The sequence below is a fragment of the Rhinatrema bivittatum genome, chromosome 7 (assembly GCF_901001135.1).
Source record: "Rhinatrema bivittatum chromosome 7, aRhiBiv1.1, whole genome shotgun sequence".
In the NCBI taxonomy this organism is placed as follows: Eukaryota; Metazoa; Chordata; class Amphibia; order Gymnophiona; family Rhinatrematidae; genus Rhinatrema; species Rhinatrema bivittatum.
In genome coordinates this window covers 16,502,226-16,574,314 of record NC_042621.1, presented here as the reverse complement: position 1 = coordinate 16,574,314, position 72,089 = coordinate 16,502,226, and positions in this window count along the sequence as shown.

Sequence of the window (72,089 nt, the reverse complement as noted above, 5' to 3'; positions counted from 1 at the left end):
GTGAGTACCCCACTCCGCAGACTACTTCCTGTTCTACCGAGGATTCCTCTGGTGTACCCCGCTTTGCGGACCACTACCATCTTCACTGAGGACCTCACCGGTGCTCCCTGCTCTGCAGATCATTATCATCTCTACTGAGGATCCTCACCGTGAATACTCCGCTCCGAGGGCCATTACCATCTCTATTAAGGACCTCATCAGCGTGGCCTGCTCTGTGGACCGCTATGATCACTACTGAGGACCCTCTCCGGTGTATCCCGCTTCATGGACCATTACCATCTCTACTAAGGACCTCATCTGTGTACCCCACTCTGTGGATCACTACTGACTCAGCTGAGGACCTTCTTCGGTGTACCCCACTATGTGGACCACTACCATCTCTACTGAAGACACTATCAGTGTATCTCATTCTGTAGATCATCATCTACTCTATGGAGGTATCCACTTGGGGGTATTCTCCTATCCATGGACCCTGTGTCTCTGGGTCTGTAAGACCTGCTCTCTGGCACCCCCCACTCCACGGGTTGTGTCATTCTTTCTCTTTAATAAAGACTCTAGACTGATTCTGTGTCTGACGTCACTGAGACCTTGACTCCAACGGTGAGGCTCACGGGGCTTCTCCTGGTGGGCAGTACCATTTCTCACTTCGGCCCAGGGACCACACACACTAACTAATCCTAACAGATTGCCCTGGCACAGGTCTCAGCAATCCAGGCCATTCCTGACCTGGCCCAGCGAATCACAGAACAGCAGAAGATCCTAGAGACTTTGGCTACCGCCATCAATCAACTGAATACACGGCTGGATTCTGATCCGACGCCTGCCAAGCCTAACTCAGCTATGCAAGTGCCACCTTTCTGGCCTCCAGTGCCTTTGTCGGCACCTCCTCGTTTTACAGGTGACCCCTTGTTATGTAGGGGTTTCTTGAATCAGTGCAGCATGCACTTCTCCTTACAACCTGCATATTTTCCTGATATAGTTTCCAAAACTATATATATCCTATCCCTTTTGGACGGGAAAGCATTGGCCTGGGTGTCGCCTCTTTGGGAATGTATGGATCCAAATCTTAATGACCTACCAGGCTTCCTCGCCCTCTTTCGCACAGTGTTCAATGATCCAGGTCGAAAGGCCATTTCGGGATCTACACTCCTACATCTGCAACAGGGTTCCGGGTCATTGACTGATTACATCATCGAGTTTAGGACTCATCCGAACTGCACTGGGAACTGGGCTGCCTGCGTGCCATATTCCACGAGGGCCTGAGTCCACATATTAAGGACGAGTTGGCAGCACGAGAACTCCCTGAGACCTTGGACTCCCTTATAGACCTCTCTGGTCGCATAGACCATCATCTGTGTGAGCATTCCCAAGAGGTCAGAGGAGCCAAGACAGTGGCTTCTAGTGTTCCATGCACTCGCCCGACGTCATCTATTCCGGCCGTCACTACACCAAGCACCGAGGATAAGGAACTGATGCAAATGGGACATAGTCACCTATCCTCTAAGGAGAAACATCGTCGCCAGAAGAAAGGCCTATGCGTATATTGTGGCCAATCGGGTCATGCGGTCCCCTCCTGCCCACTCCGTCCGGAAAACTCCCAGGCCTAGGATCTGCCAGAGGACTCCTCCTAGGCCTGACTGCACCCTCTCCTCCGTTAACTCTGCCTGTCACCATTAAAGTGGAAGCCCATGAATTTCATACCTTGGCACTAGTGGACTCCAGAGCTGGTAGAAACTTTATTCTCCGGCAACTTGTAGAACACCTATGGATTCCCATTGTCCGTATGCCGATGCCATTGTTGCTCTCTTCTATCTATGGCGAACCATTATCTGGTGAAGTCACCTTCTCCACGATCCCCATTCGACTTTGCACAGGATTGCTGCACTTGGGGGTATTCTCCTATCCACGGACCCTGTGTCACTGGGTCTGTAAGACCTCCTCTCTGGTACCCCTCGCTCCGCGGATTGTGTCATTCTTTCTCTTTAATAAAGACTCTAGACTGATACTGTGTCTGAAGTCACTGTGACCTTGCCTTCCGACGGTGAGGCTCACGGGGGTCCTTCATGTGGGTGGTACCATCTCTCACCTCAGCCCAGGGGCCACACACTAACTAATCCTGCCACTCTGTACAGGTTACCCCCATGTCTACTGTTTAGGGTTGTAATTTCCACTCTGTGCAGGTTATTCCTATGCATAGATGTTGCATCAAGTTACCAGGGGCTACCCAATTTTTTTGTTTGCATCCTGTATGCACTATTATGTTTGGCAGTTTTCAGGCTGCCCCTGTGAACCACTGCACTCACTTCCACAGCTGGGCCATTCCGACAGGCCCAGCTGCATCCTTCTGCTGCTTCTTCTGCTGTGAGATGCCGCGCTCCAACGCAAGAAGATGCCACCAGCTCTGCATGCAGCAGGATGCTTCTCTGCCCATACAGATATGCTGCTCCTTGGGCATTCATGCGTCCAACGTCACTCTTCAAAGAAGCCACATGGTGCCCACTGATGATGTCATATGCCAAGCCCTATAAAGGGCCCCTTCTGTCCTTCCCTCACTGCCTCAGCAAGAGGTCCAGGATACTTTGTGTGCTGCTTCTCCTCCTGATCCCTGTCTTTGTTTCAGTCTTGCTCCTGTCTTCCGTCTTCATCCAGCTTGTTTTCAGCATTCATCCAGCTTGTCCTCCATCTTCATCCCACTTGATCTTGTCCTTGCCTTTCTGCCTACCCATCCTTTCCTCTGCTCCTCCTTCAGGTGCATTCCTGGTTTTAACCATTGCTTAAACCTCGGATACTCCTGACCGCCACCTGTCTTTGACCATTGCCTGGATCTCAGATATGGCTGATTGCCGGCTACTATGGACCTTTTCTTCTGCCATCAGCAGAGATCCCACCTGCCAGCCCTGGCACCCAAAGGCTCAACCCAAGGGGAATGAGGGCTGGTACAGGCAAAGGTCAGACAGGTTTCTGCTTCACCTGGGTCCACCTACCAATGGTGGGAACCTGCAGGTCTCCCCCCTGCAGTTAGAGTCAATCGTACCTCGTCCCAGGGGTCCACAGACATATTAGGCACTAGGAATCCTCTTGTCTTTATCACATTTTCTTTTGAACGCATTACCTTTGTCTTTATTACCTCCTCCAGGAGGATATTATATGTATCTACTACCCTTTCCTGATGTTGCTCCTGAGTTTATCCCTTGGAGTTTCATATCATGACTCAACCATCTCTCACTCCCCCACCTCCTCCATCATCTCCATCTCCTCCTCCATCTCCTCAACCATCACTGACTCTCACTCCCCCACCTCCTCCATCATCTCCATCATCCATCACCTCCATCATCTCCATCCTCCATCACCTCCACCATCTCCTCAACCATCACTGACTCTCACTCCCCCACCCCTCCACAATCCCTTCCCCCCACCCAACCTCACCCTTTCCTTCTCCCTCTGGACATACCAGGCTAATAACTGCCTAGGATAAACCTATGTTTTTGTATCTTACAGTTTTTGTTGATTTATATATTTATCTCTCTCTAATTGTTTCTTAGTTTAAACTCTGTACTGTCTTCCATTGCCCAGGTTTTTATGCTCCCTGTTTAATGTAACTTTACTTTCTACCTTGATGTTAATTGGTTTCCCCTCAGTTACATTGTAAACCGGTACGATAAGACCTAGTCTTGAGCATCGGTATAGGAAAAGAAATTAAATAAATAAATAAATGACTTCTTTTTCATCAGAAGAGGTTTGATTTCTGTACAATATTCATTCCTTTCAGCTATTTCAAAGTCTATATCATATCTCCCTTATCTCTCCTCTCTTCCAGGATATACATACTGGGGTAGATTTTAAAAGGAGCATGCGCAGCACGCGCACATGTACACTGCGCACGCATGTTATAAAATCGGGGGTCGACGCACGCAAGGGGATGCACAATTGTGCACCTTGCATGTGCCGAGCCTGCTCCGAGCCATGCTGCCTTCCCCCCTTCCCTCCCAGGCTGCTCCGAAATCGGAGCAGCCTCAGAAGGAACTTTTGTACCCCCCCCCCCACCCCACCCCACCTTCCCTTACCTCCCCCGCCCTTTTCCCACTACCTTTTCCTTGTCTTTACTTTTGTTTCAAAACTTACTTCAGCCCTGTGCCAGGAGCCTGACCCCACCCCGCCCCCGGACTGCCCCCGTCCCACACACGCCCCGCCCCGTCCTCCACCCCTTTTTGCAAGCCCCGGGACTTACATACATCCCGGGGCTTTACGAGTGTCGCCGGGCCTTTTTAAAATAGGTCCGGCGCGCGTAACCCTTTTAAAATCCAGCTGACTGTATGTAGTTCCTCTAGTCTCATATCATAAGGCTTTTGGTGAAGACCCCACACCATTTTGCTTGCCTTTCTTTGGATTGCTTTTATACTGTCTCTATCCTTTTTGAGATATAGTCCCCAGTACAGAACTGAACTGTTCTGTTAAAGAAGGGAAGCCATTATATCTAGCAGGGTTGCTCAGTTGGAACCAACCATGGAGGAAGTGAAGATCAAGTCAGGAGGCAGTATTCCAACTTCTAAGGAAATTCAGAGGGTACATCTCTGTAAGAGAATGTTTTTGGTAACAACCCCTACTTTGTGAAATAATCTGCCTAAAAGAGGAGAGGTTAAAGATTGATTATCTGAAGTCTAAAGCAATACTATTTCTGACAAATTAGAACATTGTTGGAAGAAGAATTCAGTAAGGGCTCAGACAAGTACAAATTTATGAAGGCAGTTATATTAATTTTATTATATTTTTAGTAAATGTTTGCCATTTTATTTAAGAAAGCTTTATTTGTACTGTAATTTTAGCTTGTATTTGTGACATTTTATTACTTTCTGTAAATTGTTTCTGTCAATGTAACTCGTTTGGGATTGACTATGGATGTACACCACCTAGAATGGATTACTTTATTCTAATGGACAAAATTATGTATAACAGTACCATATTTTCCATAGAATAATTCCAAATACATATTCAAGAAACAACTTCAAACCAATTATGCTTACAAATGAAAAAATGGTATGTTCATATATAGGCCAACTACTCACAAGGGAAAAGTTGGGCTATGTTGTTTAATTATAACATACCTCTGAAAAACACTAGCATGCTACTCATGTTCAAATTAATTATTCATCATAGATGTTCTTTTTCATGTAAGTCTTAGATGTTTAAAAATATCTACAAATTTATTTTATGAATCTTCTGTTATGTATCCATCATAGGAAACTAGTCCTCCCAGCTTGCAAAGCTCACTGCAGTTTGTGTTATTCCTTTTACATAATAATGAGCTGTTTTGCATGTATTAGTATGATACACAGGTCATTATTTTTAGCCATGAATTGGGCAGGATTTTTCTCATGAGTTATGGCTGTCACCCACATTGACGGATTAACCAGTGTTAATCTGTCAACAATGCATGCTATTTTGCCAAAAGGGATCTTAATGAATAGGCCCTGTAATGACTTTCCAATTTAAAATCAGAAGCAGAAACAAAGTGGCAGGAAGGTTTCACATTTGGCTATCAGCAGCTCAATGCCAGAAAAACAGATTTGGTGTGGAGGCAGCAGAAATGACTGATCCAGTCATTTTTCCTTGTAGAAAGATGCCCTCCTTCAAATGTAGCACCCAGGGACTCTTCTGCCAACAAGCCTGTAATTCTCACAAAGATTAGTGGGGTAATTTTTTGATTGGCAATATTAGAAACAGAGAATGACACAGCGTGAAACAGGGACTGCAATTCTCAAAGATGTAGCAGATGGATATTAGGATTTTTTTTTTAATCAGGTTCCTATAGGATCTGCTTGATGGCTGAGATAATAGAGCTCTAGAACTTATTATTCATTTCGGTAAAAAAAAAAAAAATGCTAGGCTCATTAAAGCTGTTTTTTACCTCCTCTGGGCAGAACAGCAGGAAATTTTGCTAGTTCATATGGAACCTTTGGAGTTTTCATTCGTCCTTCATTATCAGCCACGCTAATTGTTATCGCAGACCTGTATTGGTTCAACAATGTATCAAAAAAAAAAAAAAATCCACTATGCCTGGCCGTGCACCAGAGGCAATAGTCAGACTGAAGCTATTGAAGAGCCTTGATAAGATCCATTAGAGTACAGCAAATCTAAACTGCACCTGCCAGATGATCAAGAACAATGATCACACAGCAGAAATCCTTGGTGGCATGAATGTTTATTTCACACATGAGTCCATCGTGCTGGAATGCGTGAACATTTTGCTCCTTCTGATTCTGCACATGTGTTCTCATGCAGAGGAGCAAAAATGGACAAAGTTCATACATCGGGGGAGGCACAATTTTCAAACAGTTCTCATTTGGACAACGTATGCAGCTACTTTTTTACTCGTGGACTTTGCATGAATTTTGAAAATGAAAGCACACACAGGCTTTTGCTTTGAAACTTGCCATGGATACAAAGGGGTCGATTTTAAAAGGCGCGCACGTACATCCATGTGCCCGCAGCTCCCGATGAGCGCACATAGACACCCCGATTTTATAACATGCATGCATCGCTATGCGCATGTTATAAAATAAAAAGATGATATCCACTTGCACATGCGCGCCCAACCTTATAATCGGCACACACATGTGCGGGTGGGTGCCCCATTTGCAAATAGGGAATCCAGCATAACCCCCGATTTTACCGCGTACAACGCTGTTAAAATTCAGGCTAAAGCGTCTAACATAGTAATATAGTAACACAGTAAACAATGGCAGGAAAAGACCAAAATGGTCCATGCAATCTGCCCAGCAAGTTGCTTAGGGAAGACTAAGTAGATACTTCCATGCAGAAATGTTAGCTTCAGGTGTAGCAAAGGTTACCCAATTTCTTCATTTATATTCTCTAGCTACTAGGGATCCTCTGTGTTTGTACCATGACCTTTGATTTCCATTACTATTGTTATCTTCACCACCTCTTAAGAACGTGTCATATTGGGTCAGATCGAGGTTCCATCAAGCCCAGTATCCTGTTTCCAACAGCAGCCAATCCAGGATACAAGTACCTGGCAAGTATTGCACAGGCTGGGTAAACAAATAAGCATGGGAGTAGCTTGCTTATTGCAGCGGTTACTACCCCTAACCAATTAAGCTAGATACTTCACATAGATGCAGCCAGCTCTAGTACTGCTCTCTACATTAATGGCGGGGGTAGAAGGGAAATAGAACCATAAGGTTACTAAGGGCCAAGAGTAACAGATAAGTATGAGAAAAAAAAACCAAGTGTGAAAGCTTGCTGGGCAGATTAGATGGGCCGTTTGGTCTTCTTCTGCCATCATTTCTATGTTTCTATAAGTACATCCCATGCTACTATTGGCAGGAATAGCAGTGGCTATTCCCTAAATCAACTTGATTAATAGCAATTTATGCACATCTCCTGGAACTTATCCAAACCTTTTTTAAACCAAGCTACACTAACTGCACTAACCACATCCTCTGGCAACTAATTCCAGGGCTTAATTGTGCATTGAGTGAAAAAGAAGTTTCTCTGATTTGTTTTAAATGTGCTACTTGCCACCTTCATGGAGTATTTCTATTATCTGAAAGAGTAAATAACCGATTTATATTAACCTGCTCAAGTCCTTTCATGATTTTGTAGACCTCTATCATATCCCCCGTTTAGTCTCCAAGCTGAACAGCCCTAACTTCTTTAGCCTTTCCTCATAGGGGAGCCATTTCATCCCCTTTATCATTTTAGTTGCCCTTCTCTGTACCTTCTCAAGTGCAACTATATCTTTTATGAGAAGTGGTAACCAGAATTGTATACGGTTCTCAAGGTGTGCTCAACATGGAGCGATACAAAGGCATTATGACATTTTCCATTTTATTCACTATTCTCTTCATAATCATTCCTAACATTGGGGTAGATTTTAAAAGGTGTGCGCGGGCGTACATGTGTGCGCACGCTACCTGGTGCGCACACATGCACGCCCGATTTTATAACTTTGCAGGCGTGCGCAAGTTATAAAATCGGGGGTCGGCACGCGCAAGGGGGTGCACAATTGTGCACCTTGCACGCGCCGAGCCGCGCTGCCTTCCCCCGTTCCCTGACCCCCACCCCACCTTCCCTTCCCTTCCCCCTACCTCCCCCGCCCTTTCCCTCCTACCTTTTTCTTTTTTTTGTTTCTTGTTTTAAAACTTACTTCAGCCCTGGGGCCAACTGCCGGGGCGCCAGCTCCCGCACAGCGACAAATGGTCGCTGCGCCGGGAGCCTCTGACCTTGCCCCCGCCCCTTCCCACCCCTTTAGAAAAGCCCCAGGACTTACGCGTGTCGCCGGGCCTTTTGAAAATCCGGCCCATTCTGTTTCCTTGGTTTTTTTTTGACTGCCGCAGCACACTGAGCTGACAATTTCAATGTATTATCCGCTATGACGCCGAGATCTCTTTCCTCGGTGGTAACTCCTAATATGGAACCTGACATTGGGGCCGGTGTTAGTTACAGTAAAGTTTCATTTGAACACCATTTAAAGGGTCCAGCCTGCTATTTTCAAGTTCAAGGATAATGCCAGACGAGACTGGGTGGCGAGTACATCTGAAACAGCGACTGTGGCGTGCGTGAGGCAGAGTTCCCATCCACATGAGCCCAGGGTCGTCCTCCTCCCTGCCAGAAGAACCCTGGCTCCCCAGTGCCCGACTACAGAGTTTTGGACTGAGAAAGAGAAAAGAGATCCAGGAGAGACCCTGGATCTGGGGACTGTTGTGTGACACTGCATTCCCAGAGACGGCCAAAGAGGGGGGTTATACTGAGAAAGGCACCCAAAAGATTTATGAGAGGAGACTGGAGGACCTACATGTGTGCACCCTGGAGAAGAGGAGAGACAGGGGAGATACAGACCTCCAATGAAAGGAATTAATGACTTTTCACCTGCTTTTTTGATGCTGCTTTTGTTGCTGAAAAACTATATGTGAAAAGATTTTAAAATACTTTCCTTGTGCGAACTTTCCCTCCCCCGCCCTAAACACATCACTGAGAATACTTCCTCTCAATGTGGCTAAAGTATATATGCTGTCTTACCATGCACAAATTGTTAACTCAGGTCAGATGGCCGAATATCTCAGGTAAAATGCTTTGTTTACCCACATCAATCACTTTGAAAATTGCTCCTCCCAGAGAGTTGTGCGGCTTTGCTCAACTCAGACTTTTCCCATAGCACAGGCAGGAATGATTATTCCCATCATTGCTCTCCCTCCTTTAACCAAAGAATTTGCCAAATCAATAGGAATATACTTTGTTACATGCTTTGAACTCTTTCTACTGGAAAAGCAGGAAAATAATAAATGATGCTGATGATTTCTTTTGAGAAACAAAATGAAAGGAAAAGAAACAAAATGTTGTTCATTTTTTCATTTTGTTTCATTAATGTCGCTGAGCAGCCACTAACCCCAGCCTGGGCCGCTCCCCCCCCCCCCCCCCCCCCACACACACACACTGCTCCTTGCTCTCACAGTAAAAATTACAAAATTCAAGAACCCCTTGGCCTGGCTACCCTCTCCCACTCCTCAGATACCTTTTACCCCATCTTTAGACTTTAAAATCCAAATGGGGCTGGCCCCACTGGGTTAGTATTTTAAAATGGCGCCAGCCGGCCTGCTATGAAACTACCCAAGTTTGATAGACAGACATGCTGCAAAGCATCCACACAGCAAAATGTCCTCCAGTGAGGTGAGGGGGTGGTTTGGAATGGAGCACTGTTCAGCATTCTAACGTTTCCCACAGCTTCTAACAGTTTCCCATGAAAAGCAACGGGGATTTGTTTTTGGAGGCTTGGCTCTCTCAACATACTTACTTGATGTTTCTGGTCTCCAAACATCTCCAGTCGGGAGAATTGCTGGACAAGAGGCAGCATGGATTCACCAGGGGAAGATCCTGTCAGACAAACCTGATTGACTTTTTTGGCTGGATAACCAAGGAATTGGATCAAGGAAGAGCGCTCGGTGTCATCTACTTGGATTTCAGCAAGGCTTTTGATACAGTCCCGCACAGGAGACTGGTGAATAAACTGAGAAGCTTAGGAGTGAGTGCCAAGGTGGTGGCCTGGATTGCAAACTGGTTGACGGACAGAAGACAATGTGTGATGGTAAATGGAACTTACTCTGAAGAGAGAGCGGTGTTAAGCGGAGTGCCGCAGGGATCGGTGTTGGGACCGGTCCTGTTCAATATCTTTGTGAGCGACATTGCGGACGGGATAGAAGGTAAGGTTTGTCTTTTTGCGGATGACACTAAGATCTGCAAAAGAGTGGACACGCCAGAAGGAGTAGAGAGAGAATGAGACGGGATTTAAGGAAGCTGGAAGAGTGGTCGAAGATATGGCAGCTGAGATTCAATGGCTATCGATAGCCTTTGCCCTCACTATGTCACAGGGGTGACGGTCGGCCCCTGTGACATAGTGAGGGCAAAGGCATTCTGCGCCATTTTGAATACTGGCAAAGGCTATGGAGTGCAGGAGGTCGCTCCCAGACCCCCGCTGGACTTTTGGAAAGTCTTGTGGGGGTCAGGAGGGTCCCCCAAGACTTTTCAAAAGTCCCCGGTGGTCCAGCGGGGGTCCGGGAGCGATCTCCTGCACTCGGGCCTTCGGCTGCCAGTAATCAAAATGGCGCCGATAGCCTTTGCCCTTACTATGTCACAGGGGCTACCGGTGCCATTGGTCAGCCCCTGTCACATGGTAGGAGCACAAGATGGCGCTGATGGCCATGTGACAGGAGCTGACCAATGGCACCGGTAGCCCCTGTGACATAGTAGGTCAAAGGCTATTGGCACCATTTTGAAACTGGCACAGAGGGTGTGAGTGCAGAGGATGGCTCCCGGACCCCTCGCTGGACCACCAGGGAGTTTTGGTAAGTCTTGGGGGGGGGTCAGGAGGGTGGGGGGGTTGTTTAAATTGGGTCCTTTAGGAAGCCGAATTATTCGTCGAGATTCGTTGTATTCGTGGGGAATCGCGATACCTTTCGCTTCCCCACGAATACAACGAATAAGGCCCTATACTTTGCAGATTCCCAATTCGTAGGGAATGAATGCACACCCCTAATCCCCTTATACAGGTCCTTGGTGAGGCCTCACCTGGAGTACTGTGTTCAGTTCTGGAGACCGTATCTCCGAAGGGACAAAGACAGGATGGAGGCAGTCCAGAGAAGGGCGACCAAAAAGGTGGCGGGTCTTCATTGAATGACTTTTGAGGAGAGACTGAAGAATCTAAATATGTACACCCTGGAGGAGAGGAGGAGCAGGGGTGATATGATTCAAACTTTCAGATACTTGAAAGGTTTTAATGATCCAAAGACAATGACAAACCTTTTCCGTTGCAAAAAAATCAGCAGAACCATGGGTCATGATTTAAAACTCAGGGAGGAAGACTCAGAACCAATGTCAGGAAGTATTTCTTCACGGAGAGGGTGGTGGATGCCTGGAACGCCCTTCCGTAGGAAGTGGTGAAGACCAAAACTTTGAAGGATTTCAAAGGGGCATGGGATAAACACTGTGGATCCATAAAGTCTAGAGGATGTGAATGAAGAGAAGAGGCTCGGGGGTGGCTTGCTTGCAGGAATGACAGCTACTACCTGGAGATTAATATCCTTATTCAATAAACATACACACAGTTAATGCGACTCCAACATTGCTCTATGCTTCAACGGCAAGAGGAAATGTGGAAAAAAGGATTTGCATCCTCAAAAAAGCAGGGGAGTAGCTTGCCTGTTATGGCGGTTACTACCCCAAACCAAATAAGCCTGATACTTCACTTTCAATGCATATCCAGCATAGCTCTCTGCTTCAATGGCAGGGAGAATGGAGAATGAAGAAAACACAATTTATATTCAGACAACAACCAACAAGGAATGAATTACATAGCCTGGGTAAACAGATAAGCATGGGTGTAGCTTGCTTATTACGGCGGTTACTACCCCAAATCAGTTAAGCCTGATACTTCACTTGGAATACATATCCAGCACAGCTCACTGCTTCAACGGCAGGGGGCACTGAAGTAAAGAGGATTTATATTCAGACAACCAACAAGGACTGAATTGCACAGGCAGGGTAACAAGCATGGGAGTAGCTTGCTTATTACGGCGGTTACTACCCCAAACCAATTAGCTAGATACTACACTTAGATGCAGCTCCAGCACTGCTGTCTGCATCGATGGTGGGGGTGGAAGGGAATTGGAACCAAAAAGTTACCAATAAGGGCCCTGACTTCAGCGGTCAGAGTAACAGATAAATATGAAAACAATTAGGTGTGAAAGCTTGCTGGGCAGACTGGATGGGCCGTTTGGTCTTCTTCTGCCGTCACTTCTATGTTTCTATGTAATATTTACTTTTCTTCCCTGCATGCCAAAGTTTGTGAATTTCTGACCCTGTTTCGGAAAAATATGCCTCTGACAGATGGATGGACAGTTGGACATCAATTCCCTTTACATAATTCTTTCCAACATTCATATGTTGCAACTTTCCAAAAACTTTGGAATTAGTCCTGCCTTTACAGCTTTAAGACCAGTCAACATCTTACCTGGGCCTGACGTAGTGCCTCCACTTCAGCCACACCCACAGCCATGTTTCCAAGCTCGTAGTGTTCCTTTAAGAATTTGTGCAAAATCCAAGGATAAAAAAGTTCCTGTGAGCTTTGCATCTATGTGCCGACTTCTGAAAATTGCCCCCTCTAATTTAAATCCCAATATTTACCTGTCTTGTATACTTTTAAATAAATGTGTTCAGTATCAGGGCTGATCTTTCAGAGAAACAGTAGGATGGATAGGAGAAATGTTATCTCTTCTGGTTGTGGGTCTGGTACTGTATATCTATGACGGTTCATTTTTGCACTGAATATTTGTTTGCTATCCCTCACATAAGCTTTCTGGTGGATCAGCAAAGGTGAAAAAAAAATTCAACAAAATGTTTCCTAATTCACTTTCTATAGTTATTGAAATAACTGCCAAACCTCTTCAAAATTCTCATCAGGATACAAAACTACTAGAAATTGAGGGCAGCAAAGCTGCAACCACTCATGTGTATAAATTATGAACCAACCACTACATAAAAGAGTGATACATATTTAAGATCACTGACTTGCAGCTCAGCTGCTATGGTATGGCTCATTTGGTGCAAAATTTGTTTAAGTCTATGTTCAAGAGACTTCAGAAATAAACTCACTTTCTCTTTTGTAGAAGGGACTTCTGGCACTTTGACAGATAATGCAGGTTTAAAGGGAGGGGATGGAGTGAGAGCAGGCCCCGGCACTGGGTTGGCCTCAGTGCTAGGTCAGATCAGGGGACGTCCTGGTGCTGGGTTGGCCTTGATGACTGACTGCTGCTTTTTGGCCAGCGAGTGGGGATTGCAGAGGCCAGATGAAGTCCTGCCAAGGACACAAAGTGTCCTTTCTTTAAAAATTCGGTTTGAGTTTTCTTTGATTTTTTTGTTTTTGTTTTGATAACAAACCAACCTGAGAAAAACATTTAATGAACCAAACAATATTTACTAATCTTGATATGTAAAAACAAATTAAAATGAAAAAATGGAGAATGTACATTACTAACAAGTAGGTCCACATAAGTTTTGTAAAAGGTACTCACATAGTAATAAAATTATCCTTTTACGTGCCTTTGTCCTGCATGTTCAGAGACCTCATGCACATAAATTCACTTTGAAAATACTCAGGTAATTTGCCCAATATGCAGACAGATTATGTCGCACATTTACATCTGCTTTTCGGAAGACATAACATGTGGACAGTAACTTATGTGCATGTTCGGTTTTTTTTTTTTTAATCAGGAATTATGCTTGTAAGTCCCGACTCCGTCACAGCATTGCCTTCCCAGAATGTCTCTAACCTCAGTTCACATACAAGCATGCAAGAAACTTGGTTACATGAATAATTTTACATGAATTTTGTCCTGGGGATATTTCAGAACAGTTGTTTACCATGCATAACATATTTTTTTTTTGTTATGCCATGAAAATGGCTTTGAAAATTCACCCACATATTTGCAAAGCACATGGGTACTTTCACCATGCATATTATTTACAGCTAACTTTCAAAGTGAAACTGCTCAGATACTTCCATTTTGAAAATTAGCCAGCATACAGTACATGGGCTGAAAGCACCCCCAAAATTTGTACCTGCTGTTGGGGGTGGGTGGCCATGGGGAGGGGGTTTGGGGAAAGAGTATTCAGGGCCCTAGGCAAACCTTTGGTCATGCACCCCCTCCTCACTCCAGAAAAGTGCTCCCTCCTGCTGGCAGCAGTGGCTACAGCACAGCACTCCCTTCTTTGGCAGGATTGGTTCTGGCACAGTAACCCTCGGGGCCTCATTCTGGCTGGATTTTGCTGGTCAAAAAAATGGCGGTGCTCAAGGTGACTGCCTACTTTGCCTAATGGAAGCACCTGCCCTGGATAAAATATCTCCTGAACGTTTGGGAATCCCATGTACGTGTGTTGTCTTAACACATGCCCAGGAATGCCTCTTTTTAAATACGGCCAATAATATGGCTAATAAATGCACAGCTAATAAAAAGTAGAAATCCGTGCATGCTTTCATCCCAGCGGGAGGGAGAGGGCAGTACATTTCAGATAGGCCAATTTTTCCACTCCGGCTAAATGGCTACTTACCAGGTTAAATGGCTTCAAAAATTTCCCTCCAAACCAATGGCTCTGTGTTCATTTATAAAATATTTAAAAAACAAAAGAAACAATACAAGGTGGCTTATTAAAATGATAGGTTATTATTGCAGTCATTTACTTGATTAATGCTTCTTTGTTTTAATCACTCATAGAACAAAGATATTTGTTAATGTATGCCTAATAGACAGCATTTATCCTGTGTTTGATCTACTTTTTATCCAAATGCATCATTTATTAGTTGATTTAATACGTTAAGGGAATTATTGCAGGAGGTCCTTGGCTTAACCCAGCATGGCAGATCTGTTCTGTTCTGTTCTTCTGACTTTTTCCCCATTTTGTGCCTAGGGAAAAAAATCTTTATTGAATAAAGAATCTAAGAAGCATGTAGCAGTAATATGAATTTTTAGAAGTGAAACAAAACAAAACTGATTTGTTAGCGTCCCCTAATGCAATGACTGTGATTTTGACTAGTAATGACAGATAAACAAATTTATATGGCATTTTCCATTTAGAATATTTGATTACAAATTTACATAAGTAAAACAACAGCAAGTAATGAAAGCATGGCTAAGTAGCTCTTACAAACTGGAACTGAAAGCCATAAACTACAGGGCAGGTCCTCATGCTTAGTCACTGTGCATATCCTGACTGGCTAGCTCTGTCCTGAGCACTAGGCTGGGAATCCACTCCTCCAGGGGTAGGCAATGTCAGTCTTGGAGGGTCACAAAAGGACTTGCTTTTCAGGATATCCACAATGAATATGCATGAGGTGCATTTGCACGCACTGCCTCCACAATTGTTCTTTTTTTTCCTGAAACTTTCTCAATATGCTCTCATTCGCTACTTCTAATTTCACAATCCCCTATTTCTTCCCATGTTTTAGGAGTGATGTGATCCCTCGTTATCTTTCCATGTTGGCAAAATTGCAGATAGCTTTGCTTTTTTCTTCTTCTTCAAAATCCACCATTTCCTACTCTTTACAAGCATCAGCCTCTATTAAACATTATTTTATCTATGTATTTATTTATTTGTTGAGTTTTATATACCGTCATTCGGTGCAGCCATCACAACGGTTTACAAGATTCAAACAGAAAACAGATAATTAAACAATGCTGATCGTTGCAAAAATAACAGTGGGAGGGATGACGGGATGGGGGGGGGGGGGGAGAGGGAGGGAGGGAAGGGGAAAGAAAGGAGGATAGTAAAGGTATTGAGATTTATTCATCTTATAGGCAGTCTGTTTGGGCCTTATTTTCCAGACGGATCGCACGCGATAAGGGACGTTTCGCACGCAAAAAGTCCCTTATCGCGTGCGTTACCAAGATGGGGGTGGAGTCGGCCCCGGAAGAGGAGGAGTCGCGGCGTCACCGGGGCCGACTCCGCGAAGACGCCGCAGACGACGAAAAAGTAAGGCCCTTTTTGCGTCCTAGTTCGTGCCCAATAGCTACACCTTCTATGGTGGCGCTATTGGGTGCGAAACCGGCAGCGATCGCACCGCGGTGGTGCGATCGCTGCCGGCTAGTGCAAGTCCGCCCCCCGTTTCGGCCCCCCCTGTCTCTCATTACCTAAAGTATCGCAGGCCTGCGATACTTTAGAAAATGAAGCCCTTTGTGTTGTTTCTTATAAGTTCATAGTGGTATGTCACTGGTTGATGTTGGTTGCTGTTTCTTTCTTGCGTGTTTGTTTCTCATGGCAGGGCTCAGTCAAGTGCTTTGGACCTGGTAAATATGCATCCGAGGTCTGATCAGTGGACAGAATTCTCTCTCATCACCCCTTGAGTAGCATTCTCAACCCTAGCAGAAGGTGAGCTCAGGAAACTGGGAATCAAACCTATCTCTAGGGACCTTTGTTTTCGGTATTTTATTTTTCATGGCAATTTATCAGTATTTCTTATAACAAAAATTGGAGAAAATCAGTGGGGAAAAATGCAACTCATATTTTTCCACTTATTTTTCTTCATTATAATAAACACAGAAGGAAAAATAAAATAAAAACTGAAAAAGAAAGTCCCTACCTATATCTTATATGGCAAGCTGCAGTACTGCTAGGCCAGCTCACCTGCTTTCTTGAAGGAGTTCTCTCATTCAGTTTCATCTAGGCCAGGGATTTTCAACCCAGTCTGCAGGACACACCTAGCCAGTCATGTTTTCAGGATATCCGCAATGAATATCCATGAAATTGATTTGTATGCACCGCCTCCATTATATGTAAATCAATCTCATGGATATTCATTGCGGGTATCCTGAAAACCCGACTGGCTGGGCTTGTACTGAGGATGGGTTGAGAACCTCTGATCAAGGCTACTGCAGCTTTCTGCTCAATGGTCTTCCCCATTTTTGCAATTTCCTTCTGCTACCAATTGTCAGTTATAATTGCTGCTTATTTTCTCCCAGTACTTCTAAATTCACATTTCAAGTTTTTGGTTAATCATTCTTTCTCCTCTTCTTCATTCATGCATTTCAACATGTTCCCTTTGTTCAGCTTCTCAAAAGCTTCTTGTTAGGCCTCCTCTGTCTTTGGTAAAGGCCTGACTCCAGAATTTTCAGGGTCCAGTTTTCCCATCCTCTCTCTCTGCCCCCCCCCCCCCCCCCATCCTCCCACAATTTCTCATGGATTGTCATTTGTCTATTTTCTTTTAGCAAGCTCAGGGTCATGTGTGAACACCATATTGTAACACACATGCCACTGTTGTAGAGATAGAATTGAGGTGTCAAAGCACAGAGCATGTACATTTAGTAAAAACAAAAAGAGAGGCGATTTTGTCAAAAATGTTACACTAAAATAATCAGTGGCTGTCAGGGAAGGGAGAAAGATCTGAGCAGAATGCCTGGAAATTCAAGGGCAGGAGAGAGATCCGAGCCAGACATTATTTGGTTCTAAGAAGGGGAGAGATATCAGAGATGGAAGTCTTGCCATCTTGTATAGAGAGGAAGATCAGAGCCAGGTGCCCTGAGGTCCTCATAGGGTTGGTTCTGCTCATATTTTTGGAACAGCAGCTGCACTGCCTGAGTAGACAGTCCTCAATGTATCACTAGGCTGATCACCCTCTCCATAGATTTAGTGATATATACTCCTCTTCTCACCAATTAGAACAAGCCATTTCACAGGTTTCCTCTTGTAAAAATCTACAACTATTAGCATTTCTCCATCATGACAGTGATTACTCACTTGGTAGATGTCACAAAACTAAGCTTCAAAGCTCTGATGCCAGGCTGTAAATTACATTTCTGATTTATGCATCTGAATCAATTACAGTTCAATCAGAAATGCTATAAATAACGAACAAATTTACCAGATGGATGAGGTGTATTTTTGCTCCACTTCAGCATTTGGTGCACTTATAACATTTAAGGAACGATCTTGAATTAATCAATAGACTTCACAGATTCTTAGGACAAAAATGAAACAAGAGAAGAGTGCCATAATAATGGCCTTTACTTTAAGGAGCACATTGCGAGGACAAGATTAGATTAAATGAAGAATTTATGAGATTTTTCATGTTCTATCTTTGTCGTGATTAAACAATTTAAATCAAAAGTCTATTTCAGTGAAATTCTTTGGAAGACTTTTGGAAAGCAGATGATGATTTTAAGCATGTGTTTCAAGTAGGCTATAATTTACTTTTAACTTTGATATCTCTACAGTAATTTTTCTGGGTTTTTTTTTCCCTGATACCTCAATAGAAATCTTTTATGCTGTTTATGGATTGAAAAGACCTCTTCACAGTAGAGACCCACATTTTTCAAGTATGCCGTCTGGAGCATCAGGTGTTCCTTAGTATGGCAATTTCTTATGATTTGCATCGTTCCGGTTTCCTCCCAAGAAGATGCCACACACCCAGGTACCTCATTTGAGCTATATAATTTGTTCCAAGCATAACAGTTTTAGCATTTAATAAGCTGTCCATTTTCTTACTGATTCAGCTAGCTGGCAACTGATGACAGAGCCACAGATTTATGCCATGATATTATATGATAAGTCTTGGATCATCAAGAAGCTTGACAGACAGAGTGACATGGAATTATATGATTTGGAGAGATTTAGAAGGAGCTCCAGGTGTGCACTGAAACAGAGATGGATAGGATTAGGGGAATATTGAAAAAATAATATTTTATCGAGATAGATAACTATATGTAATGGTCAAAATGAACAAATGGTGGAAATATATTAAGTACATGAATTCAAATGCTAATTTGAATAGTTTCCTTTTCTGGGGAAGAATGTATTCAGGATGATGTGAGCCTGTTGCGACAGTCGGTCTACGATGGCTTCACCCCACCTACCTCACTCTTCTTGCGGCTCCTCCCACTCACCTCGGACTACTGGCTGCCGCGGCATCTGTCTGCCGACTAGGGGTGTGCATTCGTTTTGAACTTATATGTAAAACGCTACTTTTTTTTTTTTAACTTAAAAAAGTGATGAGGCGAAAACGATCGGATTTCCAACTTATTCAACATAGCTATGTTGAATACGTTGGAAATCGCGATCGTTGATCCTAAATAAAAATTTAAACCCCTCACCCTCCTTAATCCCCCCCAAAACTTACCAAAACTCCCTGGTGGTCCAGCGGGGAGTCAGAAAGCCATTATTCTATTCCTTTGCGAGGAGCAAGTGACGTCCACGTCACGTCGGAGTGACGCGGCCGTCACATGGTCCACCGCGGTTCCGTTCCCGGACCCCTCCTTGGACACAAACGGAACTTTTGGCCAGCTTGGGGAGGTCAGGAGGCCCCCCCAAGCTGGCCAAAAGTTCCCCAAGCTGGGGAGGTCAGGAGGCCAAAAGTTGGGGAGGTCAGGAGGTCAGCTTGGGGAGGTCAGGAGGCCCCCCCCAAGCTGGCCAAAAGTTCCCCAAGCTGGGGAGGTCAGGAGGCCAAGCTGGGGAGGTCAGGAGGCCAAAGGTTCCCCAAGCTGGGGAGGTCAGGAGGCCCCCCCAAGCTGGCCAAAAGTTCCGTTTGTGTCCAAGGAGGGGTCCGGGAGCAGAACCGCGGTGGACCACGTGATGGCCGCGTCACTCCGATGTGACGCGGACGTCATGTGCTCCTCGCAAAGGAATAGAGGAATGGCTTCCTGACTCCCCGCTGGACCACCAGGGAATTTTGGTAAGTCTTGGGGGGGGATTAAGGAGGGTGAGGGCTTTAAATTTTTATTTAGGGAACCGGTGCACGTATGGACATAGACTCAACTTATGGAATTCTCCATATGTCCATATTGACCGAAATTGACCCCCCTTTTCGACTTATGGACTTATGAACATAAACTTTTTGTCTGCACATCCCTACTGCCGACCTCTCCGGCGTTCCCGGACTGGCTTTGGTGTTGCTTCCTGCCATGCTCCTCCAAGGAACCATAGGGCACGCGCCGCCCTCATCTTTATTTCCTTGTTGGTGCAAACCTCAAGGGCATCCCCCTGAGATGACGCCACGCTGCCCGGATATTTAAGCCTACAACTTTTGCTAGCTAATCGAGTTAACAACCCGGAATTCTACGGATGGGATTCGCTCTCCGTACCGAAGCTACTCTGCCACTCCAACGTTTTCTGGAACTCTTATTGCTAATGGGGTACCCGCTCCTCAGGGGCCTCTTCTGCTTCTTTCAGGTGCTATCAGGAAACCGGTACACGCTCCTTGAGGGCCCATGTTCCCTGAGTCACTGCCTGCATCTACAACCCTTTCTACTTGGAAGACTTCACTAACAGTTTCCATCTGTGAGTACATCTACCATCTATTCCCTGGAACCAGGTACTCACTCCTCGAGGGCCTGCCCTCTGTTCCAGTGCCAGATCTCTTGTCTAGTGGAATCGCTGTGTAAGTACAATACCACTGAGTCTCTCTCTGCTCTACGGGATCAGGTACTCGCTCCTCAAGGGCCTGCTCTCCCAGTCTCGGAGATTCTCCTATTCTACCTGGGACTCTGTATGTTTCTCACTGTGTACTCATAGCTCTCAGTCTCTTTCCACTATAGCACAGCCAAGCAGAGGATTCACTGTTCCAGCATCCTGTGGATACTCGCCCAGCCAGGCTCAACATCTTCTACTCACTACTGCCACCTCTGGTGGTTTCCAAAATTTGTTTAAATAAAGATTCAAATCTGTGTTTGTGTGTCCAGAGTCTAACCTGACACCGTGGTCCCTCACGGGACTGCCCCCGTGGGCATGGTCAGCTACCACAGTGTCCAAGGATCCACCCAAACATCAATAACCATAACAGAGCCACTATCATAATAAAGGAGATCAAGCTCATTGGACCACTCGATTCAAAAAGGTTTCTTCCAGTGGTATTTTGACTCCACTCAGTGCCTCAACTATAATTTTTCAAATCTTGTATAACACCACACACAATCCCTAACTAATTTTGTATAACACCGTACCCAACCCATAACTGAAATAAGGTACATACAATCAAGAAACAGGAAGAAAGACCCATATAAAAAAAAGGTCCTTCAAAATTGTTACGGGAACCGGACACAGAGGCCCACAACCGGCTCCCTTCACTTACTGGCGCAGCCTCCAGCTGACCGGACCCGGAAGCCTTATGGCGGCCGGGAACCACTGCAGGCTCGCTCTGCCACACGCCCTCCTCTCCGGCTCTGTCATGCTGTCACAGCGACCCGACCAGGCCGCTGCCAGGACGCCATGCACCGACCAGGCCGTGGTCAGGCCCCATGCAGTCCTCCCAGCCTATCCCTGGGCTCCCAGGCGCATGCCATGTTACCCCTTTTCAGGGTCACCCACGGGAGGGACCTGGACGCCTCCTCCCAGGCCTCAGGCCTTGCCTTGGCTACTCCTGGCTCCTGTTTGTTCCTGGAAGCTTCGCTTTGTGTTCCTGAGATCCTGATTCGCCTGATGTCGCCTGCCAAGACCCTTGCCTGTCTGGCCACGAGACACGCCGCTTGCCAAGACCCTTGCCTGCCTGACCACGAGACACGCCACCTGCCAAGACCCTTGCCTGCCTGACCACAAGATATGCTACCTGCCAAGACCTTTGTCTGCCTGACCACGAGATATGCTGCTTACCAAGACCTTTTGCCTGCCTGACCTTGACCGGTCCTCTGAGACCCCACGTAAGTCCAGCCAGCCCTGGTACCTCAGGGCTCAACCTGAGGGGAACGAGGGCTGGTATTGGTGAAGCCCAGTGGGCTCTCAGGCTTCACCAGCCTCGCCTGCCGATGGTGGGCACCCGTGGGGCTCCTCCCCACTGGTGGGACCAACTCCCTGTCGGTCCAAGGATCCACGCTCCTAACAAAAATCAGTTATTTCATTGTGGATTGCACATACATTCAAAATGATTTTTTATTAAATCTTATTCCAAGATGTTTATTCAACCTGCAGCATATACATATTCCAATATTATTTAGCAGTGGGTGCATAGCAGTTACAACACACATATAAATTGTGAACCTGGAGATTCTGATTTGATTTCCCTGTCCCGTATTCATTGTATGCAATTGAAATTAAGTTGTAAGTGCTTTTTGGGCAGGGACATTATGAGCAAGATCCCCAGTTTCCTTCTTGGAGCATCTGGGTAGAGTCTGCAGCAATTTTATAAACTACGATTAAATTTGAATATACTGAGGTCCACATTCAAAAGCATTTAGCTAGCTAACTCAGAAGTTATCCATCTAAATGAATATTTGGGCACAATCTGGCTAGATTCTAGCCAGCTAATAAGTCAGGTGGCTAGAATTTAGCGGTATAAGTTAGGGGTGTTCCGAGGGTGTCACTGGGAGGAATTGAGCTAGCTGGCTAAGTAAGCAGCTAAATCTGATATTCAGAGTTAGCCAGATGACTTAGCCGACCAACCCTTAGATTCATCAAAATGCTATAATAATGCATGGATAACGCCCCCGGTAAGAAAAAGGGGCATATTTATGGTAATTTAGAATTACTGCACCATGCACTAACAGCGCTTCGCATAGGCAGTATATCGTGGGGTGCAGTAAAGTTTTCACACCCGGCAATACTTTTATTTCGCAGCTCGCAAAATGCCCAGACAGGTAGCAGATGCGTGAGGGCCACAAATAACAAGCACCAAGTTCACCCATCTGGAGGGATGCCCTACCTGGTTCCAGGTCGCTGGGTAGAGTGGGTGGCGGGCAATGGTGGCTCCTTTGCTACCTCCCACTGGAGCATTATTTTTGTTGCCATTTGCGTGGCAGGGTATTAGGCCCAGGTGGGTGTTCCTCCTCTTCTCATGTCCCTCCAGATGATGTGGCACGGTGGGATTGGCATGGCTCAAGGCACTCCATCATGCAGCTATGATGTTGGTGCCGTGTCATCTATTGGATACGGGAAAATGTAGTGACGCTTTGGGTGGGGTCATGACTGATGGGAGACTTAAATTAACTCACTGGCACTTCTAGTATCCCCTTTCCTCAGTGATCCCCTGGTCTGGATAGTTTTAATCCCTCCCAAGTCTCCCTATTGTCCTGGTATAGATAGGTGTATGCTAATTAGGTTATGTACAAGAAGCCTCTATCAGTTATGATGGAATTATGTTATGTTATCATCATGCCAGGGCGGCCAAGTCCATCAAGTGTGAAGGAAGAAATGGGAAGCATCATGTAGAGGGAAGCTGCTGGGAATTAGGAAGGGGCTAGGGTCACCTCCATAAAGACTGCAGTGTCAAGCCAGGGGACTGGGCCTTGACAAACACCATTAGGAAAGCGGTGGTGTGAGGGGCACTCATAGGCCTGCTGAGTGATGATCTACTGATGTGACCCCCTTGGGATAAAACCAATTCAAGGTCCATGGATAGTGCGGGACCTTGGGCGATGCGCTTGGGAGACATGATTGGGCGATGCTCTTGGGAGACGTGATTGTAATTATGCAAGCACCTTCCCTCAGGCAGTGTTAAGTACGGGAATCATACATTACATTTATGCAGACAATATTCAACTAATCTTACCAATCGAGGACACACTAGAGAAAACATTAAACCTAGCTAACATGTACCTAGACATTATAAAACAACTGCTAAACCAAATGGAACTTGTGATTAATATTGAAAAAACAGAATTTCTACACTTAGAACGGAAAAATATTGAAATCATCCAAATTCCAATAATCCTCAAAGACAACCATAAAATTGAACTAGCAGAAAATGTACGAAACCTTGGAATAATAATGGACCAAGAAATCAATCTAAAATAGCACCTATCGCTAAAGTAAAAGAAGGCTATGCAAAACTCATGGTTCTCAGAAAACTAAAACCACTACTATCACTGATTTCAGAAGAGTACTTCAAGCACTAGTGTTCTCCAGCACAGACTACTGTAATGCCCTTTTACTAGGACTCCCGAATTCAACATTAAGGCCACTTCAAATACTTCAAAACATAGCAGCTAGAATACTAACTGGAAAAAGGAGGAGGGACCATATAACCGAAACCCTGGCAGAATTATATTGGCTACCTATTGAACACAGAATTAAATACAAAGGCCTATGTACCATACCTAAACTAATACATGATGAAAAATTGGACTGGCTAAACACAGCATTGCGAGTGCACCTCCCACACAGAAACCTTTGATCGGCAAATAAAGCACTCTTAACCATTCCCTCAGTAAAAACAGCGAGACTAACTCAAGTGAGAGAAAGGGCCTTATCTTTAGCAGGCCCCACACTTTGGAACACAATGCCTCTAGAGATCAGATTGCAAAGAGATCTCAAAACCTTTAAGAAAAGTTTAAAAACATGGCTTTTAAACAAGCATTTTATAAAGAGACTGGAGAATGAAAATATACGGGAATAGGCAGAAGAACACCAGCACACAGCACTATTCTAAGAATGTGCATTTTAATAATCTATGAACTCTACCTCACAATAAACGTAATTGTAAACACTATAAATATGATTTTTACCCGTGCACCATACCTTACAGGTACACTTGGTCATGACCTACTTCACTAAATAATTGATCGTCTAATTATTTATTGTAACTGAACTTTTTGTGGTACCTGTTAGAATGTACTATAGTACGCATAGAAACATAGAAATGACGGCAGAAGAAGACCAAACGGCCCATCCAGTCTGCCCAGCAAGCTTCACACATTTTTTCTCATACTTATCTGTTTCTCTTAGCTCTTTGGTTCTATTTCCCTTCCACCCCCACCATTAATGTAGAGAGCAGTGATGGAGCTGCATCCAAGTGAAATATCTAGCTTGATTAGTTAGGGGTAGTAGGGGTAGTAACCGCCGCAATAAGCAAGCTACACCCATGCTTATTTGTTTTACCCAGAATATGTTATTCAGCCCTTATTGGTTGTTTTTCTTCTCCCCTGCCGTTGAAGCAGGGAGCTATGCTGGATATGCGTGTAGTATCAGTTTTTCTTCTCCCCTGCCGTTGAAGCAGGGAGCTATGCTGGATATGCGTGTAGTATCAGTTTTTCTTCTCCCCTGCCGTTGAAGCAGAGAGCTATGCTGGATATGCGTGAAGTATCAGTTTTTCTTCTCCCCTGCCGTTGAAGCAGAGAGATATGCTGAATATGCGTGAAGTATCAGTTTTTCTTCTCCCCTGCCGTTAAAGCAGAGAGCTATGCTGGAAATGCATTGAAAGTGAAGTATCAGGCTTATTTGGTTTGGGGTAGTAACCGCCGTAACAAGCCAGCTACTCCCCGCTTTGTGAGTGTGAATCCTTTTTTCTTCTCCTCTGCCGTTGAAGCAGAGAGCTATGCTGGATATGCGTGAAGTATCAGTTTTTCTTCTCCCCTGCCGTTGAAGCAGGGAGCTATGCTGGATATGCGTGAAGTATCAGTTTTTCTTCTCCCCTGCCGTTGAAGCAGGGAGCTATGCTGGATATGCGTGAAGTATCAGTTTTTCTTCTCCCCTGCCGTTGAAGCAGGGAGCTATGCTGGATATGCGTGAAGTATCAGTTTTTCTTCTCCCCTGCCGTTGAAGCAGAGAGCTATGCTGGATATGCGTGAAGTATCAGTTTTTCTTCTCCCCTGCCGTTGAAGCAGAGAGCTATGCTGGATATGCGTGAAGTATCAGTTTTTCTTCTCCCCTGCTGTTGAAGGCAGGGAGCTATGCTGGATATGCGTGAAGTATCAGTTTTTCTTCTCCCCTGCCGTTGAAGCAGAGAGCTATGCTGGATATGCGTGAAGTATCAGTTTTTCTTCTCCCCTGCCGTTGAAGCAGAGAGCTATGCTGGATATGCATTGAAAGTGAAGTATCAGGCTTATTTGGTTTGAGGTAGTAACCGCCGTAACAAGCCAGCTACTCCCCGCTTTGTGAGTGTGAATCCTTTTTTCCACATTTCCTCTTGCTGTTGTAGCTTAGAGCGATATTGGAGTCGCAGTAACCATGTGTATGTTTATTGAATAAGGGTATTATCTCCAGGCAGTAGCCGTCATTCTGGCGAGCCACCCACTCTTTATTGACGGCCTCCACCTTTATTGACGGAATCCACCTACATTAATTTATGTGCCTACATGTAAACCGTTGCAATGGTATATAACTTAGTGACGGTATAGAAAAATAATTTAAATAAATAAATAACCAAACAAATAAATAAATAAATAAAAGAAGTCATAGTGGACTCAACACCCAAGTACATCTCCATGTTACGGCATCTAATAAATGGCTGTGGCCATTTGTATGGTGGTAATTGTGTTGCATGTCAATGTAGGTGGAAGACAAATAAAGAGATGAGGGCTCTAGGGTGTCTTAGCTGCCTTGTTACTCCCATTTCTTTCTTTCTGTATTTTTTTTAACTTTTCATTTTTTTTTTGTTCCTGTCACCCAAAGAGGACTCGTTTCTCATCTCCCTCCCTCAGTTGCGCCTCTGCTTTGACTGCTTTGCCCCATCCCTCTCCAAATTGCTCATCATACTTCCTTCTCTCCCACAATTAAATAAGCATAAAATATCAGAGAATTACAAACATGAAAGCCAGGTTTATCTGTCAGTTGTTTTTAAACTGAATGCAGGGCTGGTGCAAGAGTATTGGGCAACCTAGGCAGTCAAGCCCTCCTCCCCCAGCCTACGTTTTGGCGGCAGCTCCGGCTCAGTGCTCCCTCCTATGGCAGTAGTGGCTCTGGCATAGCAGCTCTCTGGGCCTCGCACTGGCAGGGTTTTGCTGCCCATAAAATGTTGGCACTCTGGGCGACCGCCTGGTTTGCCTAATGGAAGCACCAGCCCTGTGTGAATGTTTCCTAAAACTAACATAGCATTGCATAAACGATTTATTCAATAATCCCTTAGCATTGTCTTTCTACAGTATTATTGCTTTGTTCTTCCACTTTTCTTCCTATTGAGGATGATGATAATAGGAATAGCTCAGAAATCTCTTTTCATTTATTGTAAAACATATTTTGTCTAACATTCTTATTATTCTCAAACTGTAAGAGTGTCAAAGACTTCAGTGAATCTTAGTGATAGAAAATGTTAATGAATTAAATTTATATAAATAATAGTTTGAAGATGTAGATTTGTGACAAAATTGTATTATTTTGCTATTCTTATTAGTGACTGAATAACAGTTTCCCCTGCCTCTTGTCGTGGTCAGCAGCCAGCCATGTGTAGTACCATTGAAAACACAAGGTCACAATCTGGAAAGTCATCTGATCACACCACTTTTTCTGCTTGCTGCAACAAGATGACTTTGATGCCTTGTGTCGTGATTGAGAAACTGTTAACTGGAACAACTGATTATTTAAAAAATAAAAACATTTGTTACTGTATAATTCTCATGGAGTTAGACCTGTTTTATCAGTCAACCTCATAGACCTGATTGTCACAGTCTGGAATGCTGCTGTAATATGAAAGATGAATTAGAATGATAATTAGCAGATTTACATATCAAATCACATTTGGGTTATGACCCATAATGTCAAAATATTAGATACACTTACAGAATATTAGGTGAGTTTGCTTGGAAATAAATCAGTTTTGCTCAGTGGATCTCTTTACCATGTTATCCCACACAAAAAAATATGGTGTAGTCATAAGAACTATTATGGGCTATCTATAGCATCTGTCCAGCCTGGGATGTTCAAATCCCATCATGGCCATTTCAGATAAAAACAATTACCAAATGCATTTGTTTTAGTTGTCCTTTGCCCTTATGATGATATCTTGTACATTTTTTTCTTTGTTTTCTTTTAATATTTCATTTTTGCATTAACAAACTGGATCTAAGCACTTGACCATTTTTCTTAATATTATTTAAAAGCTTTTACAATGTATTCACGATCTTCCTCTCAAAATGATAAAGTATGGAAAAAACATCAGTTATAAATAAAAGATTAAAAGATATTTCAAATGTTTTTCAGCTAAATCGCTATGCCACCTACATTAAGTATCCAATATAGAGAAGAATCCAAGATTGAAAAATGTCACAAATTCAAAATAACAGTTTTTGCTGGTTCAAAAATCTCTCCAAGTGTGTCCTGAATTTAAAAAAAACCACTTGCATTAGTTCCTATGGAAAAATAAAGTGCCAGCTTTCATCATAGCTAGGTAGAGATTGAAAGGTTTCTGTCTCCTACCTGCGTGCTATGAGTCATATGTGGCTAAACATGAACTTTAGAATCATTGGCATCAAAAGTGGGCAATATTGACCCTAGCCGCACCAAATTTCTGCCATATGGGAGAGCTATGGATTTCTGCATATCTTGCAAGGGATCTTGCGAGACATGCAGATCAGCATGAGAATGCAAGCACCAGTGCGAGCGCCTGTTCTCTGAGGCTGATATGTATTAGAGATGTGAATCGGAACTGGAATCGGTTCGGATTCCGGTTCCGATTCACATCGTGTTTTTTTTTTTTCGTCCAGCCCGATCGTGGTTTTTTTTATCGGCTGTGCCCGAGCCGATAAACAAAAAATCCACCCGGACCCTTTAAAGCTAACCCCTTAGCTTCCCCCACCCTCCCGACCCCCCAAAAAACATTTTACAGGTACCTGGTGGTCCAGTGGGGGACCCGGGAGCGATCTCTCGCTCTTGGGCCGTCGGCTGCCACTAATAAAAATGGCGCCGATGGCCTTTGCCCTTACCACGTGCCATTGGCCAGCCCCTGTCACATGGAGGGAGCACTGGATGGCCGGCGCCATCTTTAAAAATGGTGCGGGCCATCCAGTGCTCCTCCCATGTGACAAGGGCCGGCCTATGGCACGGATACCCTGTCACTTGGTAAGGGCAAAGGGCCATCAGCGCCATTTTGATTAGTGGCAGCTGACGGCCCGGGAACGGGAGATCGCTCCCGGGACCCCCACTGGACCACCAGGTACCTGTAAAAAGTTTTTTGGGGGGTCGGGAGGGTGGGGGAAGCTAAGGGGTTAGTTTTAAAGGGTCGGGGTGGGTTTAGGGGTTATTTTTGTGTGCCATTTTTCCCGCCCTCCACAAAACGATAAGAGAACCCCCCCACGAACAATATTGTGGGGTTTTCCTATCATTTCGGGGGAGCCCCCAATTTCTGACGATTTTGAAAATATCGTCCGATATTTTCAATCGTCCAAAGCCCGATTCACATCCCTAATATGTATGTCCCGCAAAACTAGCATGAAACATGCAGGAAATCATCAGGTGCCACTGGCGGTAGCAGTACTTCACCTAGGGAAAGCAATCCAGCTTACAGGCAGGTAAGGAACTGGTTTGCTGGGAAAGAGTGAGGAGGTGAATCCTGAGGCTGGGAGCTTGCTGGGGAAGAGGTCCTGAGGTGGGATGCTGGGCGGGGGGGGGGTGTCGGTTCCTGAGGCTGGAGGCTTGCTGGGGAAGGCGGGGTCTGAAGATGGGTGAGGAAGCGGGGGTCTGAGACTGGAGGCTGGCTGAGGAGGGGAGGAGTCTAAGGTTGGTAGGGGTGGGGTGGGATGGATGGTCTAAGGCTGGATGCTGGCTGAATAAGAGGGGGGGGGGGGTGCTGTCTGAGGCTGTGGGCTGACTGGCAGAAGCAAAGCACCACAAGTGGAAGGGGTGGGAGGATTTATGTTGGGGCCATCAAGCCTTTCTTTTTGTAGGTGGTAGAGGTGAGTGTTTTGCAGCTAACACCCCCATTCTCCACAAGAATAATGACAGGAGCTCGGCAACTCCAACTTAAAACCCCCAGCTCCCTACATGAATGACGATGGGGGCTTGGTTTAAGCATAGCAGGAAATCTATTTTTATTTCTAGTTTTCCAGTTTAGTGCTGCAAATAGGGTCTGGCTTCCTGGGGTTTCCATTTCAGTTTTTGTTTGCACACTTCTAATTTGTGGTCAGTTGTTCTGTATTTGGTGAAAAGCATTCTGTTTTCTGCAAGTGTGACTGAGCTGAGGTATTCTGCTGGCTTGTAGGGGATGTGTAGCAGCCTTGTTCATTTTGTTTTCCCAACAGGAGATGAATTGGTGTTGTAAGGCCCAGTGTAATACTTGCAATGCTGCCTTTTCATTAGGAATGTACATATTTTTACCAAATGCCCCAAAATCCTATGAATTAAGCCATTTTTGGTTCATTCCAAATGAAACAAAACAAAAGTAGCCTCCTATAAAAATATCTGACAAATTGTAGGTAGTTTCTGGGGGAAAAAAAAAAAAAAAGAGTTGCAGCAGACCTAGCAGGGCCTCCCCGGGCCAAAAATCTGACCTGGAGCCCAGATGTGCCCTGGCCTGGCCCAGCGCCAAAGCCTATCTGACATTAAGGCCTGCCCCAAGCCAGCCTAGCACTGAGGCCTACCCAGCACCAGGGCCAGTCCCGAGTCCAGAGTCTCTCTCTCCCTCCCACCCCCTGTTAATATTGCCAGGGTGCGGGAACTCCCATCCGGCCCCTTATTAACCCCTTCCTGGATCCTCCAAAATAGGAGTGATGCCAAGTCACTCCCACCTGGTCCACAATGCTTTAAAAATAGCACCATTTGCCCGGAGGATATCACTGAAGTGACGTCTTTTCAACAACTTCCTCTAGTGCATCCAGTTCCATTTCTGAAAAAAAAAGGATACCCAGCGATCCTGGCAGGGCCTCCCCAGGCCAAACCTCTGGCCTAGTACTGGGGTCTGTGGGATTGAAATATGGCCTTCTCGGCACTGAGACCAGTCCATGGTTACTCTCTCTCCTCTCCGGCCTTTAAAGTTTCTGGGGCCTGGAAGTCCCTCCCCAGCCCCCACATCCCCTTCCTGAATCCTCCAAAATGAGCAGGAGTAAAGATCAGTCACTCCTGTTCTGTCCATGATGCTTTAAAAATGGTGCTGTCTGCCAGGACACCTCTTCGGTGACGCCCTCTGGTGCAGAAGGCTCCATTTTGGCACAGGGAAACCCTGCAATGGCTGCTGGAAGCCTGGAATGTTTGAATTCATATTTTTTGAGGGAATTGGCAAACAAACCGAAACATAAAAAAACCCCCTCTAAAACTAAACAAAAGCAAAAAAGGGAGCTGTTGGAGTCCTGTGAGTTAATGTTCCTATGATATGGCAGGTCAGCTATGTATGTCCTGAGTGCTTTTCTTTTTTTGTAGCATTTTATATTATTTCACAATGTGCCTGGTAATGGGGACAATTTGTGCTACTGTTTCTTATATAACACCAGAATTTTAATTTTTTTTATATGGTGAAGTGTATGGGTAAATATCCTGCTTTGACCCCTTGTTGGAGGTGTATGAATCCAAAGACGCCCAAAGGACAGTGCTCAACGTATCTTCACAAATGCACACTCAATTCTATAACTTGTACAAAAAACTTTATTAGTTTAAGTATTTCATAAAAAAAATCTCTTATTGAATGAAAAATCTATTCAATTCTCCCAAAATGTCCCCCAACACAGAATGCACAAGGGTCCACTACCTAAATGCCTTAAATATTATTTTCCCATTATAAAGAGCCAGATGACACATTATAAAAAAGACAAAACAATGACGACACTATCACTCCCCCATGACCTATACAAAAATCACAAAGAACAGCACAAAAAAGGGTGTTCCAACTAATGATGAGTGCTGTTCTTATTTGGATTTAAATGCACCTGTAGGGGGTTTCTCTCGCAAAGACTCCTGATCCTCAAATTTGTGGTAATGAACAGTGTGTACTATGCACTAATGTGAAGCGAGACGTGCCTTTGGTCACACGAAGGTGTAACAGAAATACTGTATGGAAGGTACACAAACACTGGGGTGTTTTTCTGCCTATGAGGAAGTGTGCAACAGTTTGAGTCACCAATGATTGGAGCGAGCAACTTCACCTTCACATGAATTGTTGGAGCCGCAAGTAGGCCGTGGTTGGCACATATTTTCCTGTGGAGCCACATCAGAGTGTGCAGCTTCGCAGGAGTTATAAGCAGGCCATGGTCGGCATTGATTCACCAGGGAACCGCAAGCCGGTGAAGAGACATTTTCTGTTTTTTTTTCTTTAAAGGAACCTTGTACTTTATGAATGGACAACAAGGTGTAAAAGATCTCTTCATTTTTTGACCCTTTTGCGATTCTCCACATCTTTTTAGATCAGGAGTTCCTGTTACTTTTGATATTTTGCAGAAAGATTTTCATACCAAAAAAATGTGTTTTCATTTTTGAAAAGGAGTTTCTAGTGGTTTTTTGTTTTTTCAGTGTGTGTTTTTGTTGTTTGTCTCTTTTTTGTGCTGCCCTTTGTGTTTTTTGTATAGGTCATGGGGGAGTGATAGAGTTGTCATTGTTTTGTCTTTTTTATAATGTGTCATCTGACTCTTTATAATGGGAAAATAATATTTAAGGGGTTTAGGTAGCGGACGCTTGTGCATTCTGAGTTGAGGGTCATTTTGGGAGAATGTTATAGATTTTTCATTCAATAAGAGATTTTTTAATGAGATACCTAATAAAGGCCTGGATTTATCATTCATGGCTGAATGATGAATCCAGCGAAAACGGAGGGTGGAGGGGTGAATGGGGGGGTGGGCTTGCGAAAGCCAGCAGCCTTCACACCATGGCGGTGTCTTCGCTGCCGGCTTTCGCACCGAATAGTGCCACCGTGAAAGGTGGTGCTATTTGGCACGTTACTGCCAATGATAATGTTGGTTACGTTTTCGCTGGCAGCGAAGACACCACCGACTCCTCCCTCCCCCGCCCCGACTCCTCCCTTCCCCCTAATTAGTATTATATCGCATGCGAAAATTCCCTTTTTGCATGCGATATGGCCTTATCACGTGCGATAGGGCCCTAACGCACGCGATAAAGCTTTAGTGAATGACCCTAAAAGCTTTTTGTACAAATTATAGAATTGAGTGTGCATTTATTTATTTATTTATTTATTTAGCATTTTTATATACCGACTTTCCAGTAACAGAATTACTGATCAATTTGGTTTACATTTTAACAATAACTTTGACAAGTAACTGTCTTACAATGAACAGGTCAATATAACTTGGATAAGTATATATGGGGATAATAACATAAGTAAAAAATACATTGCCTAATGTAGGCATAAGTAAAATTTGTGATTTGTGAGCATACATTGTCATTTGTGAGCATACATTGATGACTAGGGGTGTGCATTCGTATTGAACATAAATGTAAAACGCTACTTTTTTTTTTTTTTTAACTTAAAAAAGTGATGACATAAACGATCGGATTTCCAACTTATTCAACATAGCTATGTTGAATAAGTTGGAAATCGCGATTGTTGATCCAAAATAAAAATTTAAGCCCCTCACCTTCCTTAATCCCCCCCCAAAGACTTACCACAACTCCCTGGTGATCCAGCGAGGAGTGAGGACGCCATTTCTGAAAGCCTTTCCGAGGAGCACGTGACATCGGCACCACGTCAGAGTGACGCGGTGTCACGTGATTCCCCGCGGGTTCGCGCCGGAACGCTCGTTCGGCCCAAAAGGAACTTTTGGCCAGCTTGGGGGGGGGTCAGGAGGCCCCCCCCAAGCTGGCCAAAAGTTCCTTTTGGGCCGAATGAGGGTGCCGGAGGGAACTCACGAGGAATCACGTGACGCGGCGTCACGCCGACGTCACGTGATTCCCCGCGGGGTCGCTTCCGGGATCCTCGTTCGGCCCAAAAGGAACTTTTGGCCAGCTTGGGGAGGAACTTTTGGCCAGCTTGGGGGGGCCTCCTGACACCCCCAAGCTGGCCAAAAGTTCCTTTTGGGCCGAACGAGGATCCCGGAAGCGACCCCGCGGGGAATCACGTGACGGCGCCACGTCGCAGTGACGCGGCGTCACGTGATTCCCCGCGAGTTCCCTCTGGCACCCTCGTTCGGCCCAAAAGGAACTTTTGGCCAGCTTGGGGAGGAACTTTTGGCCAGCTTGGGGGGGCCTCCTGACACCCCCAAGCTGGCCAAAAGTTCCTTTTGGGCCGAACGAGGATCCCGGAAGCGACCCCGCGGGGAATCACGTGACGGCGCCACGTCGCAGTGACGCGGCGTCACGTGATTCCCCGCGAGTTCCCTCTGGCACCCTCGTTCGGCCCAAAAGGAACTTTTGGCCAGCTTGGGGGTGTCAGGAGGCCCCCCCAAGCTGGGGGTGTCAGGAGGCCCCCCCAAGCTGGCCAAAAGTTCCTTTTGGGCCGAACGAGCGTTCCGGCGCGAACCCGCGGGGAATCACGTGACGCCGCGTCACTGCGACGTGACGCCGACATCACGTGCTCCTTGCAAAGTTGGTCAGAAATGGCGTCCTGACCCCGCTGGACCACCAGGGACTTGTGGTAAGTCTTGGGGGGGGGGGATTAAGGAGGGTGAGGGGTTTAAATTTTTATTTGCACATATGGACATATACTCAACTCATTGAATTCTGTTTATGTCCATATTGACCGCAAATGGGACCCCCTTTGGACATATGGACATATGAACTTAAACTTTTGCTCTGCACATCCCTATTGATGACTGTCCTTTGGGTGTCTTTGGGTTGATTATTGAGGGATGGTTATAGCGGTGTTTATGGGTTTGTTCTTTAGGAGGTGTATGAATGGCAGGGAGTTGGGCGGGTATTGAATATGTGTTTACAGAGATATGTTGGGTTTGTCTTGCACATACAGTGACAAGAATGAACCTCACTCTTAAGCCAGGGCATGTTGGCTATGATCTCAAGCTCTCAAATTAATTGCTAGTGCTCTTCTTAATAATTGCATTGTGCCAAGAGGCTTCTTTCTGAAGCTTGTACAGTGTAATATATACAAGCAACATATCAAGGTATGCTTGCAAGTTTTTTTAATCAGTTGCCTGGTACCCAAGAAATCAGAACTGGTACTACATTTTTAGGCAATATTTTGCTTGGTTTCTGATTATTTATCTTTATTTATTTATTTGCACTTAATATAACACCTATAAAAAGGTTATCCAAGTGGTTCACAATGATAAAATACATAATAAAAGTACATTGCATCCAAAATATCAAACAATAACTTGACTAAAATAATAAAAGCACTGGTGGACTATTACCAGAAAATAGCTAAAATAAGTAATATCAAGCTAGATTAGAAGCGCCAGTCTACTCTGGTTGATAAATCTCAAAATCAGCAGTCAAATGACTGGCTAAATAAGCAAGATGTGGTACCTAGTGATCTTCTCTCTCTCCAAACCTAACACAGAATAGTCACTTTGTCCTGACACTTCTAATAGTAATGCTGTTTTTGCCATTTTCGACTTTATCACTGTGTCTGGTATTCTAGCATTGCTGAATCTGCCTCCATGCTCAGTGGACTGCTTTAAATGCTGCCCTAGCCCTGACTGGCTCCTGGGAATGAATAATTAATTAACTGTATGATTTACATGATGAATATAAGAAAGATTATTAACTGTAAATGTCTGTGGGAGCTGGAGTAGAATTGGGGGTGGAACTTGGTTGATTTGCTTGCCGCCCTCCCCAACCAAAAAGGGCCTTCCACTGCCCCTGTTTAGAATCAAACAGTATGACATCTTTCTTCATGAAAAATAATCTCAATTTACTGTTTCTATCAAGCTGAAAAGCAAAGTCCAAAGGTTGTACATTCTTCAGCATTGAGCAACTGATCACACGCAGATTCCTAGATTTTAAGGAATTCTCCGTATTCCCCAATCACACTTGCATTCAGACACACATCAGCCATGCAAGTATTCACTCACCATCATGCTGATCTTTATTCTCCAGATCTGCCCCTCAAAAACAAAATCCACTTGTCCAGGGTATCCTCCTGCAGCCACTGGAATAACCTGGCAGGAAACAGAGAGGAATGCTATGAAGAAAACTGATAATGATGTGACAGGAGGGGAGAAAAACAACCATATATCTAGTACAGTTCAATTATTAGAAAATTCCCATTATCTGAATAAAATAATGGGCTGGCCCATGTTTTTTTACCCAGAAAAAAAATGTCTATGACCCAAATATTGGTTGGCTTCACATGTTCTTTTATCAGAAAACTCCCATTACTTGGAACTTAGATTATGAGGAAACATCCATCATCGGGAACAAGCTTGACCCCCAACCATTCTGGATAAAAAGTGCTCTACTGAATCACCATTTTAAAACTTGTATGCAGTATAGGAAGCAGAAGAGGAGCTGCAAAAATTATACTACATGGGTATGATGTGCCTGGTTCCCTAAAGAGACTAGGGTGAATCCATTTCTTTTGCCAACAGAGCCTGAAGTTTCTACTCTAATGAACAGAAACATCTCTCTCTTGTTCAATTGAGCCTTGTAGCACATTGCTACAGCCAGTAACACATGGCTTACTGTATCTCATGGGTAGCAGGTGCGTAAATGAGCAATGCGTGTTCAGTTTCACTTAAGGCTAATACTGAAGAAACAAAGAAACTAGGCATTCTCTTTTAAATGTCATATGTATATATATATATTGGCAAAACATTTTTTTTTAATTGTGTGAATTGTACACACCTCAACTTCTCTAAACAAACCATGATCATCAACATATTGCAAACATATTTATGCACGCATGTATTCAAAACATCAGTGATGAGAAGGTGACTACGTACCCAAGCATATTATATCATTGTAAGCCTTCTGTTCCTTTTCAGTAGCAAATGCTGTAGGGACAATGCCAAGTCACAGACGAGATTTTCTAGCAGCAGCATCTGGCTGTTTGGCAGATACAATAATGATAGCAGCTTTGATGCTGCCTCTAGGTCTGTCATATGTTTCCTCCTACCAAGAGACTGGTTTGGCTGTTTTGTCCTTCTAGATGCTGTTTTCCATTAACTGCTCTTTGATTTGGAGGAATTGCATTGTGAGCAAACTCCCTAGTGATTCCTTGGCTTGGGAAGAAGATGACACCCAATCTTAAAGAAAATGTAATTTGACAATTAAAGTGAAATAAAATGGTACAGTTTCTATAGCGCATAGCTTAGAAGATCCAAAAAGTTAATGTTCCCTATAAAGGAAGGATGAACTTCTAGTTTAGTTAATGCAGCCTAGTGCTATACTATAGTGAATATCAGGGATCCTCAAACTTTTAAAGCAAAGGGCCACATGCAACATTTCAAATCACCGAGAGGGCCAAGAGAGATCCCCTTGGAGAGGAATAAGATGTTCCCCCCAGAGTCTGGACTTTTCAAAAAGCTGTCGAATGGGGGAAATATGGGGCAGGATTCCCACAGAGCCACGGGAGATAGGGTGTTGGTAAAAATAATCCTAGCAAGTTGGCAACACTGCCACATCCCGGAAACTCTACCGCCTGCCATCTCCCTTTCTCAGTATCTGCTCCCTGAAGCAATGGAAGTGAGCGGAGGTGACTGACAGGGTGGTGTTTTTGGTGCCCTCTTCCGTTCACACTCATACACCAATCCTTTGCTTTTTCCTTCCTATTCTCAATCCCTTTTCTCTATTCCCCCTCTCTTTTCCTCATACATACTCTTTCCTACCTATCCCTCTCCTCTCCTCTTCAACCTCTCCACTAATTCTTCCTTTCTCTCACCTGGCTTCCATCACACTCTCCTCCCTTCCTCATCTATATAGCCTTCCTCTCATGTTTACTCCCTCACACACCCTTCCCTTCCTTTCCCCTCCCTCTCCTTACAAAACCACATTCCCATGGCTTCAGCTCCTCTCCCCTTCCCCCCACCTCACTAGGGCTTCCTCTTCTGCTATCAGGGACCCTGCCAGCATTGTGGTCCTCACAGGAATCCAAACCCCGAAATGTAGTGGTCCTGTGGCAGAGTTCTGAGCTGGTCTACAGACTGCAGCAGGAGTCCTGGAATTCAGCTCCCACTGCTGAAGAGAAGCTACAAAACAAGGCCAAGGATGTGACTGGACAGTGCGCACTGTGAACTCGGAAGTAAGAGTTGGGTTGCAGTGCCACTCAAAACAGCTTCTACAGGAGCCAGTCACGAGCCAGTGCAGCATTTAAAACACCCAGCTAGGAACAGAGGCAGACACTAGTTCATCTTCGGTGTTGTTGCAGGGGAGGAGTGTACATGATGAAACTGAGAAAGCTTGTGCTTAGTCAGGCAATGGTTGTAGACAGGTTTGTGCTAGAGGAGGGAAACACGAGAAAAAAAAAAAAGGTAAACCTTGCTCTGAGAGTGGATTCAGCCATGGGCAGAGAAAGTTTGGCATGCCAGAAAAATTTGATCTGTGGGCTAGACATGGCCTGTGGGCCCATAATTTGGAAACCATTGGTGTTCAAAGCATATTACATTAAATTGCCAGTTTTCAAATGTAGCTGCTCTTTATAAGATGAAAAGAGGATGTATAACTCACCAGGTATTGCAAACTGAGTGGGCCTAACTGATTTATTACACTAGGAAAGTAAAAATCGACCAATCCAATTAGTAAGCTTTGGAACTTCTGCCACATAAAGTCTTCTCTGAATACTCAATAAAGTGCAGCATATAAAATTTGAATTGGACCCTGTGGACTGTGTGTAGGAGAATGGTACTGGCATTTGAGTTTTGAATCAGATCTGTGTTTTTCATGTTGAAAATTATGACATAAGGACACACTGGCAGAACATTTCAGAAAGAAACCTTTTTCTATATATATATATATATTATTTTTTTGCTTGTTCTTATTTTTAAACAATCTCAAGGACAACTTGACACCATGCAAACGCGCTGTGTCCATTTTATGTAGCAAGGGACCATATGAGAACTCCATGTTCCAATAGCTTTATAAACAGAGATTTTCCAGAGAATGTATTTTCATACTTGTATTCATAATGCAAAATGTAAGGGCAGCAAGCACACTTTGTAGTCAAGCAGACACTATTAAATTGAGACATTTAGGTTAGCACAGTGCCTGGTTGCTGTATGACTTCTCAACCATACCTGCTCAGTTTAGTGACTGAAATCATTTTTTGTGCATATTTAGTCTCTGCACAGTAAAAAAAAAAAAAAAAAAAAAGATTTATGAAGCTCAGGGTAGTTAAATTGGTATCATCAGACAAGAAAATTATCATTTTGATACTGGGTGATTTTGCTCCTGGAAAAACCATCCTGTAAATTCTGATGCAGTGAACTTTCTCACCAGAGAACCATATTTCCATGTAACCGCTGGGCTGCTCGTACCCAGATAGTGGTACCAGAGGCCGGATCACCAATCACAGTTTCAGATGGAAAACCTCTCATAGCATTAAAATATCTCAAATGCCAGGGTTCCCTGCATGGGGGGAAGATCACGTTCGAGGCCTTCACTTTGCAAGCACTTTATTCCCAGTTCACAGTTCTTGTATACAGCACTGAGAAGCGCTAACATCACTTTGCAGCAAAAAGCACATTGGAAGCTGACTTTGGTTTCCAAGAATACCTTTACTGATATAGTATGGCATGATAAAAATGTTCTTCACAGCAGTTTGGTTCAACAGCAATGCCTCAAGTGCCTAAACTTGTGACCTCTTTCAGTCTTGCTTACATTTAAGATATTAAAGCCAATGGAGTCACTCTTTAATCTGATGTGTCTCCCATCCCACTGGCACAGAGCAAGTTTTACTTCTTCCCTCCCAAGTAGGTGAAATCTTAAAGATGAATTCCAGTTCTACACAATCATTTATCCTCTGAACACCTTTGTTTCCTCACAGTATCTGAATGGCACCGAGTTAATCCCCCTCTTTACTATCAGAGCAATACTATTGTTACTCCTCCTCTCCTAATCCCCCAGGGGATATTCATGTGCCCTCTTGGGGTCCAGTCCAACTGCTTTCTCCCATTTCTCCTTCTTCTCCTCTGGGCGACTGTAAGTCATCCCTCCTCCAGATACCTGACGATTCACAGGTTCCTTCTCAGGGAAGCAACCTCTCCCTTTGATGGTAGATTAGCAAGGAAAATAACTTAATGGGTACTCAGAACTCAAAGAAATCAGCATCAAAAATACAAAAAGGATAGGGAGGGTGGACAGAAACTCCCATATCCAAAATAAAAGTCTCCATGAAGAAGTTAACGGCTGGATTCACCATTCTTTTGCAGAATGATGAATACTGCGAAAACAGGGATGGGGAGGCGGGCCTGAGAAAGCCCGCAGCCTTTGCACCACTGCGATGCGACAGCTGCCGGCTTTCGCACCGAATAGCGACACCATAAAAGGTGTAGTTATTCGGCGCGCTACTGCCGGCGATAATGTTAGTAACATTATCGCCGGCAGTGAAAATACCACCCCGACTCCTCCCATCCCCCTAATTTGCATCATATCGCATGCAAAAATAGCAGCTAAGACATACTGGGGCGGATTTTAAACCCCCTGCTTGCGTAAATCCGGCTGGATTTACGCAAGCAGGGCCCTCCCGCACCGGCACACCTATTTTGCATAGGCCGCCGGTGCACGCAGAGCCCCGGGACTTGCGTAAGTCCCGGGGTTTTCTAAAAGGGGCGTGTAGGGGTGTGTAGGGGGCGGGGCCTAATGATGCACCATTTTGGGGCGGGACATGGCGTTTCGGGGGCGGGGGCGGGGCCGGGGCGTGGTGCCGGCCCGGGGGCGTGGTCGAGGCCTCCGGACCAGCCCCCGGGTCGGATGATGGCGCGCCAGCAGTCCGCTAGCGCGCGTTGATTTACGTCTGCTTTGGGCAGGCGTAAATCACGAAATAAAGGTAAGGGGGGGGGGTTAGGCAGGGGAAGGGAGGGGAAGGGGAGGGCAGGCGAAAAGAAAGTTCCCTCCAAGGCCGCTCCGATTTCAGAGTGGCCTCGGAGGGAACGGAGGCAGGCTGCGCGGCTCGGCGCACGCAGGCTGCTCAAAATTGGCAGCCTTGCGCGCGCCGATCCCGGATTTTATAGGATACGTGCGGTTACACGCGTATCTTATAAAATCCAGCGTACTTTTGTTTGCGCCTGGTGCACCAACAAAAGTACGCGATCGCGTATTGTTTAAAGATCTACCTCCCTGCCTTTGGAAAAATAAACTAAAATCCACACCGCAAGATGGTGGCAAGGCTTTATGTACCAAAGGAGCTTCTCCTTTACCAGTTGTCACATGGGGGAGTGGGGGAGTGATACACACACACACACTATTGTTATTATGTTTCCTTACAAAACAAAAGTGGTTTTCTCCTACACCTGTTCCTACTAGTGATTGAAGAGATCTCTACATCAGGAAATTTGCATCAGAGAAACGTAGATTTGATGGCAAAGACCGTAGGTCCCATCAACTCCAACCAAATTGCTTCCGGTTGTCTAAGATTTGGCTAATCTTGGTCTTTTCTATAGATGCTAAATTCCATGAAATCCATTGGTTTGTGAAACAATTTGTAAGGCTTGAATGTGATTTAGAACTTGAGACCAGGAATGTATTTCTGTATCTTTTTCTTTTAATTACATCATTAGGGCCTAATTTTCAAAGCCATTTAAGTATAGAAACACAGTTTTATGCACATAAATGGCTGTTATAAAAGAGCCTAGGGCTCAGTAGAGGAAATTGTATTATATAACTCAATTTTGCACGTTCTTTTATGTGCACTGTGAACTGATGACCCAGGGTGGGAGGGGGGCGGAGCTGGAACATGTGCATATATTTACATTTTTTAAAGTATGGATTTAAGATCACCAGCACATTACACTGGATAAAGCAGACATAACTTGCTGTTGGTGAGATCACTTGCGTGCAAATTTTCAAAGCAAACTTGTGCATATAAGTTTACTCTGAAAATCTGGACTAAAGTTTGTGCATAAAAGAAACATGTATGCATTACTACAACATGCACCATTATACTTTATAATTATACATTCTAGGGAAAAAAATGATTTTACAGAAGAGTTTTCATGTTTGCTTATCCTGTGTTACTGGGAAAAGGCAATTGTGTCTACCTGTTGCTGCTCATCTTCCTGTTCCCCGTATTTAAAATTGTGAGAGTATATAATCAATAGAGATATTTAGGTTTCTTTTTATTTGGAAGCATTTTAAAATGAATAAAATTGGTAGCTCCAGGCCCATTGCCAGGCCTACCAGCATCCCCAGCAGTCTGTAGGGGGTACAGGGCCCTCTCCTAAGACACCAAAGGTCAACCAGGGTCGTTCCTCTGTTGATGCATCTTCTTTCTCACAGCTACTTAAAAGTGCTGAAAACAGTTCCTACCACTGCTGGAGCTGCTGCGGCAGCATGGGGCACTGGCAACCAGCTCCCTGATGTAGATCATTGGCGTCCCGGGCAACTGTCCATCTTGACCACTCTTCCAATGGCCCTGAGTAGCACTACTATGTCAGCATGACCATGAGTCATCCTTCACAAAAGCTAATTTTGTCTTTTAAAAGTTAATGTATAATAGGGATGTGCATTCATTGGTCAATTTGTATGATTTGTTTCAGCTCACAAATGGAAAGTATGTGTGCACAATGACTAGTGTGTGCCTAGTACATCTGTTGCTGAACTACATACGAGCAAGCACTATCAGTTAGATATGTGAATCGGAACCAGAATCGGATCCGATTTCAGTTCCGATTCACATCTCTATAGATGTGAATCGGAACCAGAATCGGATCCGATTTCAGTTCCGATTCACATCTCTACTATCAGTTATACTCATGTACTCTCCATCGACCAACGAATGTACTTGCCTATTGTATAACAATTTGATTTATTATATAAGCTACAGCTGTAGTAAAATCTGTGTGCTTTGGAAATGTTGAACTAGGAACATTTGTAATTTAACCTATAAATCTTTTACTATCAAGTACATAGTGAATGTTTAAGGAATAATCTGAATACCTAATAGACATTATTTAATTCGTAATTTTCCTTTCCATTGTTTTCCTGTTCTCTGTATGATTCATACAGCCACAAAAGAAATAAAGGTGAGCAAACACACTGTAGATGACACTTTATATTGAACTAACTCAATACATTGACTTGCTTTCCAGGGTTTATGTTTAATGCATCCAAGTAGACTAACACAGCAACTGCACTGCTTCATGACTGCAATGGAGCACTTGCAAGAGTTCTCAGATGGAGTCAAATTGTCCAACAAACAGGATGCATACCATCAAAAAACAGCTTGATTATTGTATTAATGATGGCAGATTTTCAATGATTTTCACAATGAAAATGGTTTTATTATAGACTCTTGATAATATATGAGGACCCTATTTTATTTTAAAAAAAATATTCATAATAGGAAAATAATAGGGTGTATAGATTGTTAAACATGCAACTCCCTGAAAACAGTAATAGCTATAGTATACTTTTCAAAAGTAACCTTATGATTATGATTGGGCATATTTGATTTTGTATCATACATGGCTATTATAACAGTATCATTTTTGGTCATCCATGTACAAACATATTGCTTATTAATAAATATAGTAAAAGCTCCATTATCCAGCATGTAAGGGGAATAGGTAGTGCCTGTTAATCAACTATTTTGGTTATCTGAAATCTATCAACAGGGAACAGGATGGAAGAAGGTGATGCTAGAGTAGACAGAACACAGAGAAGGACAGAGAAAAACTATTCTTCTCCCTAAACCAACGCTTCCCCTCCTGCCATTCCCCTCTCCCAAATCCCTAGTTAAGATGCCATACCTGAGCATTATGGATAGTTACAGTAAGTGCCAAATAATGAGGATTTAACTATACCGCCTTCAGGGTACACAACTCTGTACATGAAGGTTGCCAACTGATTCCAGATTTTTAGGACAGACTCATCCAGTCCTCATTTATCTCATTCTCTGCATGAACCTAGAGAGGTTTTTTTTTTCTAATTAAAGAAATCAAGAGACCTCAGAATTGCAAGTCTATGCAGACAGTGGTGGAACATCTGGGGCATTACAACTAGCCAGAGTGGCAGTTAGAGCTCTCAGTTAGAACCTGCCTGTACCTGTTGTTTGCTCAGCACAGCCAGAGACTTGAATGGGAACAAACAAATGAAATGAAAATGTTCATTTTATTTTTGGGTATCCATCATTCATTTTGGGGGGGTCCATGAATTAAATAAAAATGAACTTCTTTACTGCATTTTACCCTTTTGTTTCAAATGTATGTGCATCCTTACTATCTTATAGGCCAAAATGTTTAACCACCTCCATGATAGGGGACACTATCTAAGATATATTTTTACTTGCTAGGGGTCATAGAAGATAGATCTATAACCACCATATTTGAGTAAACATTTATATAGATAACATGAAAAGCATCAACAGCATCAGCATCTTGGGACATAGAGAGAGAAAAAAACTCTCTATATATTTTTACAGAGATTGTGGAAATTCCATATTTTTTGACCTAAGAACATTTCATTTCTGTGCTAGAAAAAACATTTTTTTTCAAAGATCAGTTCCTATCTGGTTGAAGAATGTATGTTAGCAAAAGAATTACCCTGCAGGAAACTTCATCCATTGAATTCTCTGAAACCTGGTTGGTATTAAAGACATGCTCTTCTTCAACTACCATCTAACCTCGTCTGTTTATCTTCTTTTCTGGTAAATAATTGTTATCGGTATGAGTGAGGGGTAATTAAGTTCAATGGCATTTTAAATATATCTAAACAGTATTTCTTTAATGTCTCATCTGGTAAGAGGACAAGATCCCTTGGAAAGTTGAGACATCACTATCTTTCAGTTTTGCAGACTCTCTAACTTAGGGTGGATAGTCTAATTATCCTCCACTAAAGAACTAGTGGCTGGCAAGGAATGTATGTACACATTTATAACAGCCATTTCCCCATGTTCTTGCAGGGCCTGATTTCCCAGATACTTATGCATTAATTGAAAGTCAAACCCTGAATTCAGTTGGGTCACGATTTGGACCAAAAGGAGTGATGGCATTCCAAATAACTTAAACGATATCACTGACTGTTCTTCTACACTTCCTTGCTCAGTGAGGGCAGAGATAGATTGGAGGAAGGGAGGAATAACTCACTTCTTCCTTACCACACAGAATCCGATAGCACACTAGTCTAGTCCAAACAGTCTTAGTAGGAGCTCACACAGAAGATATTTACATGGTTGTCATCCCCTTTGCTTCTTCTCCTCTCATTAATGGAGAGGCCCAGTTCCTCCAACATACATAGCATGCAGGTCAGACTGAAAGATTTTATTTATTTTTTTATTTAACAGTTTTATATACCGACCTTCATAGTAAATAACCATATCGGATCGGTTTACATTTAACAAGGGGTATAACTGGAGTAACAATTCAAGTGAACGAAGATAACAATAGGTAGGAATAAGTCAAAGTTACAATCAACAGGGGAGGATGGCAGCTGCTATGCTGATAGACTCTAAACCAGGGGTCGGGAACCCATGGCTCGCGAGCCAGATATGGCTCTTTTGAGGGCTGCATCTGGCTCGCAGACAGTCACCACACTTTCCCGCTGACCCAGCTGCTCCCTGGTCCTCCTCCGCCCGGGCTTAAAATGCTGTCAGCCCGGGCGGAACGCGGCAGGACAGCTGGAGTCAGCGGCACCGGCGTGCTCTCTTCTTCCCGCCCCCCCCCCCTCCCGCGGCCCAGAAGAGGAAGTGGAGAGTATCGGGTGCGTGCGCGGCAAGAAGAGGCCATGCTAGTGCGCTCGGCATCGGCCCGAAGAAAAGAAGACTGTGCAGCGCGGCTCGGAGGAAAATGAAGAGGTTCAACCGCGGCCGATGGGACTCCGCCTCCGTGAGGGCTGAAAATGAAGAGGTTAGCGTTGGGAGGAGGCTGCTGCTGCCGCGAGTTCCCGGGATGGGGGTGGGGGTGGGGGAGAGAGAGAGTGAATGAGCGAGCAAACACAGCTTGCTCGCTCATTCACTCTCTCTCTCCCCCACCCCGGGAACTCGCGGCAGCAGCAGCCTCCTCCCAACGCTAACCTCTTCATTTTCAGCCCTCATGGAGGCGGAGTCCCATCGGCCGCGGTTGAACCTCTTCATTTTCCTCCGAGCCGCGCTGCACAGTCTTCTTTTCTTCGGGCCGATGCCGAGCGCACTAGTGTGGCCTCTTCTTGCCGCGCACGCATCCGATACTCTCCACTTCCTCTTCCGGGCCACGGGGGGGGGGGGGGGGGGGGGGCTGTGTGTGTGTGTGTGTGTGAGAGAGAGAGAGAGATTGCATGTATGTGAATGATTGAGAGCCTGTACATGTGAAAGAGAGTATGTCTGTGATTGAGAGCCTGCCTGTGAGAGAGAGAGAGAGAGCATGAATGTAAGTTTACCATTGGGAACCTGTATGTGTAAGTTTGTGATTGAAAACCTGTTTGTGTGAAAGAGTATGTGTGTATGATTGAGATCCTTTGTGTGTGAGAGAAATGTTTATGTATGATTAAGAGCCTGTGTGTATAAGTATAAGTAAGAGAGAGATCATGTGTGTCTGTGTGTGATTGAGAGCTGGTTTAGGTGATGGAGCATGTGAGTATGTGATTGAGAGCCTGTGTTTAAATGAGAGAGAGAGACCATGTGTGTCTGTGTGTGATTGAGAGCTGGTTTAGGTGAGGGAGCATGTGAGTATGTGATTGAGAGCCTGTGTGTAAATGAGAGAGAGAGAGACCATGTGTGTCTGTGTGTGATTGAGAGCTGGTTTAGGTGAGGGAGCATGTGAGTATGTGATTGAGAGCCTGTGTGTAAATGAGAAAAAAAGACAGCATGCATTTATGTGATTGAAAGCCTGTGTGTGTGTGTAAGCGTGAAAAGTTAGACAGCATGTGTGTAAATGTGTAATTAAGAGCCTATATAAGTGAGAGAGAAAAAACATGGGTATATGTGAGTACTGAGAGCATGTGTGTATAGGTGTGTCATTGAGAGCCAGTGTGAGAGAGAGCGCTGGTATGTGACTTGAGAGAGGAGAAAGTTCCAAGCAAACCACCCCAACTCCTGCTAATTCAGAACAATCTCAGGACACCTGGATATCAAACGTTCCCAGGTAGGCAGAGCAAAAAACTTTTGTATCCTTATTATTTTTCATTACTGGGTCTTTGTGTGTGCTATTTTGAAATATTTTGTTGGTATCTGGAAATGTTTTATATGAGTTTTTAATTATTGGATATTCCACTCATCAGCTGTTTCGAAATATGTTCTTTTTGTTAGTACAGTTTTACTGCTGATGATTTTATATTTCTTGATTTGTTTTATAAGGATGGGTGATGTTTCTTTTTTCCTTTGTTACACTGCATACAGAGACTCTGGCTTGTTGCAGTTTCCAATTCAGTTTTTCTGCATGCTTCTTGTTATGCGTTTTGGTCTCTTTATTCTATGTTAGGTGAGGGACAGCACGTGATTCAGGTGAGGTTTTCTGCTGGCGTGAAGTTTCTGTGTAGGACTCTATAGCAGCCTGACTTGGTCCGTTTTCCTAATAGGAGATGTATTGGTGTCTTAAGGCCTGGTGTAATATTTTCAGAGACTTATTGTACTTTAAAAGTGTGATCTTACATAAAATGCACACATTTACTTGTATTTAGTTTTAAACATATTGTATGGCTCTCATGGAATTACATTTTAAAATATGTGGCGTTTATGGCTCTCTCAGCCAAAAAGGTTCCTGACCCCTGCTCTAAACTAACTGCTCCATGATCTGAGAAAAGCCTTCAAATCCAGCCAGGAAGCTGCTCTACTCTTCCCTCCAAGGGAGACATCACAGTTTAATCTTACGCCTGAGCTTTGGACCATAAATGATATGATGGAATCTTACTGGAGAGTAAGTCTATGTTGAATAAGACCTCATATTCCCTTTTCATCTTGCCATGTTGATTAGCAGAATAAAGTAAAGAAAAGGAAATGTATTGCAAGCAGCCATGGAGATCAGAAGTTAAATGATATGAAGTCAATATTCATTCAAAGACTTTGTCTAACTAATATTTGACATTAGCTAGATAAAAGCCAAGATTTGAATATTTCCCCCTGCCAAGCAGATACATTTTGGGGTAGATTTTAAAAGGAGCGTGCACGGCGTACATGTGCGCACGCTACCTGGCACGCACACATGTATGCCCAATTTTATAAATTGTGCGTGCAGGCGCACGCAAGTTATAAAATCAAGGATCGGCGCACACAAGGGGATGCACAATTGTGTACCTTGTGCGAGCCGAGCCCGCGCCGAGCCGCACTGCCTTTCCCCATTCCCTTCCCCCACCCCACCTTCCCTTCGCCTACCTTCCCTGCCCTTTCCCCCCTACCTTTTTTGATTTCTTGGTTTTATTTCAAAACTTACTTCAGCCCTGGGGTTGAAGTAAGTTACGCATACTGGCCAACTGCCGGCGCACGATCCCTGGCACAGCGGCAAATAGCTGCTGTGCCTGGAGCCTCTGCCCCGCCCTACCCACAGACCACCCCGCCCCTTCTCACCCCTTTAGTAAAGCCCCGGGACTTACACATGTCCCGGGGCTTTATGCACATCTCCAGGCCTTTTGAAAATAGGCCCGGCATGCGTAAGCCCAGTTATGCACGTAAATCCTCCAGATTTACACGTGCAACCCTTTGAAAATCCGGCCCTTTATGTGCCCAATTCGTTATGTGCACCAAATTGATCTGGATAAAAAAAAGGCAATGCTAGGGGCATTCTGGGGTCAAGATTAAACTTTAAACAGTGAGGGGCGGATTTTAAGAGCCCTGCTCGCCTAAATCCGCCCAAATCCGGGCAGATTTAGGCGAGCAGGGCCCTGCGCGCCGGTAAGCCTATTTTACATAGGTCTACCGGCGCGCGCAGAGCCCCGGGACTCGCGTAAGTCCCGGGGTTTTCGGAGGGGGCGTGTCGGGGGGCGGGCCCGAACCGCGCTGCGTTTTTGGGGCGTGTCGGGAGCGTTCCGGGGGCGGGCCCGGGGGTGTGGCTACGGCCCGGGGCGGCCCGGGGGCGTGGCCGCGCCCTCCGGACCCGCCCCCAGATCGCGTCCCGGCGCACTAGCGGCCCGCTGGCGCGCGGGGATTTACTTCTCCCTCTGGGAGGCGTAAATCCCCCAACAAAGGTAAGGGGGAGGTTTAGACAGGGCCGGGCGGGTGGGTTAGGTAGGGGAAGGGAGGGGAAGGTGAGGGGAGGGCAAAAGAAAGTTCCCTCCGAGGCCGCTCCGAATTCGGAGCTGCCTCGGAGGGAATGGGGGTAGGCTGCGCGGCTCGGCGCGCGCCGATCCCGGATTTCAGCGGATACGCGCGGCTACGCGCGTATCTACTGAAATCCAGCATACTTTTGTTTGCGCCTGGAGCGCCAACAAAAGTACGCCTATTCGCGGTTTTTGAAAATCTACCCCTGAGTGAATATCCTGAGTGCTGTCTAAAGTCACATCCATATAATAAAAATGCTTGCTTTGAAGTTATCTGGATAAAGTTATATGCATAAGTTCATCCAGATATATATAGTGTCAGAGTTGTTTGGATAAGTCCCACTGACTATCCAGATAAAGTTGCATGCATAACTTTACCTAGATAACTTACCCAATTGCCAGCTCTCTGAATATTGACCTCTATGCTTCCAGCTCCATCCTGGATCCTTTTAGTCTACCCACTTCAATTCCAATTGTATTGCCACAGGGTCCCTCTTGATCTTCTATTCTTATCTTATGTTTTTGAATTCTATTACTGTTTTTGACTCCACCATCTCCCTGGGAGGCCACCTATCAAAGTTTGTTCCAAGTATATAGATATCTGGTATACTACCAGCCCCTTATATTGATTTATAATGGAAGTTGATGCATTAAACTGTAAAAGCATGGGCTGTTAACATATGTTAATTACCTTGCATTAACGTCCCATGTCAATGCCATGCAAATGAGTTGTGAAGTAAATTTCTCACTTTAAAGTTAGTGAATAAATGTTGACATTAATGCCAGAAAACTTTATATCACTCTACTGTGAGCAATGCAACTTAGAATATCAACCTCATAATTATTAGGTCAAAGCAATTCTATAATGTTGATCATATTTATATGGCAGTAATATCTATGAAATTCAGAACTAGAACCAAATCTGTTTCTTTTCAACTCTTTCAAATGCCTTTCAAGAAAGCATTATCATTTGCATATTTTGCTTATAATTTTGAGATGGGTGGGGGGGTTTCTCTCATTGTTAAACCACCGTTAGGGAAATGCACCTATCTACAACAACCCTCATTTCATTTCCTCCCAGATTTTGTTTCCTATTTTTGAAGAACGGTCTCCTTTTTATTTTACGAGCTATGTATGTAAGACTCGGGGTAAAACAGAGGTCATCCCACTTCTGCAGTGTTTATATGGATAATTAATTTTTGTACCAAACACAAACTATGATCTAAGACTGAATTGCCATGAAAAACATTTCTGCATCATCTAGTTTGTAGGTTTTTATACCTAGGATAGAGACTAAAAATCAGTAAATTAAAATAAACAATTAACAAAGAGCAAATTGCATGTCATCCATTCATATACAAAATATACATATACAAAATATAAAAGGATTTTATTCCCCTTGTTTCACAGATAGATCAAGTTTTTACTTTTATTCTCAAGCATGAGGAACATTAATGTAAAAATATATATGCAACATTTCAATTTTCAATTCACACTCAAAGAAAACCATTCTGAAAACGATGCCTGTGGGATTTGTGACCAAGGAGATACTGTAATTTAAATTCAGATTATTCTTTTCCAGAGCTTTTCTTGTTAGGAACGGCTACAAAGAAGAGCTAGCACTGAAGAGAGATGAGCTGGACACTTATGCTTGATAATTAATATAAATTGGTTTGTAGTACCATTTGGCCAAGAAGATTTTAAGTCCCATGGGTAATCTTTGAGTTCATCGTGACTGCTGGGGAAACCCCCTGCAGTCGCACTGATGCTTATTTTTGATGGAGTTGCCTACTGTTGTAAGAAGGCTGTCATGCCTCCTCCCTAAGCTGGAAAGTCTAACTTGCCACTTATGTTTTCCTGTAACGTTACTAGTTTTAAGAACGTAATCAATCATTTTTTTTTTTTTTTTTTTGGAAAAGATAATTAGGACTTTCCAAATGTGCTGGGCCATCCAGGAATTAACAAATGTCTGCCACATTCACAACTAGGAAAAATCTGAAGCATAAAGACTCCTTTTAAACTTCAGCTTGGCTTAACTAGTTTATTAGTTCTAGCTGCTGTTGTGAGGTGTAAAGAATTAAGACCCTTTGCATGACGTAGACTATCAGAGTGCAAAGGCCGTGATACATCTCAAGTTCCCCATTGAAGAGTCACTTTCTTAAAGCCCTTTCAGTAAAAGTTTCTAGGATGGGGAGTTGAAATTCCATGGATGGATAGGAAGTGACTGTCAATACCCGATCAATACTATCTTGATGTGGGATGTTTCCAAATAAACATTACCCATCTCATTTTGCCCATAGAAAATTGATTTATTTGATTTGATTATATGAATGATACCTGTAACATGTGTAAAATAAAACCTTCACTGACTTTGGCTGAAATATGTTTGGGATGCTTTTCATCCAGTTTGAAATGTATGTACACAAATGTATTTGAAACACAGAGGAAATACAGCTCAAAGTCCTTGGAGGTGAACAGAGAAACAGAATATGTTTGCAAGTAAAGACCATAAATCCCATCTAGTCCCAATTTAATTCTAGATGCATTGCTTAGGCCCCAGCTATAATCTCTCTTCCTCTTCTCTCCTTGATAACTGAGAGCCCGGTTTAAAAGCCCGGCGTGCGCAAATCCAGGGAGATACGCGTGTAGCCAGGCTGTGCCCGCACCAAGCGCGTTTTCGAAACGGGCCAGCCACGCGCCTATCTCCCGGTACTCATGGAGGTGCCAGACTGCAAAAAAGGGGAGGGCCCTGGGTCACGGTCTGGGTGTGGCAAGGTGGGGTGAGGGTGGGGGCGGGGCGGGAGAGCGCCATTAAGGGCTGTCCCAGGGAAGCGCATGCCGGCAGCTGGCTGGCGCGCAGAACTTACCCCTGACTCCGTGGAGCAGGGGTAAGTTCAGCGACAAAATAAATTAGGGTAGGTAGGTGGGGTTTAGAGGCTGAGCAGGAGAGGGAAAAACGGAGGAAGGATAGGATTAGGGTTAGGAAACTGGGGTAGGCCTACTTGTGTCATTGCACGGTTTTTACAAAAATTCTCCCCCCGCCACGTGCACGTGAATGGGGCACCCACGTGCATAGGCATGCACCAATACAAAATTGGGGGTGCGCATGTGTGCACGGTGCGATGCACACATTATAAAACCGGCGCATCTATATGCACACGTCAGGAGCCACAATCACATGGACGCTTGCCCGCGCCTTTTAAAATTTACCCGTAAGGTTTCTCTGTGCTTATCCCATGACTTCTTGAGTTCTGTTACTGTTCTTCCTACCACCACTTCCACTGAGATGCTGTTCCAAGCATCTGTCGCCTTTTCTATGTATTAATACATTCTGACAATTTATCGTATATAGCATTCACAATCTCCCTAAAAGTTGGCTATCCAAAATGTATCAAACCCAGGTACTGCAAGATTGATGATTTATGATGATAGCAGTCTTGTGCTCTATCTGCAATGTCATAGCAGAAATGATTTTTGTATGTAAGGTTTTTCTACCTTGGGGGTCACTTCACCCATTTAGTTAAAGGATTCTTAATAGTTTCAGTGCAGATGTTGATATGAACCTTTGATACTCTTTCTTGCTAAGAATAGAATCATAGAAACAGAAATGACAGCGGAAAAGGACCAAATGATCCACCCAGTCTGCCCAGCAAGCTCATGCCAGTATCTGCTGCACTGTGCAAGTTATCCCCATGCTTATCAGTTTACCAGACTGTAAAAGACAGAGTCCTCAGATGCTCTTTGAATCCAATTTCTCTTAACCGTTGCCGTGCAAGCAGAGAGCAATGTTAGAGTTGCATCAAAAGTTATCAGGCTTAGTGATAAGGGTAGTAAGCGCTGCATCAGCAAGTTACCCCCATGTTTATTTGTTCCCCAAACCATAAAGGTCAGGGCCTTCGTTCGTTGCTGTCTGACTCCAATTCCCCTTTTCTCACTGCTGTTGATGCAGAGAGCAACGATGGAGTTGCATTAACAGTATCAAGTCTTCATTGTTAAGGGTAGCAACTGCCACACCAGCAAGTTACCCCCATGCACTCTTTTCTTTATTTCCAACCTCCAGCCTTTAGGGATCCATAGTGTTTATCCCATGCCCCTTTGAATTCCTTCACTGTTTTCATCTTCACCACTTCTTCTGGAAGGGCATTCCAGGCATTCACCCCTCTCTCTGTGAATAAATATTTCCTGATATTGGTTCTGATTCATCCTCCCTGGAGTTTCATTTCATGACCTCTAGTTCTATTTATTTCTTTCCAGCGGAAAAGATTTGATGATTGTGTATCATTAAAACCTTTCAGATATCTGAAGGTCTGTATCATATCTCCCCTGCACCTCCTTTCTTCCAGGGTATAAATATTCAGTTTCTTCAGCCTCTCCTCATAAGTCTTCCAATGCTGACCCCTCACCATTTTGGTTGCTCTTCTTTGGACCGCCCCTATTGTTGCGGTCCTGGCCGCGAGCACCATGGCCAGGCCCTTACCTCTCGATTCCCGGACCTGTTCCCGCCTCCGAAGTCCTGGCTTGCGGCCTGTTTGGCGGTGTCCCCGCTGGGGCAGCGCCACTATGAAGGTTCTGGGGGACGCCCTGTTCCTAGGCGCATGCGCGCCACTTGGGCAACTTTGTAGCCAGTTTCCCGCCAGTGCCGACTCCGCCCAATTCCTGACATCAGACACCGCGGCCTTGATAAGCCGGCCGCGGCCGTCCAACCTTTGCCTTGCAACGGGTTAACATCCTGGTTTCCTGTTGCCTTGTGCCCCGGAGTGACCTGCTTGGCTACGTCACTCCGTTCCTGCTACAATACCTGCTTGGTTCCTGCCTGGTTCCAGTACCCGAGTCTGCTACAGTTCCTGCCTGGTTCCAGTAGCCGAGTCCTGCTACAGTTCCTGCCTGGTTCCTGTACCCGAGTCCTGCTACAGTCCCTGCCTGGTTCCAGAACCCGTACCCAGTTACAGTATCTCTACTGTCCTTGTCTGGTTCCAGTTACCTGTCTTGATCCACAACCCGCCTAAGTCCCAGCAGCCGGGCCCCTACGGGCTCCTCCCGGGGGGGGGCTTCAGCTTCCAAGGGTGAAGCCACCTAAGTCCCAGCGGTTGGGCTCCTACGGGCTCCTCCCGGGGGAGCACCAGCTTCCAGGGTGAAGAGCATCTACGTCCCGCCTGAACATCTGCCTCCCGGCCCGCTGTTCATCAGAGACATTGCCCATCTTTTCCTAGACTCCAGCAGGTCGGCCCAAGGATCCACTAAACTGAGACTCCCACAACAGATTGCAAGGCCATGGACTCGGCAGATGCGATTGTTCCTCTGGACCTGCCAGGGTTGGCCCAGCAGCTGCAGTATCAGCAACAATACCTCGAGGTCCTCACTGGTTTGGTAGGGGAGTTGTCGGCCCGACTGGATGCCCGGGCCTCTTCTGCCCCAGAACCAGCACCCGAGGCCCAAGATTCGTCGGTGACTCAGCTGCCAGCACCCTCCTGTTACGCTGGTGATTTAAGGACCTGCCGCGGCTTCCTGAACCAATGTTTTGTGCGGTTCTCCTTGTTGCCACGGCAGTTTCCCTCTGATGCGGTGAAAGTGGCATACATCCTGTCCTTGCTCGATGGGAAAGCATTGATATGGGCTTCTCCCCTTTGGGAAAACAATGATTCTTCACTAACGGATTTACAATTGTTCATCACGAACTTTCACCAGGCCTTTGATGAGCCCGCCCGAGTAGCCACGGCTACTCTGATCTGCTGCAACTTCGTCAGGGGGCTCGCTCCTTGGCAGACTATGCAATGGAGTTTCGGACTTTAGCCCAGGAAGTAGGTTGGCAGGATGGTAGTCTTAAGACCATCTTCCTGGAAGGCTTTTCCGGATGCATTACGGATGAGATTGCGGCTCGAGATTTGCCGGAAGAGCTCAACGCCTTGATTGAGATGGCTGCTCGCATAGACTGCCGCCTACAACAATGGGCCAAGGAGCAGCGCTCTTCTCGCCATAGTCCGGCTCGTGGGCCGAGACCTGCGCCCTCTCCTAAAAGCTCTCGTCCAGACGTCCCCACCAGCGAACCCATGCAGCTGGGATGGGCCCCGCTTTCTCTTGAAGAAAGACAACGTAGCCATTCGTTAAAGTTGTGTTTATATTGTGGCCAGAAGGGCCACTGCTTGGCACGCTGCCAAGAGCATGCGGAAAACACCAAGGCCTAGGAGGTCGAGAGGAGCTCCTCCTAGGCTGTGCTATAGTTCCTCAATGCACTGTTCTTGTTACTCTGGAATACCCCAGAGGTTCCTTTGAGACGATGGCGTTCCTGGACTCCGGAGCTGGAGGTAATTTCATCCTGCATGACTTAGTCTCCCAGTTGCGCATCCCTATGCATAGACGGGAGGTCCTGTTATGAATTACCTCGATCCAGGGACGCTCCTTCCTGGTCCCGTCCAGCTGTCCACGGCACCCATTACGGTCTGCACCGGGGCGATCCATTCAGAGGAAATAGCCTTCCTAGTACTGGATAAGGCTGTCCGCCTTGTGGTGCTAGGGTTGCCGTGGATACAGAAACACTCTCCCACAATTCAATGGGATACGCTACAGATTGTTAAATGGTGTCCCTTTTGCCTAGCTATTGTATAAAGGTGCCTAGGACCCCTGCACTTCCGTTGATGCACTCTGCTGTGGGTCCACCTGCACCTTATGAGGACTTCACTGATGTATTCTGTAAAACCAAGGCGGAGATCCTTCCGCAGCACCATCCGTATGACTGTGCTATTGACTTGCTACCAGGTACCATGCCCCCTCAAGGAAGGGTTTATCCCTTATCCATACCTGAGACCAGGCCATGTCCGAGTACATTGCAGAGAATTTGGCCAAGGGGTTTATCCACCCGTCTAAGTCGCCTGCAGGGGCAGGCTTCTTTTTTGTTAGCAAGAGGCTGTGTATAGACTATCGAGGCATGAATTTGATTACCAAGCGAGACCACTACCCACTCCCGTTAATCCTGGAGCTTCTTTACCGGCTTCAAGGAGCGAAGATTTTCACAAAGTTGGACTTACGAGGCTATAATTTGGTCAGAATCTGTTCTGGAGATGAGTAGAAAACTGCGTTTAAAACCTGAGACGGGCATTACGAGTACCTCGTGATGCCTTTTGGCTTATGTAATGCCCCGGCGGTGTTCCAGCACCTGATGAATGAGGTGTTGCGGGACCTTCTGAACACCTGTGTAATTGTTTACCTCGATGACGTGTTAATCTACTCCCAGGACCTGCCATCACATCGTCAACATGTCCGCCAAGTGCTCCAGATACTTAGGGAGCATGGTCTATACGCGAAACTGGAAAAGTGCAATTTTGAGAAGACCTCCCTGCCGTTCCTAGGCTACATAGTCTCTGCAGCTGGCTTTCTAATGGATCCTGCGAAAGTGGCGGCTATTAAGAATTGGCCCCAACCCAGGGGTCTTAAAGCTTTGCAACGCTTCCTCGGATTTTCTAATTTCTACCGTCACTTTATCCCCAACTACTCCCGTATTGTGGCTCCGTTAACTGCCCTCACCCGAAAGGGGGCTAACACGGTGGATTGGCCTCCTTCTGCCTGCCAAGCTTTTGAGGCCCTCAAGGAAGCCTTCTTACTAGATACCTGCCTTCGTCATCCGGATCCCAGCCGGCCCTTTGTGGTGGAGGTTGATGCCTCCAATGTGGCCGTGGGGGCCGTACTGAGCCAGTACTCTGATTCTGGACGCTGTTGCCCTGTTCATATTTCTCAAAGAAGTTCTCCCTGGCTGAAAGCAACTACTGTGTAGGTGACAAAGAGTTGCTAGCCATTAAACGTCCTGGAAGAATGGAAACAGTGGTTGGAGGGAGCCAACCACCCAGTCACAATTTACACCGATCACAAAATCCTAGCATTCTTGAAGCAAGCCCAACTCCTGAATCCAAGGCAAGCCCAATGGTCGCTGTTTTTTGACCGGTTTGACTTTACCTTACGCTACCGACCCGGCTCTAAGAATGTTTGAGCTGACGCGCTCTCATGCTCTTCTGAGGTTGAAGAGACCCCGGATCCACCTCAGTATATCTTGGACCCTGAAAAAGTCAGCCTTGCTGCAACCTTGGTGTCCTCCCAAGGGAAGACCGTTGTTTCGCGTCGCTCCAGGAGAGCAGTCCTCGCTTGGGCCCATGACTCCCTCACTGGGGGCCATGCTGGTTGGAAAGGGACGTTAGATTTGTTAAACCGTTTCTATTGGTGGCCGACGGTGAGACAAGACATCCAAGCTTTTGTGGGTTCATGACCTACTTGTGCGGTTCAAAAACCACTCCCCAGGAAGCCCAGGGGCTTGTTGCAACCATTGCCCATCCCGGTGGAACCTTGGACACATATCTCCACTGATTTCATCGTGGATCTGCCTGTCTCAGGAGGTAATTTGGTCATCTGGGTAACTGTGGACCGATTTTCCAAGATGGCACACTTTGTTCCCTTGCCAAAACTTCCTTCTGCCCCTGACCTAGCTGGTATGTTCACTCAGCACATCTTTAGACTTCACAGTCTTCCACAGGATATCATCTCTGATCGAGGACCACAGTTTACAGCCCGCTATTGGAAAGCCCTATGTAAGAGCTTTAATGTGCAACTTAATCTTTCGTCTGCATTCCATCCTCAGAGCAATGGGCAAACGGAACAAACCAATCGAACCCTGAAGACATTTCTCCGTGCCTTTGTAAACAAACGACAAGATAATTGGGTCAAGCTACTCACTTGGGCGGAGTTCTCGTATAATAATCACACGCATACTGCTACAGGAAGTTCCCCGTTCCTCATCATTTATGGGAAGCAACTTCGTCCGCCTCTACCTTCGCCTGAACCCAGCACACTCCCGGCAGTGCAACTTTCAGCTCGCCAGCTCCGGGCCTTGTGGAACTCTACCCAGGAAAAGATCCATAAAGCCACCCTGTCCGCCAAAAAGTGGGTAGATAGGCATCGCCAACCAGCACCAATCTTCCTCCCAAGAGACCGTGTCTGGCTTAGCACCAGAAATCTACAGATACGTATTCCGTCTCGAAGACTAGCCCCAAAATTCTGTGGGCCTTTTTGAATCGCCGAACGAGTGGGAGCGATCTCATACCGTCTATGCCTACCCGCTTCCATGCGTATACATGATGTGTTCCACGTGTCATTGTTGAAGCCTCTTGTGTTGTCCAGATAACATTCCAGGGTTCCTGAACCCTCAGACCCTGCAGTACCGGATGAGTTTACGTATCAAGTACATGAAGTTTTGGATGTCCGGTTCCATCAACGCCGATGGGAATACTTACTTGCATGGGAGGGTTGCGGACCCGAGGACAACTCTTGGGAGCCGGCCCGTAATATCCTCAATAAGGACTTATGACGGCAGTTTCATTTGGATCACCCCAGTAAACCCAGACCGGCTAAGAGGGGGCGTAAGATGGGAGGTACTATTGCGGTCCTGGCTGCGAGCACCACGGCCAGGCCCTTACCTCTTGATTCCCAGACCTGCTCCTGCTTCCGGAGTCCTGGCTTGTGGCCTGTTTGGCGGTGTCCCCGCTGGGGCAGCACCGTCGTGAAGGTTCCGGGGGATGCCCTGTTCCTAGGCACGTGCGCGCCACTTGGGCGCCTTTGTAGCCAGTTTCCTGTCAGTGCCGACTCTGCCCAATTCCTGACGTCAGACGCCGTGGCCTTGATAAGCCGGCCACGACCATCCAACCTTTGCCTTGCAACGGGTTAACATCCTGGTTTCCTGTTGCCTTGCGCCCCGGAGTGATCTGCTTGGCTACGTCGCTCCGTTCCTGCTACAGTACCTGCTTGGTTTCTGCCTGGTTCCAGTATCCGAGTCTTGCTATAGTTCCTGCCTGGTTCCAGTACCCAAGCCTGCTACAGTTCCTGCCTGGTTCCAGCACCCGAGTCCTGCTACCGTTCCTGCCTGGTTCCTGTACCCGAGTCCTGCTACAGTTCCTGCCTGGTTCCAGAACCCGTACCCAGTTACAGTATCTCTACTGTCCTAGTCTGGTTCCAGTTACCTGTCTTGATCCACAACCTGCCTAAGTCCCAGCGGCCGGGCCCCTACGGGCTCCTCCCGGGGGAGCACCAGCTTCCAGGGTGAAGAGCATCTATGTCCCGCCTGAACATCTGCCTCCCGGCCCGCTGTTCATCAGAGACATTGCCCATCTTTTCCTAGTCTCCAGCAGGTCGGCCCAAGGGTCTACTAAACTGAGACTCCCACAACACCTATTTTGACTTTATCCTTTTTGAGGTACGGGCACCAGTCCTGAACTTAGTATTCCAGGTGAGGCCTCACCAAGGACCTGTACAAGGGCATTATCACCTCTTTTTTTCTTACTGGTTACTCCTCTCTCAATGCTTTAGCTATCAACTTGTCACATTGCTTTGCCATCTTCTTCAGTGTGCAGTGCCATCCAAAATGTCCCTGGTTAAATTCCCAAGTCTTTCAATCCCTGGGTTGACTGAGGTTGGGGATGCCTTGAGGTAATATTCAAAACTCCCTGGAGGAGGCAGATGTATTTATCTTTCAAGGGTGACAGCTAGTGGTTGGAATCAAGGCCCAAGATTGCAGGGATCCAGAAGGAGCCCTAGTTTGTGGCCCCTAGTCCAGGACTGTCTTTGTGATGAAAGACTAGGTATATTGGTGAAGTGGGGAATATAGCAGAGGGAAAAATAAAATCCCTGAGTGAATAAAGGCTCATGGCACAAGGATCCCAACCCTGATTCTGACAGTGCTAGAAGAATAAAGGAACAGGAGGAAACTGCCAGGTAAAAAACAAAACTAAAAACCTACTGGATCATATACAACTGGTATTATTCATGAGCAGGAGTATATAACTCTAGTCCTTGAGAGTGATCTGTTTTTCAGGATGTCCAAGATAAATGCTTATCAAATATATTTGCATACATTTGGTCTAAGGGTTAAGTCACCTTCATTACACACCATGGGGAGGAACACAAGAAAGAACAGAAAGGAGATAAAGGAATGGGAGAAAAGAAAGGGAGGCGATATAACGGAGTCAGGCATTCTACAAAGCATGTGCCTCTTATGTGCTGAACCGGCATAACCCCTGACACGGCTCCCTCCCCCGGAGCGGAGAGGCACCAGCATGGCAGGCATTAGAGGGACGCTCCCTCTATCCCCTTCAGAGAGAGGAAGCAGATGCCGACACCAGCAGACCTGCACCCACCCACAGAGCACCCATCACCTGCCCTCTGCCGAAGGATCACCAGTGCGGCAGCAACACCGGAGGGACAGCACGGCTGATACTGCACCGGCATAGACCCCGAAACCAGCTCCCTCCCCCGGAGCAGAGAGGCACTGGCAGGGCAGGCATTGAAGGGATGCTCCCTCCCCCCCCCTCCCAGAGAGAGAGAGGAAGCAGATGCCGGTGCCTGCCCAAAGACCTCCCATCATCCACCCACCGCTAAAGGATCACTAGCACAGCGGCAATGCCGGAGGCGCTTGCGCCAATAGGCGCACACATGAAGGAGCACAACAAAGGAGCTTGCCCCTTTGTGTGCCCCTTCATGCACGCCCAAAGAACAAGCCCAAAGCACTTATACCACTATATGCTAGCCTTCTGGCCGAAGCCACTAATATAATGGATCAAATAAGCTCTATTGAACCCATACTTGGACAGGGCCTAAATGGAGAGCTAAGAAAGAAACCCCTAAAAAAGAAACAAAAAAGGAATACAAAGCTGATCTTCTCCACTATAAGTAACAACTTTTCCTCACTCTCTTCCTGCTTCATGTAAACTCTGCTCCTATTAAATGTTCAATCTCTATAAAAAAAAAAAATCCCTCCAATTAACAGTCTGCTAGAAGACTTAAATCCCTCTAATTTTTGAATATCTGAAACCTGGCTGAATGTGCTATTAAACCAAATTTTGAATGCTAACTATATATATTTCACTTTCCAAGACCCAAACATAAAGGTAGAGGATTATTAATAATTAGTAGAAAAGAACTCAAGCTAGTACATTACTGTTGCGATTTGGAGGGTGGACCCCTTGCCTGAGGTGGAGTTGGCACCAGCTGTGGAGGAAACCCCCACAGGTCCCCACCATCAGTAGGCGAGGCCGGGATGGAGCAGAGACCCTGCTGGAGCTTCACTACTACCAGCCCACGTTCCCCTCAGGTTGAGCCCTTGGGTACCGGGCCAGATGGACTTACGTGGGGTCTCTGGAAGAGAGGAGATGAAGCAAGGACCGGGTCCAGGAGCTGGCGTGAGGACTCGAGGGTGGAGTCATAGGTAGGGATGTGAATCGGATCCGATATCGGATCCGATTCACATCCGATATCGGATCCGATTCACATCTATAGAGATGTGAATCGGAACCAGAATCGGATCCGATATCGGATCCGATTCACATCCCTAGTCATAGGCAAAAGGTGGTGCAGGCAGCAGGTCTCGTAGTCAGAATACCAGGTGTGGATCAGGACAAGCGGCAGTACTCGTAGTCATAGTTCCAGGCGTAAGTTGGGGCAGGTGGCAGTACTCATAGTCGGGGTTCCAAGCGAGGGTCGCATTTGAGAAGATGTCAGACAGAACAGGAACGCAGGAGAGATCCTCTGGGGAGGAACAGGATACGGAACCTAGAAAGCAAGAAGCCAAGGCAAGGTCTGCCTTGGGAGAGGGTGGAGCAGCAAGGAGGGACCGTGGCCATTTCCTGCCACGGTCCCTTTAAATTCAGTACAGAGATACACACGTGGGCCTAGAGAGACCCAGCAGGGGAAGGGCCCGCACAGAGCGTGGCCTGCGCATCAGGAAGGCCCTGGTACTGGTGCGGCAGCAGGAGAAGCCGCGAGGGAGCGACCCGGGAGCGGCTGGCCACCGCCGCCAGCGTGCCCAGCCCCGAGGGAGCAGCGCTGTAGCAGTGGGTGGAGGAGGCCAGTCGCGGAGAGCCGCAGCTGGCAGACATTACAAAGTAGAGGTGAACCCACCCTATGAGACTGCAATTTTAAAATCTCCTAAATAAAGATAGGACTGGTCCCCCAGGCATACCACAAATAAATTGTTCTCCACTGATTGAATCTACATTAATTGTAGGATTTTTTTAACCTCCATGTAGACAATACACTGAGAACTTTAGCCTGTGAAATGTTTTTAGAAGCAATGGAAGCCCTGGGATGGTCAAAATTTTTCTCAAAAGCCACTCATAAAGCAAGTCACATTTTAGATTTAATATTTGCTAATACCAGTAACTGCCTAATCAATACTTCAGACACGATAGTGCCCTATCCTGATCATCAATTAATAAAGACGGGAATATCCTTCACCAACCAAATTCATAATAGTATAGAGAAAATATTTCTTTTACCTTCAGGAAAAAGATAGAGATAGAAGTACTTGCTGAAGCAATAGAAAATAAGATCCATTTACTAAATCTAACCAATTCCACATCAGCATTTGATACCTGGGATAAGATAGTCAATGACAAAGCTGAAAACCTTAACCCTGTCCAGACAAAAATGATTAAAAAGTAAAGGAATAACTCCAAACATAAGAAGCCCTGGTACAATGAGGAATTAGAAAATTAGAGAAACAATGGTGGAAATGCCCATCTGTTGAATCCATAGAAAAATATAAATCTTTCCTTACAAAATATCGTATACTAACCAATAAAGCAAAAAAAAAGATTACTATGCTAAACAGATTCACGGGGTTATATTTAATTCTAAACTGCTCTTTGAGGTTGTTAAACATTTAATTAAAAACCCAACATCTTCCATCTCAAGAAACTAAAACTGCACAAAGGCCACTTACAATGAATATGCCACCACACTCTTAGACAAAATTAGTAAGTTGAAAAAAACATTCCCTAAGGGGTCAATTTTCAAAGACGCGCTGATTTTATAACATGCGCATGGTGATGCGCACATGTTATAAAATCTGATATTGGTGCATGCATGTGCACATGGGTGCACACACACACGCATGGCGATGAGATCGGGCCTTTGCCCAATTCCCTACCCTCCTAACTAACATTCTTCCCTTTTCCCTTCTCCACCCCGACCCCTAGGGATGTGCATTTGTTTGCAATGCATTGGCAATCCGCAACATATACATCCTTATTTGTTGTATTCATGGGTTCGCGAAACGCATTGTGATGCCCCACGAATACAACATATCATATTAGTTTCATTCTTTTGGCTCGCAGGAGATAGGAAATACCAGCCCTTTCCTGTGAGTCATATGTGACCTCACAGCCCTGTCACAGAGTAGGTCAGACAGGTTGGCAAGGAGACCAGAATGCAACCTATCAGAGCTAAGCAATTTTTGTAATGCAGCCAATCGCTGCTCTCACTCAGTGCTCTGTGACACTATTCCTGATGATACAGCACTATTTATACCTTAAGCACGCGGCGTGCCATGCACTTTCTTGGCGGGGATGGTCTGGGGAGGTGGTCCGGGGAGGTGGCTGCAGTCAGAGCTAGTATGAGTGTCTCAAATCTATATTCAATTGCCAGCTACTTTGATAGAATTTTCCATTGAAAAAGATAATTGTTCAATATGGCTGCAGTGCTATGTCAAGTAGCCATTATGTTTTTGACCACAATTTTGTTTATCGATCTGAGACGGTCTCTCTGTCTGTGCCACTGAGAGAAGCTGCTAGCAGTGGCATTTTTCTGCTTATTTTACCCCTTGGGGTACGTTGCAGGCAGGATCTGGGTGTTGTGGGTGGGAGATATATTAAATTGATAGCTACTTTGATAGAATTTTCCATTGAAAAATATATGTCTTCGTTTTTGCTGCTGTGCAGTTTTTTTGCTGCTGTGCAGTTTTTTTTATTGAACGCAGTTTTTTTTGCTGCTGTGCAGTTGTGCAGTTTTTTTTATTGCTGCTGTGCAGTTTATTGCTGCTGTGCAGTTTTTTTTATTGAACTCAGGCTGTCTCTTTGTGCTCTTTTAAGCCAAGAAGATCTGCAATGCACTCACTGGGCATCAGTGGGCATTGGGCAGTTTTGAAGACTCACATATATATATTATTCGAACAGCAGTGCTCTCTGAAGCCAAATCCCCAGTGGGCCTCTTTTTTAATTACAAGCTTGGTGTGAGCATACAGCGGTCCCAGTTTTAGTGTACATCCAGGCACAGGCTCGTGGGCCAGTGAGCACTTTTGCATACTCACTTATATTGGGACAGCAGTGCTCTCTAAAGCCAAATCCCCAGTGGGCCTCTTTTGCAGTTACAAGTTTGGTGTGTACACACATATACATCGTTCCCAGTTTTAGTGTACATTCAGGCCCAGCCTCGTGGGCCTGGGGGCACTTTTGCAGACTCACGCATATTGAGGCAGGGGTGCTCTCTGAAGCCAAATCCCCAGTGGGCCTCTTTTGTAGTTACAAGCTTGGTGTGTGCACACATACTATCACGGTTGGCCTCGAAGGTCTTGCATATCTTTGCAACCTTTGCAACCTTGAAGGCCTTACATTCTGTTGTGGCCTGGAGGCCTTGCATTGTTTAGTGTGCCCTTGGGCCTCAGCCCGACCCAGGCGAACCCAGGACCAACCCAAGGGTTGACGGCGTATTCCAGCGTGGCTGGCGGCTGACCCTATGCCAGGCCTGCAAGCTCCCAAGGCCAACATCCGAGGATGTTGGAAGTTGAATGGTCCTCCGACCATTCCGAGCCCTTTTGGACCTGCTGCGAACAGCATGGATCAGCAGGCCTGGCCTGAGGTAGAGGGCAGTCGAGGACCTTGACACGAAGACACGACAATGATAGATCAGTGCTGTAACAGGATACAGGTTCTGGAACCAGGCAGGAACTGTAGCAAGACTCGGGTACTGGAACCAGGCAGGAACTTGGGATACGAAGACATCACAGAAGACACTTGGGCAGGAGGACAGTTGCACAGTCTCTCAGGGGGCCCTAATCAGCCCACCCGCGGGACTGAGTCGTGGACCACCCTGTCCCACTGGGTGCCCTACACAGCCCAAAGGCTGGTCATGAACATGAGGAGAGCGGGACATGCGCAGGGAAGCTCCAGGCGAGGAGGAACTCCGATGTTGGGACCAATGGCATCCGAAGCTCCGATGGCTGGCGGGAACGGAAGCTCAAAGGCGCAGGGACAGTTCCCACCTGTTGGCCACTCCTAGGCCCAACAGGTCAGAAGGCCAGAAGCACATATGAAGAGGCAGAGAAGAACATCCGGGAAGGCAGGAACATCTGGACGAAGATCAGGACAGGAACATCAGGATACCTGGACGGGACATCAGAACAGGACATCTGAACAGGATATCTGGACGGAACATCTAAACAGGAACCTCAGGCACGAAGACAAGACGAAAGAACAGGAACTGAACAGGAACTCCATGGAGAAGACAGGAAGGCCTGATGGAGCTCTAGCAGGCAGCAGCCTCCAGAAGGATGACACTCCGATGCAAGGCAACGAACAGACTGACGAAGGAGCCCTTTATAGGGCAGAGGCAGGAAGTCCACTTAGAGGTGGGGTCAGCCACACCTCCTGTGCCTGGCCCCTTAAATCAGGCAGAGAGGTGCGCGCCGGCGCCTAAGGAGCAAACAGGAGCTGTGCAGGACCGTGGACAGTGGCCTGCACCGGCGTAGCCCAGAGAGAAGCAGGAAACAGGCAGGCAGGCTTCGGGGCAGCCTCCAAGCTGTCCCATGAGGACCCCCCTGATGGCGTCGTGGCTCCCTGCCGCAAGGCTGACCCACGGCGGCTCCATGCCACAAAAAGGAACAGAAGAAAGTCCGTGGCTCCTGCCGCAGCAGGCAAGGACATCCGGAGTGGCCTCCGGGCTGCATGGCGAACGCAGTCTGCGGCTCCGGCTGCGTAGGCAGGCCGACAGCGGCGTCCTGCCGCGTCGGCTGAAGAAAGGCAGCAATGTGGGGTGAGTACCTGCTCGCGGGGGCCCACGGCAGCGGGTCATAACACATACAGCGTTCCCAGTTTTAGTGTACATCCAGGCACAGGCTCGTGGGCCTGGGGGCACTTTTGCAGACTCACGTATATTGGGACAAGGGTGCTCTCTGAAGCCAAATCCCTAGTGGACCTCTTTTGTAGTTACAAGCTTGGTGTGTGCACACATACAGCGTTCCCAGTTTTAGTGTACATCCAGGCCCAGCCACGTGGGCCTGGGGGCACTTTTGCAGACTCACGTATATTGGGACAAGGGTGTTCTCTGAAGCCAAATCCCCAGTGGACCTCTTTTGTAGTTACAAGCTTGGGTGTGCATACAGCGGTCCCAGTTTTAGTGTATGCTGTATGTTTTAGGGATGTGAATCGTTTTTTGACGATTTAAAATATCGTCCGATATATTTTAAATCATCAAAAATCATTAGAGGCGATATACAATAGGAATTCCCCCGATTTATTGTCAAAAACCGTAAATCGGGGGAAGGGGGAGGGCGGGGAAACCAGCACACAAAAACAACCCTAAAACGCACCCCGACCCTTTAAAATAAATCCCCCACCCTCCCAAACCCCCCCAAAATGTCTTAAATTACCTGGGGTCCAGTGGGGGGGGTCCCGGTGTGATCTTCCACTCTCGGGCCACGGGTGCGTTAATAGAAATGGCGCCGGTGCTACCTTTGCCCTGTCATATGACAGGGCAAAGGAAACGCCGGCGCCATTTTGGTTCCTGTCCCCCGACGTCACGAGCGCAGGAGATCGCTCCCGGACCCCCGCTGGACCCCCAGGGACTTTTGGCCAGCTTGGGGGGGCCTCCTGACCCCCACAAGACTTGCCAAAAGTCCAGCGGGGGTCCGGGAGCGACCTCCTGCACTCGAATCGTATTGCCGTATTGCAAAATGCAGCCGGCATCTTCCACTCTCGGGCCATTTTATGGCGCTGGCCGTATGGCCATTTTGCAATACGGCAATACGATTCGAGTGCAGGAGGTTGCTCCCGGACCCCCGCTGGACTTTTGGCAAGTCTTGTGGGGGTCAGGAGGCCCCACCAAGCTGGCCAAAAGTCCCTGGGGGTCCAGCAGGGGTCCGGGAGCGATCTCCTGCGCACGTGACGTCGGGGGACAGGAACCAAAATGGCGCCGGCGCTACCTTTGCCCTGTCATATGACAGGGCAAAGGTAGCGCCGGCGCCATTTCTATTAACGCACCCGTGGCCCGAGAGTGGAAGATCACACCGGGACCCCTCCACTGGACCCCAGGTAATTTAAGACATTTTGGGGGGGTTCGGGAGGGTGGGGGATTTATTTTAAAGGGTCGGGGTGGGTTTTAGGGTTGTTTTAGTGTGCCGGTTTTCCCACCCTTCCCCGATTTACGATTTACACAATTAAAAAAAAAACCAAAACCGCGACGATCCGATTCCCTCCCCCCCAGCCAAAATCGATCGTTAAGACGATCGATCACATGATTCACATCTCTAGTATGTTTAGTGTTTACTCTATGTATAGCAAAAGACCCTGGCTACCCTCCCTCCGCCCCCCTCCTCCCCTCCCCTCCCCCCAGTTCTATTATTAGTTACACTATAAAGCCCTGTTGGCTATGTTCACATTGTATGGAAACCGATGTGATGTTTTTCTTAACAAATGTCGGTATACAAAAACTTTTTAAATAAATAAATAAATAGTGTACATCCAGGCCCAGCCTCATGGGCCTGGGGGCACGTTTGCAGACTCACGTATATTTGGACAGGGGTATTCTCTGAAGCCAAATCCCCAGTGGGCCTCTTTTGTAGTTTCAAGCTTGGTGTGTGCATACAGCAGTCCCAGTTTTAGTGTACATCCAGGCCCAGCCTCGTGGGCCTGGGGGCACTTTTGCAGACAAGTATATTGGGAGAGTGGTGCTCTCTGAAGCCAAAGCCAAATCCCCACTGGGCCTCTTTTGTAGTTACAAGCTTGGTGTGTGCACACATACAGCCTTCCCAGTTTTAGAGTACATCCAGGCCTAGCTTCATGGACCTGGGTGCACTTTTGCAGACTCACGTATATTGGGATAGGGGGTGCTCTCTGAAGCCAAATTCCCAGTGGGCCTATTTTTTAGTTACAAGCTTGGAGTGTGCACATATACAGTGGTTCCACTTTTAGTGTACATCCAGGCACAGCCTTGTGGGCCTGGGGGCACTTTTGCAGACTCACGTATATTGGGAGAGGGGTGCTCTCTGAAGCCAAATCCTCAGTTGGCCTCTTTTGGAAATAATTCCTTTAATTGAAATCCCTAGTAGGCAGTGAAATTAAATCCATAATGTCAGGGAAAGCTAGACATGGTCAAGTGATTGGGACTGGCATAGGAGGCACTTCAAAAAGCAGTGCCAGTCCTCCTTTAAAATTAAAAAGGGACCTGTTCCATAGAAACATATAGAAACATAGAAATGACGGCAGAAGAAGACCAACCGGTCCATCCAGTCTGCCCAGCAAGCTTCACACATTTGTTCTCATACTTAACTGTTTCTCTTGGCTCTTAGTAACCTTATGTTCTAATTCCCTTTTCACCCCCACCATTAATGTAGAGAGCAGTGCTGGAGCTGCTTCCAAGTGAAATATTAAGTTTGATTAGTTGGGTAAGCGGCAGCATAGCTCTCTGCCATGAAGCAGAGGGCAATGCTGGAAATGTGTGAAGTATCAGTTTTTCTTTTCCCCTGTCATTGAAGCAAGGAGTCATGCCGGACATGCACCGAAAGTGAAGAATGCCTTGAAAGTCACATTAACTATCATCAAATATTGAAAAGCCTAATAATTTCAATAATAATAATAATAATAATAATAATAATAATAATAATAAGTTCCAATCTAAAATCTCTGGAGGGGCAGGCTGTTCTATCCAGAAAAAAATGAAATATAAAGATTATGCATCGCCACCACCTGTTTCTGACCCTGTAGTTTTGGAGATGAGGGAAGGGGAGGCAGAGTCATGCCAGACAAAATGGAGACACCCAAAAGCAGCAGTGCAACAGCAGACTCAACTTAGCATTGACAATGTAGTGCAGGCACTTTTTGCTTCTGATTCCAATGAAGAGTCATCTTGTGTGGGATTCTCATCATCAGAAATGGAAGAAGTAATAGCTAAAGAAGGTTTAGGAGGATTAGTTAAACCTGTCTTAGCCTCCACTTCATTGCAGCAGGGGAGAGATGAAACTGATGATGAAGAGGAGGAAGAACAGTCAGTGCAGGCACAGAGTGTGACTGATGCAGCTGGCATTGCTTCTCAGGGTGCACCCACTACTTCAGCTCCAGTGCCAGCATGCACCCTGAAGGCTATAGAGAAGGGATCACGAAAGAAGTCTGCGATCTGGAGCCACTAAAAAGTGATGGAGCACCCTCGTTTTGCTCAGTGTAATTACTGAGGCAGGGCTATTAGCAGAGGCAAGCAAATGGGACATTTGCATCATATGAAAAGGCAACACCCAACAACAGAACTGCCATCTGGGGATGGTGGCAGTAGCAGTCAGGGGACCCCTTTTTCCAGGCAGTGTAAAGTGGTTGAAAAGGAGCAGAGTCACCCCACGCCCTCAGACCCTTCTAGCAGTCAGTTGGCAGGCCAGCAGCCCTCTTCCATGTCACAGACGTGACAACCCACCATGGAGGAAATGGGTGGTGTGTGATAACGCTATCCCGTGGTAGGAGGCAGGCAGCCTCAAAAGTTGTAACAAGGAACATTGGGGATATGATTGCCCTTGATGACCTGCCCTTGCAGATAGTGGAGAATGTGGGTTTCAAGCATTTGTTGAAGGTCATAGTTCCAAATTACAAAGTCCCCTCCAGAACCACATTAAGCAGAAAGGTCATCCCCAGCCTGTACAGGCAGTGTTGCAGTCGCATCCAAGCGCTGCTAGCTAAGGCACAGGGGAGTGTGCATTTCACCTGCAATATATGGACCGCCATGAATGCTGCACACTCCTACCTCTCCTTGACAGCGCACTGGTGGGATCTGGCTGAGGCAGGGGCAGGCAGCAGCTCTATTAGTGAACAAGTATCAGGGTGGAGGTGGGTTTTACTGCACACCCACCTGACGGATGAGGCCCATACCTCAGCCAATATTCTAGCATGCATCATACAGATGCTGGCAGGCTGGAAGCTATACTAGCGAGACAGGAATCCTCAGGCAGGGTTCTTTGTCACAGACAATGGTGCAAACATGGTTAAGGCAATAACCAACGGGCGCTTTCAGAACATCCAATGTTTTGCACACACTCTGCACTTGGTAGTGAAGTCAGCTCTGAGGTTGTAGTCCAATCACCAAGAGAATGAATACCTGCATATGTTAATACAGAAGTGCAGGAACATAGCAGTGCACTTCCACAGAAGTGTGAAGGCAGGGCAGGTTCTCCGACAAAATCAGACTGATTTGGAGATGCCTCACAAGCGTCTCATTCAAGACATTGCCACCCAGTGGAATTCCACCTTTATGATGCTGCAGAGGTTAGTGAAGCTGCAGACACCCCTTCATGAACTTTCTGGTTCAATGGACATAGATGCGCATAATCCTCTAGGGCAACATGATTGGTTAGTCATGAGTCAGCTGGTAAGAATCCTGCAGCCCTTCAAGGAGGAGCTGAGTTCCAGAAGTGCCAGAGGTGCTGCATTGTCTGGACATTTTGCAGGAGCAGGTGCAAGAGAGATTAGGGCCTTTAACAGAAGAGCACAAATACATGCTCACCACAGTCTGTGATCCCCGTGTGAAAGGGAAACTCACCCTACAATCCAATTGTCTCTCATTTGTGAAGGAATTGCTATTAGCAAAAGTCCGTGATAGGAGCGCCATAGGCAGAGACAGATTAGGCATGAAGCAGAGGAGGAAACATCGGCGGGCATTTCAGAGAGTTGTGCTATTCCAAGCAGTAGCAGCACTCTGTTAGCGACAGCCAGTATCTCCTTCTCCTAAACCTCAGTACGCCAAAGGCATGTTGCCCATAAAGAATTATCTGTTCTGCTATGGGCTAGAGAGAAAGCAGCTGGCATGAGAGACTCTCAGCCAACCCAAGCAAAGGAGATACCAGCAACTGTCAGTGACACGGTATCTCTCAGAGCCCACAGAGGACATTAGAGATGTGCATTCTTCTTTTATCACAAATTAGGCAATTTCAACAAAATTGCCTAATTTGTCCTGGTTCGGGGGACCCGAACCCCGAAACGGATTTTCCACGAACTTTTGGGAAAATTCATTTTTCGGGTTAGTGAGGGGGGGGGGGGGGCACTTTTATTTAAAAAAAAAAACAAAAAAACCAACCCTTCAATTTTACTTTATTACAACCATCCCACCATCCTGATCCCTGCCCAAGACTTACTAAAAGCCCTAGTGGTCCAGCAGGGTCCCACAAGCGATGTCTCCCTCTTGGGCCGTCAGGCCTTCGGGCCTGCCAGGAATCAAAATGGTGCTGGTGGCCCTTTGCCCTTACCATGTGACAGGGGCTACCGGTGCCATTGTTCGGCCCCTGTCACATGGAAGGAGCAATGGATGGTCCATGCCATTTTCTAAGATGGGGCCAGCCGTCCATTGCTCCTACCATGTGACAGGGTCTGACTAATGGCACCGGTAGGCCCTGTTACATAATAAGAGCAAAGGGCACTGGCGCCATTTTGATTTGTGGTAGGCCCGACGGCCCAATGGCCTGAGAGGGAGACATTGCTTGCGGGACCCCGCTGGACCACTAGGGCTTTTAGTAAGTCTTGGGGAGGGATCAGGATGGTGGTGGGGGTTGTAATAAAGTAAAATTGAAGGGTTGGGGTAGTTTTTTTCCGATTCATTTTTTTTTTTATTCATTTTTCGGGTTCGTTTTTCCCAATCCATACCGCCGAAAAACGACCCATGGGAAAACAAAATTTTCCCACGAAGTACCCAAACTGAAACCCGACCCGACACGGAAAAATGAAGCTCATCTCTAGAGGACATGCAGACAGATCTGCTGGAATATTGGGCACATAAGTCCACTGTCTGGCCACACCTAGCCAAAGTGGCTCATCTGTCATGTCCACCAACCAGTGTGCCCAGTGAACATGTATTTTCAATGACAGGGGATATCATGAGCCCTCATCGCTCAAGGCTGGCACCAGAGTTGATGGAAATGCTAGTGTTTTTGAAAAGAAACCTGCCTTTGCTTGGATTTCCAAATTTTCCCTGTGAATTTCAAGATGAATAAAACAATTGAAAGCCTTGCAGCAGCTCCAACTGCTGGCTATGCTCCAGATAATATCAGCACATGTACCTGACCTGAAATGCTGTGCCTGTCCGTCTACTGTCCAGGCCATATGTCCCTACAAGGGCTTGACCTCAAACTCTGTGCCTGTCTTTTAGTTCTAGTATTTATAATTTCAGTTTCATGTATTTGTGCATGAGTTCTTTCC